This window comes from Pseudophryne corroboree, unplaced genomic scaffold (assembly GCF_028390025.1).
Source record: "Pseudophryne corroboree isolate aPseCor3 unplaced genomic scaffold, aPseCor3.hap2 scaffold_389, whole genome shotgun sequence".
Classification (NCBI taxonomy): domain Eukaryota; kingdom Metazoa; phylum Chordata; class Amphibia; order Anura; family Myobatrachidae; genus Pseudophryne; species Pseudophryne corroboree.
In genome coordinates this window covers 41911-113999 of record NW_026970034.1, presented here as the reverse complement: position 1 = coordinate 113999, position 72089 = coordinate 41911, and the positions used below count along the sequence as shown (strand labels likewise).

General features: G+C 40.2%; 10 non-coding genes across 10 annotated transcripts; all 10 read right to left on the bottom strand.

Annotated features, from left to right (window-relative positions):
* Positions 1 to 23133: 23133 nt before the first annotated feature.
* On the bottom strand, positions 23134 to 23207 carry TRNAN-AUU (transfer RNA asparagine (anticodon AUU)). Its single transcript has one exon. It is a non-coding gene; the product is annotated as a tRNA-Asn (tRNA).
* A 2266-nt stretch (positions 23208 to 25473) lies between these two features.
* TRNAS-ACU (transfer RNA serine (anticodon ACU)) lies at positions 25474 to 25547 on the bottom strand. The gene has a single exon. It is a non-coding gene; the product is annotated as a tRNA-Ser (tRNA).
* A 1095-nt stretch (positions 25548 to 26642) lies between these two features.
* TRNAY-AUA (transfer RNA tyrosine (anticodon AUA)) lies at positions 26643 to 26716 on the bottom strand. Its single transcript has one exon. It is a non-coding gene; the product is annotated as a tRNA-Tyr (tRNA).
* Positions 26717 to 38938: 12222 nt separating this feature from the next.
* On the bottom strand, positions 38939 to 39012 carry TRNAS-ACU (transfer RNA serine (anticodon ACU)). Its single transcript has one exon. It is a non-coding gene; the product is annotated as a tRNA-Ser (tRNA).
* Positions 39013 to 41250: 2238 nt separating this feature from the next.
* Positions 41251 to 41324, bottom strand: TRNAY-AUA (transfer RNA tyrosine (anticodon AUA)). The gene has a single exon. It is a non-coding gene; the product is annotated as a tRNA-Tyr (tRNA).
* A 6936-nt stretch (positions 41325 to 48260) lies between these two features.
* Positions 48261 to 48334, bottom strand: TRNAS-ACU (transfer RNA serine (anticodon ACU)). The gene has a single exon. It is a non-coding gene; the product is annotated as a tRNA-Ser (tRNA).
* Positions 48335 to 54104: 5770 nt separating this feature from the next.
* On the bottom strand, positions 54105 to 54178 carry TRNAS-ACU (transfer RNA serine (anticodon ACU)). The gene has a single exon. It is a non-coding gene; the product is annotated as a tRNA-Ser (tRNA).
* A 2265-nt stretch (positions 54179 to 56443) lies between these two features.
* Positions 56444 to 56517, bottom strand: TRNAS-ACU (transfer RNA serine (anticodon ACU)). Its single transcript has one exon. It is a non-coding gene; the product is annotated as a tRNA-Ser (tRNA).
* A 4586-nt stretch (positions 56518 to 61103) lies between these two features.
* TRNAS-ACU (transfer RNA serine (anticodon ACU)) lies at positions 61104 to 61177 on the bottom strand. The gene has a single exon. It is a non-coding gene; the product is annotated as a tRNA-Ser (tRNA).
* A 2264-nt stretch (positions 61178 to 63441) lies between these two features.
* Positions 63442 to 63515, bottom strand: TRNAS-ACU (transfer RNA serine (anticodon ACU)). Its single transcript has one exon. It is a non-coding gene; the product is annotated as a tRNA-Ser (tRNA).
* Positions 63516 to 72089: the final 8574 nt, after the last annotated feature.

The window sequence follows — 72089 nt, the reverse complement described above, 5'->3', positions numbered from 1 at the left end:
CTGCTGCCCGGCTCATTTTCCTCACCAAATGCACTACGTCCACCTCTCCTCTCTTACTAGTCCTTCACTGGCTCCCCTTCCCCCTTCTCTGATCTTATCTCGCTTTACACTCCCACCGGTCCTCTTCGCTCTGCTAATGCACACCGACTCTCCTGCCTACGGATTACTTCCTCCCACTCCTACCTCCAAGATTTTTCACGTGCTGCACCACTTCTCTGGAATTCCCTACCTCTCCCCCTCAGACTCTCCACCTCTCTACAAAACTTCAAATGGGCTCTCAAGACCCACTTCTTCACCAAACCCAGCCAAATCTCATCCTAAACCTCTGTTCCACGCTCTCTATGTACCCCATCTGTCTCACCCCTGTCTGTCTACCCCTCCCCTTTAGAATGTAAGCTCTCATGAGCAGGGCCCTCTTCCCTCATGTGCTTACTCTTTTCTTACTTTAATAATCTTCAGCTGCACCAAATCCAGCAGTCTTCTGCCACCTGATACTTATTCCAGTGTCATCTGCTGATGTAGCTATGTTTATTTACCCTGTACTTGTCCTATATTGTCATCAACTGTAAGTTGCTGTTTTCCTGTTTGATTATTTGTTTATGTACTCTGTAATTTGGTGCTGCGGAACCCTTGTGGCGCCATATAAATAAAGGATAATAATAATAAATAATATAATATATAGCAGTACGGTACAGTAGGCCACTGCTCTACCTACCTCTGTGTCGTCAAGTATACTATCCATCCATACCTGTGGTGCATTTTAGAAATAAAACATATCTCGGCAGAGCAATCTATGGCCCTCATTCCGAGTTGATCGGTCGCAAGGCGAATTTAGCAGAGTTACACACGCTAAGCCGCCGCCTACTGGGAGTGAATCTTAGCTTCTTAAAATTGCGACCGATGTATTCGCAATATTGCGATTACTAACTACTTAGCGGTTTCAGAGTAGCTTCAGACTTACTCTGCCTGTGCGATCAGTTCAGTGCTTGTCGTTCCTGGTTGACGTCACAAACACACCCAGCGTTCGCCCAGGCACTCCCACCGTTTCTCCGGCCACTCCTGCGTTTTTTCCGGAAACGGTAGCGTTTTCAGCCACACGCCCCTGAAACGCCGTGTTTCCGCCCAGTAACACCCATTTCCTGTCAATCACATTACGTTCGCCGGAGCGATGAAAAAGCCGTGAGTAAAATTACTTTCTACATAGCAAAGTTACTTGGCGCAGTCGCAGTGCGAACATTGCGCATGCGTACTAAGCGGATTTTCATTGCGATGCGATGAAAAATACCGAGCGAACAACTCGGAATGAGGGCCTATATATCCATCATTTTTCAGACAGCAACAGTGGGTATTGTAATAGTCACCCAATCCATCACTTTTATAGGGTTACATGCATCCACATGCTACAGCCTGTCTCAATAATTTTACTGTCACAGTGTGTGTGTTTGTGTTTTTATTTGGGTATTTTTTGTTGTTGTAGAACTACAGGTACCAGCGAGCCCGTTATTTCCCCGCCTGCTGGTACTTGAGGTTCTCCAAGTACCAGCAAGTGGGGGAGGCTTGCTGGGCCTTGTAGTTCCACAACAAAAAAACAATATTCTTTTTTTACACATATGGCTATCAGCCCGGCACCCACCACCCAGGGGTGCTGGGGACAGCCTCGGGCTTCACCCCTGGCCCTTGGGTGCCTCGAGGGGAGGAACCTCTTGATTTAAGGGATCCCCACTCCTCCAGGGAACCCCGGCCAGGGGTGACTAGTTGGAGGGGTAATGCCAGGGCCGCAGGGACCTACATAAAAGTGTCCCCTGGCTGTGGCATTATCTCTCTGGCTAGTGGAGCCCGGTGCTGGTTTTAAAAATATGGGGGACCCCTACATATTTTGTCCCACGTATTTTTGGAACCAGGACCCGTCTAAGAGCCCGGTGCTGGTTGTCTAAATACGGGGAACCTCTGTCCAATTTTCCCCCCAGTATTTAAATAACCAGGACCGGCTCAAAGAGGCTGGTTATACTAAGGAGGGGGGACCTCACACATTTTTTTTAACCCATTCAGACCCTTCTCCTTTAAGTTAATGGAAGCCCTGGACAACAAAATTGCATTCATGTCCTCCTCCCTCACCCTTCCCAGTCCCAAACACTCATTTTTTTTCTTAAAAAATTTATAATATATCACAAGAACAATGAGCAGGCAGGCAGCGGGCATTGGCGGCATCGGACTGAGATAGAAATTAGTGGTGGAGGGCTGGGTCAGTTGATTGTGGGAGAGTTTGTAAGCCATTGGCGGTGGCAGTGGGTATCGGCTCAGAGGCAGTAGCGGGCATTGGCTAAGGGTCATCGGCAGGATTCGGCGGACATTATGGCTGTAGTGCCTCACTAGCCACTGACCTCACCGCACGCCACTGTGGGACAGATGTAACATGCAGAGAGAGGTAGATTTTGGGAGAAGGAATGTCCTAGCATAACTGTTAATTGCAGTGTAATACTGTAATTCAACTGTGCAGCATTTGTGGCTAAATGTCAAAGAAGCCAGTATTTACCCTGCATGCAAAACAATAAATGTATTTGCACATACCTCCCAACTAACCCAATTTTTGCAGGACAGTCACTTTTTTTGGGAATGTCCAGCTAACCCAAATAACCCCCCCCCAGTGTCCCATAGTCATGGGGAAGGGGGGGGGGGGGTGGAAGGCTCCCTGTAGCTTGTTGCTCTGCAAATATGCACATTGTGGGTAATTCAGACCTGATCGCTAGGGTGTGTTTTTTGCATCCCTGTGATCAGGTGGTTGCCGCCTACAGCGGAAGGGAAAATTTGCTGTGCAGGTGTGTGATCACATGTGCACAAGAGCTGCACAGCTCAGCACTTACTCAGCCATTGAGGTGACGTCACAAATCCTCCCACAAAACGCCGGGTCCCTCCAGTGTTTTTCCGGACACTCCCTAGAAACATTCAGTTGCCACCCACACAAACACCCTCTTCTTGTCAATCTTCTTGTGCACCTACGCATTGTGGCGCATACGCATGTGCAGTGCAGACCTGATTGCCCGCTGGGTGAAAATAAATTGAAGCGATCTGGTCTGAATAAGCCCCAATGTCTATTCACGGGAGACAGAGGGGCTGGGGCATGGTCAGCAGCTCACAGAGCACCTATAATGAGAAAAATGGGAGACATGGCTCATGATCGCGATATACCTGCGAAGGTACGCCCTCTATTGATTGACAGGCAGAGGCATTCGCATTTTCTGCGGGGCACCCGGAGAAAATGTAGGCACATGCACAGGATGGACCCTGCGTATATGCCCCCATCCTCTTCATAGTTTTTGGGGTTGGAACGAGCAGTGTGAAAACATCAATCGATGGGGGTAATTCCAAGTTGATCGCAGCAGGAATTTTGTTAGCAGTTGGGCAAAACCATGTGCACTGCATTTACGAACAGATGATTTTTTATATAAATTTTAAAATGTTAGTAAATGTGTGTTTTTTTCAACCTGGAAGCCCAACATCGATTAAGATCGATCTTAAATAGACCCCTGGGTTTTAAGGATAACCATGGTTGAGTCCAATAATTAATTCACATTGACTGAAGTTCTAATTAAGTAGTGATGTGCACCGGAAATTTTTCGGGTTTTGGTTTTGGGTTCGGTTCCGCGGCCGTGTTTTGGGTTCGGACGCGTTTTGGCAAAACCTCACCGAAATTTTTTTGTCGGATTCGGGTGTGTTTTGGATTCGGGTGTTTTTTTCAAAAAACCCTAAAAAACAGCTTAAATCATAGAATTTGGGGGTCATTTTGATCCCATAGTATTATTAACCTCAATAACCATAATTTCCACTCATTTTCAGTCTTTTTTGAACACCTCACACCTCACAATATTATTTTAATTGGTATTTGGTACCGGGGACACAGTACCTCAATCAAGTCTATAGTTGGCTCTGAAATCAGCATTAAACTGGATCCACACTTAGATTATCTGTCCAATTTTTTTTTCTAGTTGAAACAAAATTATGCTAATATGTGGCAGCAAATGACAATTGACCATTTGCTCCCAAACACTGGAAAACATCCAAAAATGGTCATTTAGATAAATTGGTTAAATCCATTTCATTTAGCTAATTTATCCAAACTACCTTTATTGTATCTTTGTGGGTGAATGATGTGTGGGTCAGTGTTGAGGGTGGTGGAGGAGATGGGTAATAGGCACAGCAGGGTGTGGACAGTCAAATAGTGTGCTTAGAGGTGCAGATAAATAGGGATATCTAATAATTCACCCACTATTCTATAGAATTATTAGATATCCCTATTTATCTGCATTACTCACCTAACACTCAGCATTTATCTACATGCTGATGCTATTCATAGCACTTAGCTTGCAAGTATTTTACCCATAAGGAGACACATTAGATGTTCCCTCTCTTTTCATTGTAGACGTCCCCAGCAACCATACTGTACTATACTACAACAGGAATAATTACTGTGGGGGATTATACCATTTGATCTGGAATAAAGGGAAAATATTGTGGAAAGAGTGCTGTAAGTGTATGATATGTAGAACTATTGCCAGGTTCTGACATTTGTCAAGTGAATTACTAATATACATTCAACTAATATTACATAGTGTCCAGTAATTCAGTATCAGACTAATCGATATAGTCAATTTGGATCAATAATAAAGACACAACACAGGTAGCGAACCTTGATATTAATAAATGTATTTCCATTTATTATATATGGTAATTACATTATACAAACTTATTGTACTTTATTTCGTGTTTAGACAATTTTAACAAATTTATTAAAAGTTAATTTTTAAATCATCATTTGTGCGCCAGCAAAAGAGACATTCTTTTCTCTTCTCCTTTCCTGCATAACATTACTTGTCTCTGGTAGCACCCCCGAACGTCCTACAATTAATATTTAATATAACTGATGGACATTTATTGGGGCCTCTTCATACAAATATTTAGAATTTAATAGCTGGTGCAAAACACATCCCCTTCCCCCCATTCCCTGTATATCTGGATTCACCAAGGAAATGCTGATACTGACTCCAAGAAGAAAGGGAGTCTCTTCCCTATGAAGGTGAAGCCTTGTTTGGCGACGGCCTAGTTAATTTGATCTCGGCAGCTCCCGCAGGTAAGTCAACCTTCTTGCACTATGTTCCCTCTCAACGGATAAAGACGCATCATTATCTGATGCAGTCATTTCGGCCCAATAGATATGCAAGAAGTTAAGATTCCCCTTTCTTTGCAGGTAGAGGAAGGAGAAGAGGGAAGAGGTCTGTAGCCTCTTCAAGATTGCAGGAGCAGAGATTGTCCTCTGCTTCTGCCAAATCCACTGCATGACGCTAGGGCTTTCTTGCAGGAGCCCGCACCAGTGGGGGCACGTCTAAAACTCTTCAGTCAGTTCTGGATTCATTCGGACCTGGACTCGTGGGTTTTATAAATAGTGTCCCAAGGGTACAAACTGGGGTTTTAAGACGTTCCCCCTCACCGATTGTTCAAATCAGCCTTAGTCAGCAGGGAGAAGGTTTTTATTCAAGCCGCTTCGTGGTCCCGAAGCCGGACGGCTCAGTCAGACCAATCTGAAATCTGAAATCCCTCAATTTCTACCTAAAGAAATTCAATTTCAAGATGGAATCTCTCACGGTAGTGATCTCCAGTCTGGAGGAAGGAGATTTCATGGTTTTGGTAAACTTAAAGGATGCCTACTTACATGTTCCCATTTAGCCACTGCATCAAGCTACCTGAGGTTTGCAATTCAGGATTGTCATTACTAATTTCAGACGTTGCCATTTGGTCTGTCCGCGGCTCCGAGGATTTTCACCAGGGTGATGGCGGAAATGATGGTTCTCCTTTGCAAGCAAGGAGTCACAATTATCCCGTACTTGGATGTTCTCCTGATAAAGGCGAGATCCAGGGACCAGTTGGTGCAAAACATTGCACTCTCCCTGACAGTTCTTCAACAACATGGTTGGCTCCTAAACTTGCCAAAATCGCAGTTGGTCCCAATGACGCGGTTGTTGTTTTTGGGAGTGATACTGGACACAGAAGAGGTTTTCCTCCAGTGGAAAGGCTATGGAGATCCAGAGTCTGGTCAAACAAATTCTGAAACCAGCAAGAGTGTTAATCCATCAATGCATTCGGTTGCTGGGGAAAATGGTTTTGGCCTACGAGGCCATTCAGTTTGGCAGGTTCCATGCCAGAGTGTTCCAGTGGGACCTGTTGGACAAGTGGTCCGGATCCCACTTACACATGCACCGGAGGATAATCCTGTCTTCCAAGACCAGAATCTCACTCCATTGGTGGCTGCACAGTTCTCACCTCCTAGAGGGGCGATGGTTCGGGATCCAGGACTGGATCCTAGGGACCACGGATGCAACCCTTTCGAGGTGGGGAGCAGTCACACAGGGGGAAAACGTCCAAGGAAGATGGTCAAGTCAGGAAAGTTGTCTCCACATAAATGTTCTGGAGTTAAGGGCCATTTAATAACAGCAGACACAGTACACACTGGGACGGGTGCCCAGCATCCTCTACGGACTAAGAGAAAAGGATTTACCGGTAGGTATTAAAATTCTAGTTTCTCTAATGTCCTAGAGTATGCTGGGGACTCCGTAAGGACTATGGGGATAGACGGGCTCCGCAGGAGACATGGGCACTTTAAGAAAGACTTTAGTTCTGGGTGTGCACTGGCTCCTCCCTCTATACCCCTCCTCCATACCTCAGTTTGATACTGTGCCCAGTTGAGACTGGGTGCTTTTCAGGAGCTCTCCTGAGCTTTCTGACAGAAAGTATTTTGTTAGGTTTTTAATTTTCAGGGAGCACTGCTGGCAACAGACTCCCTGCATCGAGGGACTGAGGGGAGAGAAGCAGCCCTACTCTCTGAGTTGCAAGGTCCTGCTTCTTAGGCTACTGGACACCATTAGCTCCAGAGGGATTGGTACGCAGGATCTCACCCTCGCCGTCCGTCCCAGAGCCGCGCCGCCGTCTCCCTTGCAGATTCAGAAGATAGAAGCAGGGTGAGTATGAGAAGAAAAGAAGACTTCAGAGGCGGCAGAAGAGTTCATAATCTTCACTGAGTTAACGCACAGCACTGCAGCTGTGCACCATTGCTCCCATACACCTCACATACTCCGGTCACTGTAAGGGTGCAGGGCGCAGGGGGGGCGCCCTGGGCAGCAATATAAACCTCTTTTTGGCAAAAATATAACATATATACAGCTGGGCACTGTATATGTATGAGCCCCTGCCAATTTTACAGTTTAAGCGGGACAGAAGCCCGCCGCCGAGGGGGCGGGGCTTCTCCCTCAGCACTCACCAGCGCCATTTTTTCTCCACAGCACCGCTGAGAGGAAGCTGCCCGGACTCTCCCCTGCTTATACCATGGTAGACAAGAGGGTTGAAAAGAGAGGGGGGGCACATAATTCGGCGCAAATGACATACAGCAGCGCTACTGGACAAACATTATGTTACTGTGTTATTCCTGGGTTATATAGCGCTGGGGTGTGTGCTGGCATACTCTCTCTCTCTGTCTCTCCAATGGGCCTTGTGGGGAAACTGTCTTCAGAAAAAGCATTCCCTGTGTGTGTGTGGTGTGTCGGTACACGTGTGTCGACATGTCTGAGGAAGAAGGCTATATTAGAGAGGAGCGGGAGCAAATGAATGTGGTGTCTCCGCCGACACCTGATTGGATGGATATGTGGAATGTTTTAAATGCTAGTGTAAACTCATTGCACAAAAGATTAGACAAGGCTGAAGCTTTGGGACAGTCAGGGTCTCAACCCATCCCTGATCCTATGTCGCAGGGACTGTCAGGGTCTCATAAGTGCCCACTATCCCAGATTGTTGACACAGATACCGACACGGATTCTGACTCCAGTGTCGATTACGTTGATGCAAAGTTACAGCCAAAATTGGCAAAATCCATTCGATATAGGATTATGGCAATAAAAGATGTTTTGCACATCACAGAGGAACCCCCTGTCCCTGACAAGAGGGTACATAAGTACAAGGGAAAGAAGCCTGAGGTAACCTTTCCCCCCTCACACGAGCTGAACGAGTTATGTGAAAAAGCCTGGGAATCTCCAGATAAAAGACTGCAGATTTCCAAAAGGATTCTTATGGCGTATCCTTTCCCATCAATGGATAGGTTAAGATGGGAATCCTCCCCTAGGGTGGACAAAGCATTAACACGCTTATCCAAGAAGGTAGCCCTCCCGTCCCAGGATACGGCTACCCTCAAAGAGTCTGCTGACCGCAAACAGGAGATAACCCTGAAGTCCATTTATACACATTCGGGTACCTTACTCAGACCGGCAATTGCGTCGGCCTGGGTGTGTAGTGCTGTAGCAGCATGGACGGATACCTTATCTGAGGGGATGGATACCCTAGATAAGGATACTATTTTATTGACCCTGGGGCATATAAGAGATGCTGTCCTATATGTGTGTATGCAAAGTACAGGTGGTGCTGCAGGGCTCACACCCTTTTACTTGTCTTGTAGAGCAACTCTGGAGCTGTTATTGGATCCTTCCCCCAGGAATGCTTGCACTAGTTGATGCTTTTGGTTTGTTGTTTGGGGGTGCTTCAGTATTAGGCAGCCTTCTGCCCTCCCACATTCATTGGATTTTGCCAATTTTGGCTGTAACTTTGCATCATCGTAATCGACACTGGAGTCAGAATCCGTGTCAGTATCTGTGTCAACAATCTGGGATAGTGGGCGCTTATGAGACCCTGACAGTCCCTGCGACATAGGATCAGGCATGGGTTGAGACCCTGACTGTCCCGAAGCTTCAGCCTTGTCTAATCTTTTGTGCACTGAGTTTACACTAGCATTTAAAACATTCCACATATCCATCCAATCAGCTGTCGCAGAGACACCACATTAATTTGCTCCCGCTCCTCTCTAATATAGCCTTCTTCCTCAGACATGTCGACACACATGTACCGACACACCACACACACAGGGAATGCTTTTTCTGAAAACAGTTTCCCCACAAGGCCCTTTGGAGAGACAGAGAGAGAGAGTATGCCAGCACACACCCCAGCGCTATATAACCCAGGAATAACACAGTAACTTAATGTTTGCCCAGTAGTGCTGCTGTATGTAATTTGCGCCGAATTATGTGCCCCCCCCCTCTTTTCAACCCTCTTGTCTACCGTGGTTTCAGCAGGCGAGAGTCTGGGGAGCTGCCTCAGCGGTGCTGTGGAGAAAAAATGGCGCTGGTGAGTGCTGAGGGAGAAGCCCCGCCCCCTCGGCGGCGGGCTTCTGTCCCGCTTAAACTGTAAAATTGGCGGGGGCTCATACATATATACAGTGCTCAGCTGTATATATGTTATATTTTTGGCAAAAAGAGGTTTATATTGCTGCCCAGGGCGCCCTGCACCCTTACAGTGACCAGAGTATGTGAGGTGTATGGGAGCAATGGCGCACAGCTGCAGTGCTGTGCGTTACTTCAGTGAAGATCATGAAGTCTTCTGCCACCGCTGAAGTCTCTTTTCTTCTCATACTCACCCGGCTTCTATCTTCCGGCTCTGCGAGGGGGACGGCGGCGCGGCTCTGGGACGGACGGCGAGGGTGAGATCCTGCGTACCAATCCCGCTGGAGCTAATGGTGTCCAGTAGCCTAAGAAGCAGGACCTTGCAACTCAGAGAGTAGGGCTGCTTCTCTCCCCTCAGTCCCTCGATGCAGGGAGTCTGTTGCCAGCAGTGCTCCCTGAAAATTAAAAACCTAACAAAATACTTTCTGTCAGAAAGCTCAGGAGAGCTCCTGAAAAGCACACAGTTTCCACTGGGCACAGTATCAAACTGAGGTATGGAGGAGGGGCATAGAGGGAGGAGCCACTGCACACCCAGAACTAAAGTCTTTCTTAAAGTGCCCATGTCTCCTGCGGAGCCCGTCTATCCCCATGGTCCTTACAGAGTCCCCAGCATCCTCTAGGACGTTAGAGAAAATAGGATTTTAATACCTACCGGTAAATCCTTTTCTCTTAGTCCGTAGAGGATGCAGGGCACCCGTCCCAGTGCGTACTGTGTCTGCAGTTATTAAATGGCCCTTAACTCCAGAACATTTATGTGGAGACAACTTTCCCGACTTGACCATCTTCCTTGGATGTTTTCCCCCTGTGTGACTGCTCCCCAGCCTCGGAGGGTTGCATCCGTGGTCCCTAGGATCCAGTCCTGGATCCCGAACCATCGCCCCTCTAGGAGGTGAGAACTGTGCAGCCGCCAATGGAGTGATATTCTGGTCTTGGAAGATAGGATTATCCTCCGGTGCATGTGTAGGTGGGATCCGGACCACTTGTCCAACAGGTCCCACTGGAACACTCTAGCATGGAACCTGCCAAACTGAATGGCCTCGTAGGCCGCAACCATCTTCCCCAGCAACCGAATGCATTGATGGATTAACACTCTTGCTGGTTTCAGAATTTGTTTGACCAGACTCTGGATCTCCATAGCCTTTCCACTGGAAGAAAACCTCTTCTGTGTCCAGTATCACTCCCAAAAACAACAACCGCGTCATTGGGACCAACTGCGATTTTGGCAAGTTTAGGAGCCAACCATGTTGTTGAAGAACTGTCAGGGAGAGTGCAATGTTTTGCAACAACTGGTCCCTGGATCTCGCCTTTATCAAGAGATCATCCAAGTACGGGATAATTGTGACTCCTTGCTTGCGAAGGAGAACCATCATTTCCGCCATCACCCTGGTGAAAATCCTCGGAGCCGTGGACAGACCAAACGGCAACGTCTGAAATTGGTAATGACAATACTGAATTGCAAACCTCAGGTAGCTTGATGCAGTGGCTAAACGGAACATGTAAGTAGGCATCCTTATGTCTACCAAAACCATGAAATCTCCTTCCTCCGGACTGGAGATCCCTACCCTGAGAGATTCCATCTTGAAATTGAATTTCTTTAGGTAGAAATTGAGGGATTTCAGATTGGTCTGACTGAGCCTTCCGGCTTCGGGACCACGAAGAGGCTTGAATAAAAGCCTTCTCCCTGCTGACTAAGGCCGATTTGAACAATCGGTGAGGGGGAACGTCTTGAAACCCCAGTTTGTACCCTTGGGACACTATTTGTAAAACCCACGAGTCCAGGTCCAAATTAATCCAGAACTGACTGAAGTGTTTTAGACGTGCCCCCACTGGTGTGGGCTCCTGCAAGAGAGCCCCAGCGTCATGCAGTGGATTTGGCAGAAGCAGAGGACGATCTCTGCTCCTGCGATCTTGAAGAGGCTACAGACCTCTTCCCTCTTCTCCTTCCTCTACCTGCAAAGAAAGGGGAATCTTAACTTCTTGCATATCTATTGGGCCAAAATGACTGCGTTAGATAATGATGAGTCTTCATCCGTTGAGAGGGAACATAGGGCAAGAAGGTTGACTTACCTGCGGGAGCTGCCGAGATCAAATTAACTAGGCCGTCGCCAAACAAGGCTTCACCTTCATAGGGAAGAGACTCCCTTTCTTCTTGGAGTCAGCATCAGCATTCCCTTGGTGAATCCACAATGCCCTCCTATCCGAGACTGCCATGAAATTGGCCCGTGAACTCAAGAGTCCTATATCCCTTGCAGTCGTAAGTATGCTGCAGTGTCCTTGATATGATCCAACGTAAGGAGCATCCCATGTCTCCAGGATATCTATATCGGATGACAAGGTATTCGACCAATTCTTGAATACTACTACTCACCCATGCGCATGTAATGGCAGGTCTAAGTAATGTACCCGTGGTTACATAACTAGAAATAATGTAGCTTCCTGCATACGATCCGCTGGATTTGTGACAGGGCCCCATGCAGAACAGGGGGTGATTCCCACTTTATTCTGTCCGCGGCAGGAAATGAATAAACAACCGGAAACCTTTTGGGGATTTGAAACCATCTTGTCGAGCTGGCCCAGACTTTCTCAAACAGAGATGGAGGAACGTTACATCAGCTTTCATTATATATCTATATATACATACATATAGACCCCTTTGTCAGGAACAGCAGGGTCCTCAGTGATGTTAATATGTCCTTAATATCCACAATCATGTACTGAATGCTCCTTGCCAATATTGGATCTAATCAGGAAATATTATGGTCGACATAGGAATCAGTATCCGAGTCAGTATCAGTGTGTAGTAACTGGGCAAAATAACATTTTTGCGGGGCCTGAGGGAAAAGAAGCATAGCCATGAACATCACATCTTTTCTCTACGTCTGTGTCTGGGACACAGATTTATCCAACCTCACTCTGATATTACTGAAACTTTCACCCAGTCAGTTATTGGTGGTGCCAACAGGGCCACCATCATATGTCTGCATTCCTAATATAGTTTCCTCTTGGGAAAAACATTCAGCCACCGACATGTTGACACACATGTACCAAGTACCCACAGACACATCGGCTTATGGGGGATAGACCTACAGTAAATCTGTCAGAGGGACAGATGGGATTTTTCAGCTCACAACCCAGCATCAAAAGTACACAGTCTGGGAAATAATAAACTCTATAGTGATAGACTTGTAACGCTCTATAGATGTGCTGGTGAGGTGAGGAAGAAGCCCCGCCGCTGTAATGGCACGCTTCTGTCCCGCTCAGAAACAAATAATTAATTACGCTGGTGGGGTAAGGACAGTGCCCAGGCACTAATGTCCACTTTTGCCAGCCTTTTGTGAGGAATTTATGCTGCCCAGGGTGCCCCCCCCCCCCAACGCCCTGCACCCTGCAGTGCCTGTGTTTGTGTGGGAACATGGCGCACAGCATTCCGCTCGCTGCGTGGTACCTCAGAATGCCATCTGTTCTTCTGCTACTCGCCTGTCTTCTGACTTCTGGCTCTGTAAGGGGGTGATGGCAGGCTACGGGAGTGGGCATCTAGGCGTACCCAGCGATCAGCACCCTCAGGAGCTAATGGTGTCCTGTCAGCCAGAAGTAGAGCCATTGAACTCACTAGAAGTTGGTCATACTTCTCTCCCCTAAGTCCCACGAAGCAGGGAGACTGTTGCCAGCAGCCTCCCTGAAAATAAGAAAAACTAACATAAGTCTTTTCAGAGAAACTCAGTAGAGCTCCCCTGTAGTGCATCCAGTCTCACTGGGCACAATTCTAAAACTGGAGTCTGGAGGAGGGGCATAGAGGGAGGAGACAGTTCACACCCTTTGAAAGTCTTAAAGTGCCCATGTCTCCTGCGGATCCCGTCTATACCCCATGGTTCTTAATGTGATCCCAGCATCCTCTAGGACGTATGAGAAAACAAATAACGCACACACGAGGAGAGAACAAAGGAAGCTATAAGGAGGGGAGGGGAGGGGGGGGTAAGGTAAGGTAGTAAAGGCATATTGGATAAACTACAACCTTATACATATTCATTAATGTACCAGTAGTTAGAAGTAGAAGAGCTCTAACAGAAACCACAAAGCTTATCTAAAGCCACACCACACTGGATATGCCCAATCTCATTTGATCTTTGAAGCAAAGCAGTATTGGACTTTGTTACTACCAAGCAGTCTCCCATCCATGTATTATCAGATTCTTTAGGTGTTTTTAAACTACCAACACCCTTTTCTTGGTACATTTAATTTTTACATGTATTCTTTTATGTACCAGAAGTTAGAAGTAGAAAAGCTCTAACAGAAACCACCAGCTCATCTACAGCCACAGCACACTGGATTTGCCCAATCTCTCCTGATCATGGAAGCTGAGCAGTGTTGGTCCTGGTTTTAGTACTTGGATGGGAGACCACCAGGAAATACCAGGAGCTGTGTGTATTTTTACAATACCAACACCGTTCTCTTGATGCATTCCATTTTGAAACATTGGGGCAGATCTATTAAGCCTGGTGAACTGATAAAGTGCAAGGTGATAAAGTACCAGCCAGTCAGCTCCTAACTGTCATTTTTCAAACCCAGCCTGTGACATGGCAATTAGGTACTTTATCACCATGCAAATTATCATTCCACCAGGTTTAATAAATCGGCCGCTTATTCATTTATGTACTAGTAGTTAGAAGTAGAAGAACTCTAACAGAAACCACTAAGCTCATCTACAGCCACACCACACTGTATATGCCCAATATCACCTGATCTTAGGCCTGGTTTGTTCTTGGATGTGAGACCACCTGGGAATACCAGGTGCTGTAGGTAGTTTTATACTACCAACACCGTTCTCTTGATGCATTCTATTTTGAAACTTATTCATTGATGTAGAAGTTAGAAACAGCAAAAATCATCTACAGCCGCATCGCACTGGATATGTCCAATCTCATCTGATGTTGGAAGCTAAGCAGTGTTGTGCCTGGTTAGTTTTTGGATTTCAGGTCCTGCCTTCTGGTTTGGCCACGGCACCTCGGAAATTCACCAAGGTCATGGCCGTGATGACGACCCTTCACCATCGGTGGACCAGGGAGGAATCTCTCCTCCCGATAAACATTCTGGAATTGCGGGCAGTGTTCAATTCATTGATACTGGCCCTGCCTCTAGTACAGAACAGGCCTGTTCAAGTACAATCGGACAACGCCACCACGGTAGTGTACACAAATCATCAAGTCGGCACTCGAAACTGCATGGCAAAGCTGGAAGTATAAAAAAATCCTCAGTTGGGTAGAACGTCATCTGCCAGCAATATCGGCAGTGTTCATTCCCGGAGTCCTCAACTGGGAAACGGATTTCCTCAGTCGTCAGGACGTTCACGCTGGAGAGTGGAGAGGCTGCAGCAGAAATATCTGCACTGGTGTCAGTAGGTGACTGAGGCAGGGATGACTGGGAGATAGTGGGTGACTGAAGCATGTATGAGTGGGATATAGTGGGTGACTGAAGCCGGGGTGACTGGGAGATAGTGGGTGACTGATGCAGGGGTGACAGTGATAGTGGGTGACTTAGGCAGGGGTGACAGGGAGATAGTGGGTTACTGAGGGAGGGGTGATAGGAAGGGGTTGGGTAAGTATGGGAAGAAAGTGGGTGACAGGGATAATAAATGAATAAGGCAGGGATGATAGGGAGATAGTGGATGACTGTGGCAGGGGTGACAGGGACAGTAAGAGACTGAGGCAGGGGTCGCAGGTATAGTGGTTGACTGAGGCAGCGGTGACTGGGAGATAGTGGGTAACTGAGGCAGGGGTGACAGGGAAAGTGTGCGACTCAGGCAGGGGTGATAGGGAGATAGTGGGCAGCATATCTCTGCCTCACTGCAGCAGCACATTCCTGCTTCACTGACAGCAGCACATCCCTGCAACGTTGACAGCAACACATCCCTGCAACATTGACGGCAGCACATCCCTGCCTCATTGACGGCAGCACATCCCTGCCTCACTTATAGCAGCACATCCCTGCCTCGCTGACAGCAGCACATCACTGCCTCGCTGACAGCAGCACATCACTGCTTCACTGACAGCAGCACATCACTGCTTCACTGACAGCAGAACATCCCTGCCTCACTGGCAGCAGCACATCCCTGCTTTACTGACAGCTGTATATAGGGCCTAATTAAGACCTGATCCCTGCTGTGCATATTCACACAACAGGAGATCAGGTCTGAAGTGCGTGTGTGCTGGTGCCACAGTGCACCGGCACATGCCAGAGATGCGATCAGCATCTCTGCCCAGTGAGCGCCTCTGCCTGATTGACAGGTAGAGGCGGTCACTGGGCAGGAGGAGTCGGGCCAGCGGCGTTGTGCCGCCATTTTGGGAGCACAGTCAGGACAACGCAGACATGACCGGACCGTATGGGGGCGGGGCCGTGACGGCTGTGTGACCCGGACAGCAACAGGCCTTATTTACTAAAATCTCAGATAAATTTTATGGCATTTATGTGCAGTCTAGTTTGCACAGTTGATAGAGTGTTGATCTTGCACTATCAATGTAAGCCTCACATAGGTTTGATACACATGTAAGTTTGTTTTTATTTTACTACATTGTGGTTTGTGGCTCTATACCATGTAATGCATGTCTTTTAACAGTAGTCAAGTCTTCCAATGTGCTTGTTAGTGAAACCCAATACATAGCTTTATTTTATTTTGTTTCTTCAAATATTACATAGTAACATAGTAACATAGTATCTGAGGTTGAAAAAAGACAATTGTCCATCGAGTTCAACCTATTTGTGGTGTCCTATGCATGATGATTTTACTAAAATGTCTGACTGATGCTGCTGTCAGCCATTGCATTTTATCCCTATTTATAGTAATTATAATGCATGACTATGCACCATACCCCTGGATATCCTTATCCAATAGGAATTTATCTAACCCATTCTTAAAGGTGTTGACAGATTCCGCCATTACAACTCCCTCGGGCAGGGAATTCCAAACACGTATTGTCCTTACCGTGAAAAAGCCTTTACGCTGTATTGTGCGGAATCTCCTCTCCTCTAACCTGAGCGAGTGTCCACGAGTCCTCTGTGTTGATCTAACCAGAAACAGGTCCCGCGCAAGCTCTGTGTATTGTCCCCTTATATATTTGTAGATGTTGATCATATCCCCTCTTAGTCTCCGCTTTTCCAATGTAAACATGCCTAGTCTTTCAAGCCTTTCCTTGTATTCCATCATCTCCATGCCCTTAATTAGTTTGGTCGCCCTCCTCTGTACCTTTTCAAGCTCCAGGATATCCTTTTTGTAGTACGGTGCCCAGAACTGTACACAGTATTCAAGGTGTGGCCTCACTAGTGATTTATATAACGGGAGTATAATACTCTCGTCCCTAGCATCAATACCCCGTTTTATGCATGCTAATATCTTATTAGCCTTCTTTGCTGCAGTCCTACTTTGGGTACTACTGCTTAGCTTGCTATCTATGAGGACACCTAAGTCCTTTTCCAGTACAGAATCCCCTAATTTTACCCCATTTAGTAGGTAGGCATATGTCTTATAACTTTTTTTTTCAATATATAAACATTTTTATTATAAGATTTTCAATGACACAAGTACATCCAAGTTGCAGATTATGGATTGTGAAGGACAAATCAACCATATAAACAATTTAAGCAATTTAAATTGCATGCAGGTAGTAGAATATCAAACTCCTTGGATGAAAGTTGGTCGTAATAAACTAGGATAGAAAAGAATAAAGTAGAAAATAAGATTTTAAACCTACCGGTAAATCTTTTTCTCGTAGTCCGTAGAGGATGCTGGGGACTCCGTAAGGACCATGGGGATAGACGGGCTCCGCAGGAGACATGGGCACTTTAAGAAAGACTTTAGTTCTGGGTGTGCACTGGCTCCTCCCTCTATGCCCCTCTATGCCACAGTTAGAGAAACTGTGCCCAGAGGAGACTGGCAGTATGAGGAAAGGATTTTGTTAATCCAGGGCAAGATTCATACCAGCCACACCAATCACACCGTATAACTTGTGATAAACTACCCAGTTATGAGTACGAAAAAACAACATACTGTAGCATCAGTGCAGGATTGATGCAACTCTAACATAACCCTTATTGAAGCAATAACTATATACAAGTATTGCAGAAGTAGTCCGCACTTGGGACGGTCACCCAGCATCCTCTACGGACTACGAGAAAAAGATTTACCGGTAGGTTTAAAATCTTATTTTCTCTAACATCCTAGAGGATGCTGGGGACTCCGTAAGGACCATGGGGATTATACCAAAGCTCCAAAACGGGCGGGAGAGTGCGGATGACTCTGCAGCACCGATTGAGCAAACATGAGTTCCTCCTCAGCCAGGGTATCAAACTTATAGTATTTTGAAAAGGTGTTTGAACCTGACCAAGTAGCAGCTCGACACAGCTGTAGTGCCGAGACCCCTCGGGCAGCCGCCCAAGAAGAGCCCACTTTCCTCGTGGAATGAGCCTAGACCGATTTCGGTAACTGCAATCCAGCCATAGAATGCGCTTGCTGAATCGTGTTACAAATCCAGCGAGCAATAGCCTGCTTTGAAGCAGGGGCACCAATCTTGTTGGTTGCATACAGGACAAACAGCGCTTCAGTTTTCCTGACTCTAGCCGTCCTGGCCACGTAAATCTTCAAAGCCCTGACCACATCAAGTAACTCGGAATCCTCCAAGTCACGCGTAGCCAAAGGCACCACAATAGGTTGGTTCATGTGAAAAGATGAGACCACTTTTGGTAGGAATTGAGGACGGGTCCGCAATTCCGCTCTATCCACATGGTACACCAAATATGGGCTTTTATGTGACAAAGCCGCTAATTCCGACACTCGCCTAGCCGAAGCCAAGGCTAATAACATGACCACCTTCCATGTAAGATATTTTAACTCCACCGTTTTAAGTGGTTCAAACCAGTGTGATTTTAGAAAACTTAACACCACGTTAAGGTCCCAAGGTGCCACCGGAGGCACAAAAGGAGGCTGAATATGCAGCACTCCTTTTACAAAAGTCTGAACTTCTGGAAGAGAAACCAATTCTTTTTGAAAGAAAATGGATAAGGCCAAAATCTGGACCTTAATAGAGCCTAATTTTAGGCCCAAATTCACTCCAGTTTGTAGGAAGTGAAGGAAACGGCCCAGATGGAATTCTTCCGTAGGAGCATTCCTGGCCTCACACCAAGAAACATAATTTCACCATATACGGTGTAATGTTTTGACGTTACATCCTTCCTAGCCTTTATCAGCGTAGGGATGACCTCAACCGGAATGCCTTTCACTGCTAGGATCCGGCATTCAACCGCCATGCCGTCAAACGCAGCCGCGGTAAGTCTTGGAACAGACAGGGCCCCTGATGCAACAGGTCCTGTCTTAGAGGAAGAGGCCACGGATCTTCTGTGAGCATTTCCTGCAGATCCGGATACCAGGTCCTCCGTGGCCAATCTGGAACAATGAGGATTGTTCTCACTCCTCTTTGTCTTATTATCCTTAACACCTTGGGTATGAGAGGAAGAGGAGGAAATACATAGACCGGCCGGAACACCCACGGTGTCACTAGGGTGTCTACAGCTACTGCCTGAGGGTCTCTTGACCTTGCGCAATACCTCTGTAGCTTTTTGTTGAGCCGGGACGCCATCATGTCTATCTGTGGCAGTTCCCACCGACTTGTAATCTGTGCAAAGACTTCCTGATGAAGTCCCCACTCTCCCGGATGTAGGTCGTGTCTGCTGAGGAAGTCTGCTTCCCAGTTGTCCACTCCCAGAATGAACACTGCTGACAGTGCGCTTGCGTGATTCTCCACCCAGCGAAGAATTCTGGTGGCTTGTGCCATCGCCACTCTGCTCCTTGTGCCGCCTTGGCGGTTTACATGAGCCACTGCGGTGACGTTGTCTGACTGGATCAGAACCGGTTGGTCGCGAAGTAAGGTCTCCGCTTGACGTAGGGCATTGTATATGGCCCCTAGTTTCAGGATGTTGATGTGAAGACAAGTCTCTTGACTTGACCAAAGACCTTGGATATTTCTTCCCTGTGTGACTGCTCCCCAACCTTGGAGGCTTGCCTCTGTGGTCACCAGGATCCAGTCCTGAATGCCGAATCTGCGTCTGCCGAATGGAATGGCTTCGTATGATGCCACCATCTTTCCCAGGACTCGAGTGCAGTGATGCACTGACACAAGTTTTGGTTTCAATAGGTTCCTGACAAGAGTCATGAGTTCCTGGGCCTTTCCTATCGGGAGATAAACTCTCTTCTGGTCTGTGTCCAGAATCATGCCCAAGAAAGACAGACGAGTCGTAGAAACCAACTGCGACTTTGGGATATTGAAAATCCAGCCGTGTTGCTGTAACACTTTCAGTGAAAGTGATACGCTGTTCAGCAACTGCTCTCTTGATCTCGCTTTTATGAGATCGCTCAAGTACGGGATAATTGTGACACCTTGCTTACGCAGGAGAACCATCATTTCCGCCATTACCTTGGTGAAAATTCTCTGGGCCGTGGAAATGTATTTGGAGTGTAAGAAATGAAAGGATTGTGAGAGGTTTAAGAAGCAATGGTAATTATGTTAGATGTTTTAAGTGTTTGCAGGTAAAATTGCATTGGTGCAGCTGTGCTTAAAAAACAAAATTACAATAATACAGATACAGGCATTTGTAGGTGAAATGGATGGTTTATGAAATGTCCAAGTAAGGTAGTTCTGTGCTATGTAATCAGATGCAACAATCAGGAGGTGAGTGATCTGAGGAGTAAGTGACTCACATTTGTTATTAGTTCTTCAGTTTTCTTTGTTTTGTTAGATTGGTGTGCTTCTGTTTTCCTTCTTTTTCACTTCGATTGAACGCTAATTGAACACTGCTGTTATGTGTCAATTTTATCACGCTTTTATAAAAATGCACGCTTAGATCAATAAATGCACAGCCAAATGGCTTTGCACAGCCTACACCATTGGACTTAAGTAGAAGACTATTACAAGTGAAACCAATAATTTAAATCTGTAACCACACCCCACCCCCTCAAATGCCAGGCAATAAATTACCTTAAAAGCTACAACCAGGCATTCCACAAAAATTAAACTGGGTCTATATCATTCAAAACTTTAAAAAAGTACTTCAAAATCACATACTATGCAATAATGTTTCAATTTGCATTACCCAGCAGAATTAGCTTTGCATATATAGATATAGTGCAGCAGAATAGATTGGTGGTTGTAGTCAATTGTAATTACCTGTAGGTGACAAGAAGAGAAGAAACGTCAATTCACAATCGATATCAGCTGAAGATAAATTAACGCTGATTGAACGCTGCGTTATGTGTCAATTTTATCACGCTTTGATAAAAATGCATGCTTAGATCAATAAATGCACAGCCAAACAGCTTTGCACATCCTACACCATTGGACTTAAGTAGAAGTCTGGTGGTCAGCAAAATTTTGCACTGTCCTCCTACTATATATAGTGCGCACAACTACTAAAATACACCACAGGTATGGATGGATAGTATACTTGACGACACAGAGGTAGGTAGAGCAGTGGCCTACTGTACCGTATTGCTATATATTATATACTGGTGGTCAGCAAAATTCTGCCCTGTCCTCCTACTATATATACTGCGCACAACTACTAAAATACACCACAGGTATGGATGGATAGTATACTTGACGACACAGAGGTAGGTAGAGCAGTGGCCTACTGTACCATACTGCTATATATTATATACTGGTGGTCAGCAAAATTTTGCCCTGTCCTCATACTATATAATACAATGCAGCACAGATATGGAGCATTTTTCAGGCAGAGAACGTAGATATTTTCAGCACACTGAGCACAGATATTTGCAAGCACACTGAGCACAGATATTTGCAGCACACTGAACACAGAAACTGAGAAAACGCTGCACGTCCTCTCCCTATCATCTCCAATGCACAAGTGAAAATGGCGGCGACTCGTGGCTCCTTATATAGAATAGAATAGCTGCTGACGGGCACGATTGAGGGAGGAAAGGGACATGTGAATCCAGCCCATAGATGCAATGTGAATATGTAATTTGTACCTTCCTATCTTAAAATGTATATACAGTGTATATGTCACAACTGAGGGCCTGAGCTGACTGGAGGCAGCCTCAGTTGTAGGGGCTGAGGTGTAGTGGAACCTGGGAGGTTGTATCAGACCCCTGGACATGTAAGTTAAATGTAGAAGAATTGCCTGAAGGCGTGCCCACGACAACCAGGATAAAAGTCAATGATGTTTATTTTGACAAACTCCATGCATCACAGCAGTAATAAAAGAGAAACATAAAATCAGCAGAGAAATAATACAGTTCCTGGGTACTACAGGAGGACAAGGACCACAGGGCTCTGGTAGTATGAGACAGTTCTTATTATCTTCTAGTTGGAAAGTCCTTACCAGGCCCGACTGTAGCAATGGAGATAGCCCAGGATCATACTAGCTGGTGTTCCAGGAAAAGCTGGGCTGCTGTGGATAAAATGGCTGCTGTGGGTACTGGCTGAAACCAGACTGATGTAAGCACGGAGTGGATTGCTGGATGGAACCAGCCAAATAATAAATGAAGCTTGAGAGCGATGAAATATGATTGATATATGGAGTTTGAGAGCGGTGAAATAATAGTGCCGGTGGTGAGTGGTAATCTGCGGAAATGATACCGGCACTTTAAGAAGAGCTGATCTCTGCTGGAAGCTAGGCTGGAAGCAGGTAAATCTGTAACTGGAAACAGATGAGTCCCAGAGGACTGGAGAGTCAGGCTGCACCGCAGGTGGTAGACTAGAGCGGGTCTCTTTAGTGGAGGTTTGGAGATGGTAACTGGAACCTGGAAAACAACCACGGGAGAGAGACAAACTGGAACTAGGTTTGACAACCAAATCACTGACGCCTTCCTTGCTCAGGCACAGAATACTTATACCTGCAGCAAGGAAGGGATTGGCTAGGCAATTATGCAGATTACAATGGAAACAGCGGATTGGTGGAAATGAACAGGTGACAGAATCCAACATGGCTGCGCCCATGCAGACACTTGGAGGGAAGATTGGTTTGATAATCCATGTGGGAACTTTAACAGCAATGGCGGCGCCGGCAACAGTAAACAGGAGACGCCAGACTGATGAGTGCACATTTGAACCACGCGGGCAACAGCGGAGGCCGCGGCTGACATAAGCGCCACTCTGACATCCTGCATGCAGAAACTCAGGGACGGCGGCGGAGGCTGCGGGAGATGCCATTCAAGATGTAACATGGCGCCGCTGTGACAGCGTCTCAGAGTGACAGGAGAGGAGGCAGGAATGGGGACATCAGAATAACAGATGGGATCCGGTCCTGGAGCGCTGAGCCAGCCTTAGGAGGCATCTGAAAGGTAAGTTATGGCGTCCAGATACCCGGATCGTGACAGTATACACTAGAGGTCTTTCCGAACCCCCTAATCCTAACATTGTAATTTGCTTTAGGGCGCACCTCCAATTAGTCTAGTGTTTCTTGCTGCCTTTCCAATGAAGCAAGTTTAATTTAGTAATAGGTGAAAAACCATCCCTACAAAGGTGTTAATCAGAGACTTGGCTTTGTGGACACTTTTCAGAGAACAACTTTGTTAGCATAAAAGTAAAGCCAGAAAATGAAGAGCTGTTTAATCACTCAATTGGATTTTTTTGCCAGCATATTTCTTTTTCTCTGCAACCCACTGCTAAATTGTGCTTCCTAGCTGTTTTTATAAAATCACTGAATCAAATCTAACTCTGATTACATCAGAGAAGGCCAGGTACCCTACACCATAACAGGGGGTTTGAAATTTTGACTTGTCTACTTAAAGATCACCAAAATCTGATCACAAGGTCAATTACGTCCCTGGGTGGGATTGAACCACCAACCTTTTGGTTAATAGCCAAACACACTAACCGATTGCGCCACAGAGACACTTTGCAAAAAGTACATACTGACAAAGGCTAATAAGCATTTATCTAGAACGTTTCCTAGAAAAACTTTAAAAAGTCAATAATCTGGAGAGTTTTTGTAAGATGTTTCTTCCATCAACCAATGAAGAAACACATTGGTACTTTCCCATGATGAGTGAGTGCTTCATGATCTACTGCACTTACATGTGCAGCAGAGTACTGCAATGGAAGCATGCTGGGCCCATAACCCAGAGGTAGGCAGATTGAAACTATCCTCTGCTATATGCATTTTTTTTGTTAATTAAAGTTATCCAAAACTGGGATTGATATTTTGGTTCTTTTATTTTTACTTAAAGTACAATAACTTTTACCATTTTAATTTGTTTTAATAGTATATTGACAGTATTGTTTTCTTTCAAAAATCCACTTAATTTTCTTTACCCTATTATTAAAATGGTAATTGACAAAAACAAACTACATTGTCACCAGAAGAGCAATACAAAATGTACAAGTGATATATTAAAATCATCTTTCCAGCATGAATTTCAATGATGCATTGGGGCAACGATTTTGTTAGCAACATCTTCACCCTTAAATAAAGATTTTCTTAATTCCTTACCTGTGTGCTAATTAGATATCACCTTGTTTTCACATTAAACAGACTTCCACATGAGAAAGCAGCAAGGATGCAGTGGCGTTAATGTTTCCTGGTGTCAACCCGTATTATTTAAGTAGACATTGAAATGAGGATGCATCTTGCTGCCTTTCCAATGAAGCAAATTTAATTTAGTAATAGGTGAAAAACCATCCCTACAAAGGTGTTAATCAGAGACTTGGCTTTGTGGACACTTTTCAGAGAACAAATTTGTTAGCATAAAAATAAAGCCAGAAAATTAAGAGCTGTTTAATCACTCAATTGGATTTTTTTACCAGCATATTTCTTTTTCTCTGCAACCCACTGCTAAATTGTGCTTCCTAGCTGTTTTTATAAAATCACTGAATCAAATCTAACTCTGATTACATCAGAGAAGGCCAGGTACCCTACACCATAAGAGGGGGTTTGAAATTTTGACTTGTCTACTTAAAGATCACCAAAATCTGATAACAAGGTCAATTACATCCCTGGGTGGGATTGAACCACCAACCTTTTGGTTTATAGCCGTACACACTAACCAATTGCGCCACAGAGACACTTTGCAAAAGTCTATACTGACAAAGGCTAATAAGCATTCATCTAAAACGTTTCCTAGAAAAACTTTAAAAAGTCAATAATCTGGAGAGTTTTTGTAAGATGTTTCTTCCATCAACCAACGAAGAAACACATTGGTACTTTCCCATGATGAGTGAGTGCTTCAGGATCTCTTGCACTTACATGTGCAGCAGAGTACAGCAATGGAAGCATGCTGGGCCCATAACCCAGCGGTAGGCAGATTGAAACTATCCTCTGCTATATGCATTTTTTTTTGTTAATTAAAGTAATCCAAAACTGGGATTGATATTTTGGCTCTTTTATTTTTACTTAAAGTACAATAACTTTTACCATTTAAATTTGTTTTAATAGTATATTGACAGTATAGTTTTCTTTAAAAAATCCACTTAATTTTCTTTACCCTATTAATAAAATGGTAATTGACAAAAACAAACTACATTGTCACCAGAAGAGCAATACAAAATGTACAAGTGATATATTAAAATCATCTTTCCAGCTTGAATTTCAATGATGCATTGGGGCAACGATTTTGTGAGAAACATTTTCACCCTTAAATAAAGATTTTCTTAATCCCTTACCTGTGTGCTAATTAGATATCACCTTGTTTTCACATTAAACAGACTTCTACATGAGACAGCAGCAAGGATGCAGTGGCGGTAATGTTTCCTGGTGTCAACCTGTATTATTTCAGTAGACATTGAAATGAAGATGCATCTTGCTGCCTTTCCAATGAAGCAAGTTTAATTTAGTAATAGGTGAAAAACCATCCCTACAAAGGTGTTAATCAGAGACTTGGCTTTGTGGACACTTTTCAGAGAACAAATTTGTTAGCATAAAAATAAAGCCAGAAAATGAAGAGCTGTTTAAATCACTCAATTGGTTTTTTTTTGCCAGCATATTTCTTTTTCTCTGCAACCCACTGCTAAATTGTGCTTCCTATCTGTTTTTATAAAATCACTGAATCAAATCTAACTCTGATTACATCAGAGAAGGCCAGGTACCCTACACCATAACAGGGAGTTTGAAATTTTGACTTGTCTACTTAAAGATCACCAAAATCTGATAACAATGTCAATTACGTCCCTGGGTGGGATTGAACCACCAACCTTTCGGTTAGTAGCCAGACACACTAACCGATTGCGCCACAGAGACACTTTGTTAAAAGTACATACTGACAAAGGCTAATAAGCATACATCTAGAACGTTTCCTAGAAAAACTTTAAAAAGTCAATAATCTGGAGAGTTTTTGTAAGATGTTTCTTCCATCAACCAACGAAGAAACACATTGGTACTTTCCCATGATGAGTGAGTGCTTCAGGATCTCTTGCACTTACATGTGCAGCAGAGTACTGCAATGGAAGCATGCTGGGCCCATAACCCAGAGGTAGGCAGATTGAAACTATCCTTTGCTATATGCATTTTTTGTTGTTGATTTAAGTAATCAAAACTGGGATTGATATTTTTGCTCTTTTATTTTTACTTAAAGTACAATAACTTTTACCATTTTAATTTGTTTTAATAGTATATTGAAAGTATTGTTTTCTTTTAAAAATCCACTTAATTTTCTTTACCCTATTATTAAAATGGTAATTGACAAAAACAAACTACATTGTCACCAGAAGAGCAATACAAAATGTACAAGTGATATATTAAAATCATCTTTCCAGCTTGAATTTCAATGATGCATTGGGGCAACGATTTTGTGAGAAACATTTTCACCCTTAAATAAAGATTTTCTTAATTCCTTACCTGTGTGCTAATTAGATATCACCTTGTTTTCACATTAAACAGACTTCCACATGAGAAAGCAGCAAGGATGCAGTGGCGTTAATGTTTCCTGGTGTCAACCCGTATTATGTAAGTAGACATTGAAATGAGGATGCATCTTGCTGCCTTTCCAATGAAGCAAATTTAATTTAGTAATAGGTGAAAAACCATCCCTACAAAGGTGTTAATCAGAGACTTGGCTTTGTGGACACTTTTCAGAGAACAAATTTGTTAGCATAAAAATAAAGCCAGAAAATTAAGAGCTGTTTAATCACTCAATTGGATTTTTTTACCAGCATATTTCTTTTTCTCTGCAACCCACTGCTAAATTGTGCTTCCTAGCTGTTTTTATAAAATCACTGAATCAAATCTAACTTTGATTACATCAGAGAAGGCCAGGTACCCTACACCATAAGAGGGGGTTTGAAATTTTGACTTGTCTACTTAAAGATCACCAAAATCTGATAACAAGGTCAATTACGTCCCTGGGTGGGATTGAACCACCAACCTTTTGGTTTATAGCCGTACACACTAACCAATTGCGCCACAGAGACACTTTGCAAAAGTCTATACTGACAAAGGCTAATAAGCATTCATCTAAAACGTTTCCTAGAAAAACTTTAAAAAGTCAATAATCTGGAGAGTTTTTGTAAGATGTTTCTTCCATCAACCAACGAAGAAACACATTGGTACTTTCCCATGATGAGTGAGTGCTTCAGGATCTCTTGCACTTACATGTGCAGCAGAGTACAGCAATGGAAGCATGCTGGGCCCATAACCCAGCGGTAGGCAGATTGAAACTATCCTCTGCTATATGCATTTTTTTTTGTTAATTAAAGTAATCCAAAACTGGGATTGATATTTTGGCTCTTTTATTTTTACTTAAAGTACAATAACTTTTACCATTTAAATTTGTTTTAATAGTATATTGACAGTATAGTTTTCTTTAAAAAATCCACTTAATTTTCTTTACCCTATTAATAAAATGGTAATTGACAAAAACAAACTACATTGTCACCAGAAGAGCAATACAAAATGTACAAGTGATATATTAAAATCATCTTTCCAGCTTGAATTTCAATGATGCATTGGGGCAACGATTTTGTGAGAAACATTTTCACCCTTAAATAAAGATTTTCTTAATCCCTTACCTGTGTGCTAATTAGATATCACCTTGTTTTCACATTAAACAGACTTCTACATGAGAAAGCAGCAAGGATGCAGTGGCGGTAATGTTTCCTGGTGTCAACCTGTATTATTTCAGTAGACATTGAAATGAAGATGCATCTTGCTGCCTTTCCAATGAAGCAAGTTTAATTTAGTAATAGGTGAAATACCATCCCTACAAAGGTGTTAATCAGAGACTTGGCTTTGTGGACACTTTTCAGAGAACAAATTTGTTAGCATAAAAATAAAGCCAGAAAATGAAGAGCTGTTTAAATCACTCAATTGGTTTTTTTTTGCCAGCATATTTCTTTTTCTCTGCAACCCACTGCTAAATTGTGCTTCCTATCTGTTTTTATAAAATCACTGAATCAAATCTAACTCTGATTACATCAGAGAAGGCCAGGTACCCTACACCATAACAGGGAGTTTGAAATTTTGACTTGTCTACTTAAAGATCACCAAAATCTGATAACAATGTCAATTACGTCCCTGGTTGGGATTGAACCACCAACCTTTCGGTTAGTAGCCAGACACACTAACCGATTGCGCCACAGAGACACTTTGTAAAAAGTACATACTGACAAAGGCTAATAAGCATACATCTAGAACGTTTCCTAGAAAAACTTTAAAAAGTCAATAATCTGGAGAGTTTTTGTAAGATGTTTCTTCCATCAATCAACGAAGAAACACATTGGTACTTTCCCATGATGAGTGAGTGCTTCAGGATCTCTTGCACTTACATGTGCAGCAGAGTACAGCAATGGAAGCATGCTGGGCCCATAACCCAGCGGTAGGCAGATTGAAACTATCCTCTGCTATATGCATTTTTTTTTGTTAATTAAAGTAATCCAAAACTGGGATTGATATTTTGGCTCTTTTATTTTTACTTAAAGTACAATAACTTTTACCATTTTAATTTGTTTTAATAGTATATTGACAGTATTGTTTTCTTTCAAAAATCCACTTAATTTTCTTTACCCTATTATTAAAATGGTAATTGACAAAAACAAACTACATTGTCACCAGAAGAGCAATACAAAATGTACAAGTGATATATTAAAATCATCTTTCCAGCTTGAATTTCAATGATGCATTGGGGCAACGATTTTGTGAGAAACATCTTCACCCTTAAATAAAGATTTTCTTAATTCCTTACCTGTGTGCTAATTAGATATCACCTTGTTTTCACATTAAACAGACTTCCACATGAGAAAGCAGCAAGGACACAGTGGCGTTAATGTTTCCTGGTGTCATTCTGTATTATTTCAGTACACATTGAAATGAGGATGTATCTTGCTGCCTTTCCAATGAAGCAAGTTTAATTTAGTAATAGGTGAAAAACCATCCCTACAAAGGTGTTAATCAGAGACTTGGCTTTGTGGACACTTTTCAAAGAACAAATTTGTTAGCATAAAAATAAAGCCAGAAAATGAAGAGCTGTTTAATCACTCAATTGGATTTTTTTTGCCAGCATATTTCTTTTTCTCTGCAACCCACTGCTAAAGTGTGCTTCCTAGCTGTTTTTATAAAATCACTGAATCAAATCTAACTCTGATTACATCAGAGAAGGCCAGGTACCCTACACCATAACAGGGGGTTTGAAATTTTGACTTGTCTACTTAAAGATCACCAAAATCTGATAACAAGGTCAATTACGTCCCTGGTTGGAATTGAACCACCAACCTTTTGGTTAGTAGCCGGACACACTAACCGATTGCGCTACAGAGACACTTTGCAAAAAGTACATACTGACAAAGTCTAATAAGCATACATCTAGAACGTTTCCTAGAAAAACTTTAAAAAGTCAATAATCTGGAGAGTTTTTGTAAGATGTTTCTTCCATCAACCAACGAAGAAACACATTGGTACTTTCCCATGATGACTGAGTGCTTCAGGATCTCTTGCACTTACATGTGCAGCAGAGTACTGCAATGGAAGCATGCTGGGCCCATAACCCAGAGGTAGGCAGATTGAAACTATCCTTTGCTATATGCATTTTTTTTTGTTAATTTAAGTAATCAAAACTGGGATTGATATTTTTGCTCTTTTATTTTTACTTAAAGTACAATAACTTTTACCATTTTAATTTGTTTTAATAGTATATTGACAGTATAGTTTTCTTTAAAAAATCCACTTAATTTTCTTTACCCTATTATTAAAAGGGTAATTGACAAAAACAAACTACATTGTCACCAGAAGAGCAATACAAAATGTACAAGTGATATATTAAAATCATCTTTCCTGCTTGAATTTCAATGATGCATTGGGGCAACGATTTTGTGAGAAACATCTTCACCCTTAAATAAAGATTTTCTTAATTCCTTACCTGTGTGCTAATTAGATATCACCTTGTTTTCACATTAAACAGACTTCTTCATGAGAAAGCAGCAAGGATGCAGTGGCGTTAATGTTTCCTGGTGTCAACCTGTATTATTTCTGTAGACATTGAAATGAGGATGCATCTTGCTGCCTTTCCAATGAAGCAAGTTTAATTTAGTTATAGGTGAAAAACCATCCCTACAAAGGTGTTAATCAGAGACTTGGCTTTGTGGACACTTTTTAGAGAACAAATTTGTTAGCATAAAAATAAAGGCTGAAAATGAAGAGCTGTTTAATCACTCAATTGGATTTTTCTGCCAGCATATTTTTTTTCTCTGCAACCCATTGCTAAATTGTGCTTCCTAGCTGTTTTTATAAAATCACTGAATCAAATCTAACTCTGATTACATCAGAGAAGGCCAGGTACCCTACACCATAAGAGGGGATTTGAAATTTTGACTTGTCTACTTAAAGATCACCAAAATCTGATAACAAGGTCAATTACGTCCCTGGGTGGGATTGAACCACCAACCTTTTGGTTTATAGCCGTACACACTAACTGATTGCGCCACAGAGACACTTTGCAAAAGTACATACTGACAAAGGCTAATAAGCATTCATCTAAAACGTTTCCTAGAAAAACTTTAAAAAGTCAATAATCTGGAGAGTTTTTGTAAGATGTTTCTTCCATCCACCAACGAAGAAACACATTGGTACTTTCCCATGATGAGTGAGTGCTTCAGGATCTCTTGCACTTACATGTGCAGCAGAGTATTGCAATGGAAGCATGCTGGGCCCATAACCCAGAGGTAAGCAGATTAAAACTATCCTCTGCTATATGCATTTTTTTTGTTAATTAAAGTAATCCAAAACTGGGATTGATATTTTTGCTCTTTTATTTTTCATTAAAGTACAATAACTTTTACCATTTTAATTTGTTTTAATAGTATATTGAAAGTATTGTTTTCTTTTAAAAATCCACTTAATTTTCTTTACCCTATTATTAAAATGGTAATTGACAAAAACAAACTACATTGTCACCAGAAGAGCAATACAAAATGTACAAGTGATATATTAAAATCATCTTTCCAGCTTGAATTTCAATGATGCATTGGGGCAACGATTTTGTGAGAAACATTTTCACCCTCATGACGCTGTCGGATTCTCGCGAGACTCGGATTCTATATAAGGAGCCGCGCGTCGCCGCCATTTTCACACGTGCATTGAGATTGATAGGGAGAGGACGTGGCTGGCGTCCTCTCCATTTAGATTAGGAGAGAGAGAGAGAGATTGACCTGAGGCTGATACTGTAGAAGAGAGTGCAGAGTTTAGTGACTGACCACAGTGACCACCAGCAGTGCAGTTGTTTTATTTAATATATCCGTTCTCTGCCTGAAAAAAACGGTACACACAGTGACTCAGTCACATACCATATCTGTGTGCACTGCTCAGCCCAGTGTGCTGCATGCCTGCATCATCTATGTATATATATCTGACTGTGCTCAGCTCACACAGCTTATAATTGTGGGGGAGACTGGGGAGCACTGCAGTGCCAGTTATAGGTTATAGCAGGAGCCAGGAGTACAAGACAGTCACATACCATATCTGTGTGCACTGCTCAGCCCAGTGTGCTGCATCATCTATGTATATATATATTATATATCTGACTGTGCTCAGCTCACACAGCTTATAATTGTGGGGGAGACTGGGGAGCACTGCAGTGCCAGTTATAGGTTATAGCAGGAGCCAGGAGTACATATTATATTAAAATTAAACAGTGCACACTTTTGCTGCAGGAATGCCACTGCCAGTGTGACTGACCAGTGACCTGACCACACTGACCACCAGTATAGTTAGTAGTATACTATATTGTGATTGCCTGAAAAAGTTAAACACTCGTCGTGTGACTTCACTTGTGTGGTGTTTTTTTTTTTATTCTATAAAAAACTCATTCTGCTGACAGACAGTGTCCAGCAGGTCCGTCATTATATAATATATATACCTGTCCGGCTGCAGTAGTGATATATATATATTTTTTATATCATTATTTATCATCCAGTCGCAGCAGACACAGTACGGTAGTTCACGGCTGTAGCTACCTCTGTGTCGGCACTCGGCAGTCCATCCATAATTGTATACCACCTACCCGTGGTTTTTTTTTTCTTTCTTCTTTATACATACATACTACTACATCTCTTTATCAACCAGTCTATATTAGCAGCAGACACAGTACAGTACGGTAGTTAACGGCTGTGGCTACCTCTGTGTCGGCACTCGGCAGTCCGTCCATAATTGTATACCACCTAACCGTGGTTTTTTTTTCTTTCTTCTTCATACATACATACTACGACATCTCTTTATCAACCAGTCTATATTAGCAGCAGACACAGTACAGTACGGTAGTTCACGGCTGTGGCTACCTCTGTGTCGGCACTCGGCAGTCCGTCCATAATTGTATACCACCTAACCGTGGTTTTTTTTTCTTTCTTCTTCATACATACATACTACGACATCTCTATATCAACCAGTCTATATTAGCAGCAGACACAGTACAGTACGGTAGTTCACGGCTGTGGCTACCTCTGTGTCGGCACTCGGCAGTCCGTCCATAATTGTATACCACCTAACCGTGGTTTTTTTTTCTTTCTTCTTTATACATACATACTACGACATCTCTTTATCAACCAGTCTATATTAGCAGCAGACACAGTACAGTACGGTAGTTCACGGCTGTGGCTACCTCTGTGTCGGCACTCGGCAGTCCGTCCATAATTGTATACCACCTAACCGTGGTTTTTTTTTCTTTCTTCTTCATACATACATACTACGACATCTCTTTATCAACCAGTCTATATTAGCAGCAGACACAGTACAGTACGGTAGTTCACGGCTGTGGCTACCTCTGTGTCGGCACTCGGCAGTCCGTCCATAATTGTATACCACCTAACCGTGTTTTTTTTTTCTTTCTTCTTCATACATACATACTACGACATCTCTTTATCAACCAGTCTATATTAGCAGCAGACACAGTACAGTACGGTAGTTCACGGCTGTGGCTACCTCTGTGTCGGCACTCGGCAGTCCGTCCATAATTGTATACCACCTAACCGTGGTTTTTTTTTCTTTCTTCTTTATACATACATACTACGACATCTCTTTATCAACCAGTCTATATTAGCAGCAGACACAGTACAGTACGGTAGTTCACGGCTGTGGCTACCTCTGTGTCGGCACTCGGCAGTCCGTCCATAATTGTATACCACCTAACCGTGGTTTTTTTTTCTTTCTTCTTCATACATACATACTACGACATCTCTTTATCAACCAGTCTATATTAGCAGCAGACACAGTACGGTAGTTCACGGCTGTAGCTACCTCTGTGTCGGCACTCGGCAGTCCGTCCATAATTGTATACTAGTATCCATCCATCTCCATTGTTTACCTGAGGTGCCTTTTAGTTGTGCCTATTAAAATATGGAGAACAAATATGTTGAGGTTCCAAAATTAGGGAAAGATCAAGATCCACTTCCACCTCGTGCTGAAGCTGCTGCCACTAGTCATGGCCGAGACGATGAAATGCCAGCAACGTCGTCTGCCAAGGCCGATGCCCAATGTCATAGTACAGAGCATGTCAAATCCAAAACACCAAATATCAGTAAAAAAAGGACTCCAAAACCTAAAATAAAATTGTCGGAGGAGAAGCGTAAACTTGCCAATATGCCATTTACCACACGGAGTGGCAAGGAACGGCTGAGGCCCTGGCCTATGTTCATGGCTAGTGGTTCAGCTTCACATGAGGATGGAGGCACTCAGCCTCTCGCTAGAAAAATGAAAAGACTCAAGCTGGCAAAAGCAGTAGCACCGCAAAGAACTGTGCGTTCTTCGAAATCCCAAATCCACAAGGAGAGTCCAATTGTGTCGGTTGCGATGCCTGACCTTCCCAACACTGGACGTGAAGAGCATGCGCCTTCCACCATTTGCACGCCCCCTGCAAGTGCTGGAAGGAGCACCCGCAGTCCAGTTCCTGATAGTCAGATTGAAGATGTCAGTGTTGAAGTACACTAGGATGAGGAGGATATGGGTGTTGCTGGCGCTGGGGAGGAAATTGACCAGGAGGATTCTGATGGTGAGGTGTTTTGTTTAAGTCAGGCACCCGGGGAGACACCTGTTGTCCGTGGGAGGAATATGGCCGTTGACATGCCTGGTGAAAATACCAAAAAAATCAGCTCTTCGGTGTGGAACTATTTTAACAGAAATGCGGACAACAGGTGTCAAGCCGTGTGTTCCCTTTGTCAAGCTGTAATAAGTAGGGGTAAGGACGTTAACCACCTCGGAACATCCTCCCTTATACGTCACCTGCAGCGCATTCATAATAAGTCAGTGACAAGTTCAAAAACTTTGGGTGACAGCGGAAGCAGTCCACTGACCAGTAAATCCCTTCCTCTTGTAACCAAGCTCACGCAAACCACCCCACCAACTCCCTCAGTGTCAATTTCCTCCTTCCCCAGGAATGCCAATAGTCCTGCAGGCCATGTCACTGGCAATTCTGACGAGTCCTCTCCTGCCTGGGATTCCTCCGATGCATCCTTGCGTGTAACGCCTACTGCTGCTGGCGCTGCTGTTGTTGCTGCTGGGAGTCGATGGTCATCCCAGAGGGGAAGTCGTAAGCCCACTTGTACTACTTCCAGTAAGCAATTGACTGTTCAACAGTCCTTTGCGAGGAAGATGAAATATCACAGCAGTCATCCTGCTGCAAAGCGGATAACTGAGGCCTTGACAACTATGTTGGTGTTAGACGTGCGTCCGGTATCCGCCGTTAGTTCACAGGGAACTAGACAATTTATTGAGGCAGTGTGCCCCCGTTACCAAATACCATCTAGGTTCCACTTCTCTAGGCAGGCGATACCGAAAATTTACACAGACCTCAGAAAAAGACTCACCAGTGTCCTAAAAAATGCAGTTGTACCCAATGTCCACTTAACCACGGACATGTGGACAAGTGGAGCAGGGCAGGGTCAGGACTATATGACTGTGACAGCCCACTGGGTAGATGTATGGACTCCCGCCGCAAGAACAGCAGCGGCGGCACCAGTAGCAGCATCTCGCAAACGCCAACTCTTTCCTAGGCAGGCTACGCTTTGTATCACCGGTTTCCAGAATACGCACACAGCTGAAAACCTCTTACGGCAACTGAGAAAGATCATCGCGGAATGGCTTACCCCAATTGGACTCTCCTGTGGATTTGTGGCATCGGACAACGCCAGCAATATTGTGTGTGCATTAAATATGGGCAAATTCCAGCACGTCCCATGTTTTGCACATACCTTGAATTTGGTGGTGCAGAATTATTTAAAAAACGACAGGGGCGTGCAAGAGATGCTGTCGGTGGCCAGAAAAATTGCGGGACACTTTCGGCGTACAGGCACCACGTACAGAAGACTGGAGCACCACCAAAAACTACTGAACCTGCCCTGCCATCATCTGAAGCAAGAAGTGGTAACGAGGTGGAATTCAACCCTCTATATGCTTCAGAGGTTGGAGGAGCAGCAAAAGGCCATTCAAGCCTATACAATTGAGCACGATATAGGAGGTGGAATGCACCTGTCTCAAGCGCAGTGGAGAATGATTTCAACGTTGTGCAAGGTTCTGATGCCCTTTGAACTTGCCACACGTGAAGTCAGTTCAGACACTGCCAGCCTGAGTCAGGTCATTCCCCTCATCAGGCTTTTGCAGAAGAAGCTGGAGACATTGAAGGAGGAGCTAACACGGAGCGATTCCGCTAGGCATGTGGGACTTGTGGATGGAGCCCTTAATTCGCTTAACAAGGATTCACGGGTGGTCAATCTGTTGAAATCAGAGCACTACATTTTGGCCACCGTGCTCGATCCTAGATTTAAAGCCTACCTTGGATCTCTCTTTCCGGCAGACACAAGTCTACTGGGGTTGAAAGACCTGCTGGTGAGAAAATTGTCAAGTCAAGCGGAACGCGACCTGTCAACATCTCCTCCTTCACATTCTCCCGCAACTGGGGGTGCGAGGAAAAGGCTCAGAATTCCGAGCCCACCCGCTGGCGGTGATGCAGGGCAGTCTGGAGCGACTGCTGATGCTGACATCTGGTCCGGACTGAAGGACCTGACAACGATTACGGACATGTCGTCTACTGTCACTGCATATGATTCTCTCACCATTGAAAGAATGGTGGAGGATTATATGAGTGACCGCATCCAAGTAGGCACGTCACACAGTCCATACTTATACTGGCAGGAAAAAGAGGCAATTTGGAGGCCATTGCACAAACTGGCTTTATTCTACCTAAGTTGCCCTCCCACAAGTGTGTACTCCGAAAGAGTGTTTAGTGCCGCCGCTCACCTTGTCAGCAATCGGCGTACGAGGTTACATCCAGAAAATGTGGAGAAGATGATGTTCATTAAAATGAATTATAATCAATTCCTCCGCGGAGACATTGACCAGCAGCAATTGCCTCCACAAAGTACACAGGGAGCTGAGATGGTGGATTCCAGTGGGGACGAATTGATAATCTGTGAGGAGGGGGATGTACACGGTGATATATCGGAGGGTGATGATGAGGTGGACATCTTGCCTCTGTAGAGCCAGTTTGTGCAAGGAGAGATTAATTGCTTCTTTTTTGGGGGGGGTCCAAACCAACCCGTCATATCAGTCACAGTCGTGTGGCAGACCCTGTCACTGAAATGATGGGTTGGTTAAAGTGTGCATGTCCTGTTTTGTTTATACAACATAAGGGTGGGTGCCCAAGGACAATTCCATCTTGCACCTCTTTTTTCTTTTATTTTTCTTTGCGTCATGTGCTGTTTGGGGAGGGTTTTTTGGAAGGGACATCCTGCGTGACACTGCAGTGCCACTCCTAAATGGGCCCGGTGTTTGTGTCGGCCACTAGGGTCGCTAATCTTACTCACACAGTCAGCTACCTCATTGCGCCTCTTTTTTTCTTTGCGTCATGTGCTGATTGGGGAGGGTTTTTTGGAAGGGACATCCTGCGTGACACTGCAGTGCCACTCCTAAATGGGCCCGGTGTTTGTGTCGGCCACTAGGGTCGCTAATCTTACTCACACAGTCAGCTACCTCATTGCGCCTCTTTTTTTCTTTGCATCATGTGCTGATTGGGGAGGGTTTTTTGGAAGGGACATCCTGCGTGACACTGCAGTGCCACTCCTAAATGGGCCCGGTGTTTGTGTCGGCCACTAGGGTCGCTAATCTTACTCACACAGTAAGCTACCTCATTGCGCCTCTTTTTTTCTTTGCGTCATGTGCTGATTGGGGAGGGTTTTTTGGAAGGGACATCCTGCGTGACACTGCAGTGCCACTCCTAAATGGGCCCGGTGTTTGTGTCGGCCACTAGGGTCGCTAATCTTACTCACACAGTCAGCTACCTCATTGCGCCTCTTTTTTTCTTTGCGTCATGTGCTGATTGGGGAGGGTTTTTTGGAAGGGACATCCTGCGTGACACTGCAGTGCCACTCCTAAATGGGCCCGGTGTTTGTGTCGGCCACTAGGGTCGCTAATCTTACTCACACAGTCAGCTACCTCATTGCGCCTCTTTTTTTCTTTGCGTCATGTGCTGATTGGGGAGGGTTTTTTGGAAGGGACATCCTGCGTGACACTGCAGTGCCACTCCTAAATGGGCCCGGTGTTTGTGTCGGCCACTAGGGTCGCTAATCTTACTCACACAGTCAGCTACCTCATTGCGCCTCTTTTTTTCTTTGCGTCATGTGCTGATTGGGGAGGGTTTTTTGGAAGGGACATCCTGCGTGACACTGCAGTGCCACTCCTAAATGGGCCCGGTGTTTGTGTCGGCCACTAGGGTCGCTAATCTTACTCACACAGTCAGCTACCTCATTGCGCCTCTTTTTTTCTTTGCGTCATGTGCTGATTGGGGAGGGTTTTTTGGAAGGGACATCCTGCGTGACACTGCAGTGCCACTCCTAAATGGGCCCGGTGTTTGTGTCGGCCACTAGGGTCGCTTATCTTACTCACACAGTCAGCTACCTCATTGCGCCTCTTTTTTTCTTTGCATCATGTGCTGATTGGGGAGGGTTTTTTGGAAGGGACATCCTGCGTGACACTGCAGTGCCACTCCTAGATGGGCCAGGTGTTTGTGTCGGCCACTAGTGTCGCTTAGCTTAGTCATCCAGCGACCTTGGTGCAAATTTTAGGACTAAAAATAATATTGTGAGGTGTGAGGTATTCAGAATAGACTGAAAATGACCCCCAAATTCTATGATTTAAGCTGTTTTTTAGGGTTTTTTGAAAAAAACACCCGAATCCAAAACACACCCGAATCCGACAAAAAAAATTCGGTGAGGTTTTGCCAAAACGCGGTCGAACCCAAAACACGGCCGCGGAACCGAACCCAAAACCAAAACACAAAACCTGAAAAATTTCAGGCGCTCATCTCTAATTGAAACTATCCTTTGCTATATGCATTTTTTTTTGTTAATTTAAGTAATCAAAACTGGGATTGATATTTTTGCTCTTTTATTTTTACTTAAAGTACAATAACTTTTACCATTTTAATTTGTTTTAATAGTATATTGACAGTATAGTTTTCTTTAAAAAATCCACTTAATTTTCTTTACCCTATTATTAAAAGGGTAATTGACAAAAACAAACTACATTGTCACCAGAAGAGCAATACAAAATGTACAAGTGATATATTAAAATCATCTTTCCAGCTTGAATTTCAATGATGCATTGGGGCAACGATTTTGTGAGAAACATCTTCACCCTTAAATAAAGATTTTCTTAATTCCTTACCTGTGTGCTAATTACATGTCACCTTGTTTTCACATAAAACAGACTTCTACATGAGAAAGCAGCAAGGATGCAGTGGTGTTAATGTTTCCTGGTGTCAACCTGTATTATTTCAGTAGACATTGAAATGAGGATGCATCTTGCTGCCTTTCCAATGAAGCAAGTTTAATTTAGTAATAGGTGAAAAACCATCCTTACAAAGGTGTTAATCAGAGACTTGGCTTTGTGGACACTTTTCAGAGAACAAATTTGTTAGCATAAAAATAAAGGCAGAAAATGAAGAGCTGTTTAATCACTCAATTGGATTTTTCTACCAGCATATTTTTTTCTCTGCAACCCATTGCTAAATTGTGCTTCCTAGCTGTTTTTTATAAAATCACTGAATCAAATCTAACTCCGATTACATCAGAGAAGGCCAGGTACCCTACACCAAAAGAGGGGGTTTGAAATTTTGACTTGTCTACTTAAATATCACCAAAACCTGATCACAATGTCAATCATGTCCCTGGGTGGGATTGAACCACCAACCTTTTGGTTAGTAGCCAGACACACTAACCGATTGCGCCACAGAGACACTTTGCAAAAAGTACATACTGACAAAGGCTAATAAGCATTAATCTAGAACGTTTCCTAGAAAAACTTTAAAAAGTCAATAATCTGGAGAGTTTTTGTAAGAATTTTCTTAAATCAACCAACGAAGAAACACATTGGTACTTTCCCATGATGAGTGAGTGCTTCAGGATCTCTTGCACTTACATGTGCAGCAGAGTACTGCAATGGAAGCATGCTGGGCCCATTACCCAGAGGTAGGCAGATTGAAACTATCCTCTGCTATATGCATTTTTTTTGTTAAAGTAATCCAAAACTGGGATTGATATGTTAGCTATTTTTTATTTAATTAAAGTACAATAACTTTTACCATTTTAATTTGTTTTAATAGTATATTGACAGTATTGTTTTCTTTCAAAAATCCACTTAATTTTCTTTACCCTATTATTAAAATGGTAATTGACAAAAACAAACTACATTGTCACCAGAAGAGCAATACAAAATGTACAAGTGATATATTAAAATCATCTTTCCAGCTTGAATTTCAATGATGCATTGGGGCAACGATTTTGTGAGAAACATCTTCACCCTTAAGTAAAGATTTTCTTAATTCCTTACCTGTGTGCTAATTAGATATCACCTTGTTTTCACATTAAACAGTCTTCCACATGAGAAAGCAGCAAGGATGCATTGGCGTTAATGTTTCCTGGTGTCAACCTGTATTATTTCAGTAGACATTGAAATGAGGATGCATCTTGCTGCCTTTCCAATGAAGCAAGTTTAATTTAGTAATAGGTGAAAAACCATCCTTACAAAGGTGTTCATCAGAGACTTGGCTTTGTGGACACTTTTCAGAGAACATATTTGTTAGCATAAAAATAAAGCCAGAAAATGAAGAGCTGTTTAATCACTCAATTGGATTTTTTTGCCAGCATATTTCTTTTTCTCTGCAACCCACTGCTAAATTGTGCTTCCTAGCTGTTTTTATAAAATCACTGAATCAAATCTAACTCTGATTACATCAGAGAAGGCCAGGTACCCTACACCATAAGAGGGGATTTGAAATTTTGACTTGTCTACTTAAAGATCACCAAAATCTGATAACAAGGTCAATTACGTCCCTGGGTGGGATTGAACCACCAATCTTTTGGTTTATAGCCGTACACACTAACTGATTGCGCCACAGAGACACTTTGCAAAAGTACATACTGACAAAGGCTAATAAGCATTCATCTAAAACGTTTCCTAGAAAAACTTTAAAAAGTCAATAATCTGGAGAGTTTTTGTAAGATGTTTCTTCCATCCACCAACGAAGAAACACATTGGTACTTTCCCATGATGAGTGAGTGCTTCAGGATCTCTTGCACTTACATGTGCAGCAGAGTACTGCAATGGAAGCATGCTGGGCCCATAACCCAGAGGTAGGCAGATTAAAACTATCCTCTGCTATATGCATTTTTTTTGTTAATTAAAGTAATCCAAAACTGGGATTGATATTTTTGCTCTTTTATTTTTCATTAAAGTACAATAACTTTTACCATTTTAATTTGTTTTAATAGTATATTGAAAGTATTGTTTTCTTTTAAAAATCCACTTAATTTTCTTTACCCTATTATTAAAATGGTAATTGACAAAAACAAACTACATTGTCACCAGAAGAGCAATACAAAATGTACAAGTGATATATTAAAATCATCTTTCCAGCTTGAATTTCAATGATGCATTGGGGCAACGATTTTGTGAGAAACATTTTCACCCTTAAATAAAGATTTTCTTAATTCCTTACCTGTGTGCTAATTAGATATCACCTTGTTTTCACATTAAACAGACTTCCACGTGGCGTTAATGTTTCCTGGTGTCAACCTGTATTATTTCAGTAGACATTGAAATGAAGATGCATCTTGCTGCCTTTCCAATGAAGCAAGTTTAATTTAGTAATAGGTGAAAAACCATCCTTACAAAGGTGTTAATCAGAGACTTGGCTTTGTGGACACTTTTCAGAGAACAAATTTGTTAGCATAAAAATAAAGCCAGAAAATGAAGAGCTGTTTAATCACTCAATTGGATTTTTTTGCCAGCATATTTCTTTTTCTCTGTAACCCACTGCTAAATTGTGCTTCCTAGCTGTTTTTATAAAATCACTGAATCAAATCTAACTCTGATTACATCAGAGAAGGCCAGGTACCCTACACCATAAGAGGGGGGGTTGAAATTTTGACTTGTCTACTTAAAGATCACCAAAATCTGATAACAAGGTCAATTACGTCCCTGGGTGGGATTGAACCACCAACCTTTTGGTTTATAGCCATACACACTAACTGATTGCGCCACAGAGACACTTTGCAAAAGTACATACTGACAAAGGCTAATAAGCATTCATCTAAAACGTTTCCTAGAAAAACTTTAAAAAGTCAATAATCTGGAGAGTTTTTGTAAAATGTTTCTTCCATCAACCAACGAAGAAACACATTGGTACTTTCCCATGATGAGTGAGTGCTTCAGGATCTCTTGCACTTACATGTGCAGCAGAGTACAGCAATGGAAGCATGCTGGGCCCATAACCCAGCGGTAGGCAGATTGAAACTATCCTTTGCTATATGCATTTTTTTTTTGTTAATTTAAGTAATCAAACTGGGATTGATATTTTGGCTCTTTTATTTTTACTTGAAGTACAATAACTTTTACCATTTTAATTTGTTTGAATAGTATATTGACAGTATAGTTTTCTTTAAAAAATCCACTTAATTTTCTTTACCCTATTATTAAAAGGGTAATTGACAAAAACAAACTACATTGTCACCAGAAGAGCAATACAAAATGTACAAGTGATATATTAAAATCATCTTTCCAGCTTGAATTTCAATGATGCATTGGGGCAACGATTTTGTGAGAAACATTTTCACCCTTAAATAAAGATTTTCTTAATTCCTTACCTGTGTGCTAATTAGATATCACCTTGTTTTCACATTAAACAGACTTCCACATGAGAAAGCAGCAAGGATGCAGTGGCGTTAATGTTTCCTGGTGTCAACCTGTATTATTTCAGTAGACATTGAAATGAGGATGCATCTTGCTGCCTTTCCAATGAAGCAAGTTTAATTTAGTAATAGGTGAAAAACCATCCCTACAAAGGTGTTAATCAGAGACTTGGCTTTGTGGACACTTTTCAGAGAACAAATTTGTTAGCATAAAAATAAAGCCAGAAAATGAAGAGCTGTTTAATCACTCAATTGGATTTTTTTTTGCCAGCATATTTCTTTTTCTCTGCAACCCACTGCTAAATTGTGCTTCCTAGCTGTTTTTATAAAATCACTGAATCAAATCTAACTCTGATTACATCAGAGAAGGCCAGGTACTCTACACCATAACAGGGAGTTTGAAATTTTGACTTGTCTACTTAAAGATCACCAAAATCTGATAACAAGGTCAATTACGTGCCTGGGTGGGATTGAACCACCAACCTTTTGGTTAATAGCTGTGCACACTAACTGATTGCGCCACAAAGACACTTTGCAAAAGGACATACTGACAAAGGCTAATAAGCATTCATCTAAAACGTTTCCTAGAAAAACTTTAAAAAGTCAATAATCTGGAGAGTTTTTGTAAAATGTTTCTTCCATCAACCAACGAAGAAACACATTGGTACTTTCCCATGATGAGTGAGTGCTTAAGGATCTCTTGCACTTACATGTGCAGCAGAGTACAGCAATGGAAGCATGCTGGGCCCAAAACCCAGCGGTAGGCAGATTGAAACTATCCTTTGCTATATGCATTTTTTTTTGTTCATTTAAGTAATCAAAACTGGGATTGATATTTTTGCTCTTTTATTTTTACTTAAAGTACAATAACTTTTACCATTTTAATTTGTTTTAATAGTATATTGACAGTATTGTTTTCTTTCAAAAATCCACTTAATTTTCTTTACCCTATTATTAAAATGGTAATTGACAAAAACAAACTACATTGTCACCAGAAGAGCAATACAAAATGTACAAGTGATATATTAAAATCATCTTTCCAGCTTGAATTTCAATGATGCATTGGGGCAACGATTTTGTGAGCAACATCTTCACCCTTAAATAAAGATTTTCTTAATTCCTTACCTGTGTGCTAATTAGATATCACCTTGTTTTCACATTAAACAGACTTCCACATGAGAAAGCAGCAAGGATACAGTGGCGTTAATGTTTCCTGGTGTCAACCTGTATTATTTCAGTAGACATTGAATTGAGGATGCATCTTGCTGCCTTTCCAATGAAGCAAGTTTAATTTAGTAATAGGTGAAAAACCATCCCTACAAAGGTGTTAATCAGAGACTTGGCTTTGTGGACACTTTTCAAAGAACAAATTTGTTAGCATAAAAATAAAGCCAGAAAATGAAGAGCTGTTTAATCACTCAATTGGATTTTTTTTGCCAGCATATTTCTTTTTCTCTGCAACCCACTGCTAAATTGTGCTTCCTAGCTGTTTTTATAAAATCACTGAGTCAAATCTAACTACATCAGAGAAGGCCAGGTACCCTACAGCATAACAGGGGGTTTGAAATTTTGACTTGTCTACTTAAAGATCACCAAAATCTGATAACAAGGTCAATTACGTCCCTGGTTGGGATTGAACCACCAACCTTTTGGTTAGTAGCCGGACACACTAACCGATTGCGCCACAGAGACACTTTGCAAAAAGTACATACTGACAAAGTCTAATAAGCATACATCTAGAACGTTTCCTAGAAAAACTTTAAAAAGTCAATAATCTGGAGAGTTTTTGTAAGATGTTTCTTCCATCAACCAATGAAGAAACACATTGGTACTTTCCCATGATGAGTGAGTGCTTCAGGATCTCTTGCACTTACATGTGCAGCAGAGTACTGCAATGGAAGCATGCTGGGCCCATAACCCAGAGGTAGGCAGATTGAAACTATCCTTTGCTATATGCATTTTTTTTGTTAATTTAAGTAATCAAAACTGGGATTGATATTTTTGCTCTTTTATTTTTACTTGAAGTACAATAACTTTTACCATTTTAATTTGTTTGAATAGTATATTGACAGTATAGTTTTCTTTAAAAAATCCACTTAATTTTCTTTACCCTATTATTAAAAGGGTAATTGACAAAAACAAACTACATTGTCACCAGAAGAGCAATACAAAATGTACAAGTGATATATTAAAATCATCTTTCCAGCTTGAATTTCAATGATGCATTGGGGCAACGATTTTGTGAGAAACATCTTCACCCTTAAATAAAGATTTTCTTAATTCCTTACCTGTGTGCTAATTAGATATCACCTTGTTTTCACATTAAACAGACTTCTACATGAGAAAGCAGCAAGGATGCAGTGGCGTTAATGTTTCCTGGTGTCAACCTGTATTATTTCAGTAGACATTGAAATGAGGATGCATCTTGCTGCCTTTCCAATGAAGCAAGTTTAATTTAGTAATAGGTGAAAAACCATCCCTACAAAGGTGTTAATCAGAGACTTGGCTTTGTGGACACTTTTCAGAGAACAAATTTGTTAGCATAAAAATAAAGCCAGAAAATGAAGAGCTGTTTAATCACTCAATTGGATTTTTTTTGCCAGCATATTTCTTTTTCTCTGCAACCCACTGCTAAATTGTGCTTCCTATCTGTTTTTATAAAATCACTGAATCAAATCTAACTCTGATTACATCAGAGAAGGCCAGGTACCCTACACCATAACAGGGAGTTTGAAATTTTGACTTGTCTACTTAAAGATCACCAAAATCTGATAACAAGGTCAATTACGTGCCTGGGTGGGATTGAACCACCAACCTTTTGGTTAATAGCTGTGCACACTAACTGATTGCGCCACAAAGACACTTTGCAAAAGGACATACTGACAAAGGCTAATAAGCATTCATCTAAAACGTTTCCTAGAAAAACTTTAAAAAGTCAATAATCTGGAGAGTTTTTGTAAAATGTTTCTTCCATCAACCAACGAAGAAACACATTGGTACTTTCCCATGATGAGTGAGTGCTTAAGGATCTCTTGCACTTACATGTGCAGCAGAGTACAGCAATGGAAGCATGCTGGGCCCAAAACCCAGCGGTAGGCAGATTGAAACTATCCTTTGCTATATGCATTTTTTTTTGTTCATTTAAGTAATCAAAACTGGGATTGATATTTTTGCTCTTTTATTTTTACTTAAAGTACAATAACTTTTACCATTTTAATTTGTTTTAATAGTATATTGACAGTATTGTTTTCTTTCAAAAATCCACTTAATTTTCTTTACCCTATTATTAAAATGGTAATTGACAAAAACAAACTACATTGTCACCAGAAGAGCAATACAAAATGTACAAGTGATATATTAAAATCATCTTTCCAGCTTGAATTTCAATGATGCATTGGGGCAACGATTTTGTGAGCAACATCTTCACCCTTAAATAAAGATTTTCTTAATTCCTTACCTGTGTGCTAATTAGATATCACCTTGTTTTCACATTAAACAGACTTCCACATGAGAAAGCAGCAAGGATACAGTGGCGTTAATGTTTCCTGGTGTCAACCTGTATTATTTCAGTAGACATTGAATTGAGGATGCATCTTGCTGCCTTTCCAATGAAGCAAGTTTAATTTAGTAATAGGTGAAAAACCATCCCTACAAAGGTGTTAATCAGAGACTTGGCTTTGTGGACACTTTTCAAAGAACAAATTTGTTAGCATAAAAATAAAGCCAGAAAATGAAGAGCTGTTTAATCACTCAATTGGATTTTTTTTGCCAGCATATTTCTTTTTCTCTGCAACCCACTGCTAAATTGTGCTTCCTAGCTGTTTTTATAAAATCACTGAATCAAATCTAACTCTTATTACATCAGAGAAGGCCAGGTACCCTACACCATAACAGGGGGTTTGAAATTTTGACTTGTCTACTTAAAGATCACCAAAATCTGATAACAAGGTCAATTACGTCCCTGGTTGGGATTAAACCACCAACCTTTTGGTTAGTAGCCGGACACACTAACCGATTGCGCCACAGAGACACTTCCCAAAAAGTACATACTGACAAAGGCTAATAAGCATACATCTAGAACGTTTCCTAGAAAAACTTTAAAAAGTCAATAATCTGGAGAGTTTTTGTAAAATGTTTCTTCCATCAACCAACGAAGAAACACATTGGTACTTTCCCATGATGAGTGAGTGCTTCAGGATCTCTTGCACTTACATGTGCAGCAGAGTACTGCAATGGAAGCATGCTGGGCCCATAACCCAGAGGTAGGCAGATTGAAACTATCCTTTGCTATATGCATTTTTTTTTGTTAATTTAAGTAATCAAAACTGGGATTGATATTTTTGCTCTTTTATTTTTACTTGAAGTACAATAACTTTTACCATTTTAATTTGTTTGAATAGTATATTGACAGTATAGTTTTCTTTAAAAAATCCACTTAATTTTCTTTACCCTATTATTAAAAGGGTAATTGACAAAAACAAACTACATTGTCACCAGAAGAGCAATACAAAATGTACAAGTGATATATTAAAATCATCTTTCCAGCTTGAATTTCAATGATGCATTGGGGCAACGATTTTGTGAGAAACATCTTCACCCTTAAATAAAGATTTTCTTAATTCCTTACCTGTGTGCTAATTAGATATCACCTTGTTTTCACATTAAACAAACTTCCACATGAGAAAGCAGCAAGGATGCAGTGGCGTTAATGTTTCCTGGTGTCAACCTGTATTATTTCAGTAGAAATTGAAATGAGGATGCATCTTGCTGCCTTTCCAATGAAGCAAGTTTAATTTAGTAATAGGTGAAAAACCATCCCTACAAAGGTGTTAATCAGAGACTTGGCTTTGTGGACACTTTTCAGAGAACAAATTTGTTAGCATAAAAATAAAGTCAGAAAATGAAGAGCTGTTTAATCACTCAATTGGATTTTTTTTGCCAGCATATTTCTTTTTCTCTGCAACCCACTGCTAAATTGTGCTTCCTATCTGTTTTTATAAAATCACTGAATCAAATCTTACTCTGATTACATCAGAGAAGGCCAGGTACCCTACACCATAACAGGGAGTTTGAAATTTTGACTTGTCTACTTAAAGATCACCAAAATCTGATAACAAGGTCAATTACGTGCCTGGGTGGGATTGAACCACCAACCTTTTGGTTAATAGCCGTGCACACTAACTGATTGCGCCACAAAGACACTTTGCAAAAGGACATACTGACAAAGGCTAATAAGCATTCATCTAAAACGTTTCCTAGAAAAACTTTAAAAAGTCAATAATCTGGAGAGTTTTTGTAAAATGTTTCTTCCATCAACCAACGAAGAAACACATTGGTACTTTCCCATGATGAGTGAGTGCTTCAGGATCTCTTGCACTTACATGTGCAGCAGAGTACAGCAATGGAAGCATGCTGGGCCCAAAACCCAGCGGTAGGCAGATTGAAACTATCCTTTGCTATATGCATTTTTTTTTGTTCATTTAAGTAATCAAAACTGGGATTGATATTTTTGCTCTTTTATTTTTACTTAAAGTACAATAACTTTTACCATTTTAATTTGTTTTAATAGTATATTGACAGTATTGTTTTCTTTCAAAAATCCACTTAATTTTCTTTACCCTATTATTAAAATGGTAATTGACAAAAACAAACTACATTGTCACCAGAAGAGCAATACAAAATGTACAAGTGATATATTAAAATCATCTTTCCAGCTTGAATTTCAATGATGCATTGGGGCAACGATTTTGTGAGCAACATCTTCACCCTTAAATAAAGATTTTCTTAATTCCTTACCTGTGTGCTAATTAGATATCACCTTGTTTTCACATTAAACAGACTTCCACGTGAGAAAGCAGCAAGGATACAGTGGCGTTAATGTTTCCTGGTGTCAACCTGTATTATTTCAGTAGACATTGAATTGAGGATGCATCTTGCTGCCTTTCCAATGAAGCAAGTTTAATTTAGTAATAGGTGAAAAACCATCCCTACAAAGGTGTTAATCAGAGACTTGGCTTTGTGGACACTTTTCAAAGAACAAATTTGTTAGCATAAAAATAAAGCCAGAAAATGAAGAGCTGTTTAATCACTCAATTGGATTTTTTTTGCCAGCATATTTCTTTTTCTCTGCAACCCACTGCTAAATTGTGCTTCCTAGCTGTTTTTATAAAATCACTGAATCAAATCTAACTCTGATTACATCAGAGAAGGCCAGGTACCCTACACCATAACAGGGGGTTTGAAATTTTGACTTGTCTACTTAAAGATCACCAAAATCTGATAACAAGGTCAATTACGTCCCTGGGTGGGATTGAACCACCAACTTTTTGGTTAGTAGCCAAACACACTAACCGATTGCGCCACAGAGACACTTTGTAAAAAGTACATACTGACAAAGGCTAATAAGCATACATCTAGAACGTTTCCTAGAAAAACTTTAAAAAGTCAATAATCTGGAGAGTTTTTGTAAGATGTTTCTTCCATCAACCAACGAAGAAACACATTGGTACTTTCCCATGATGACTGAGTGCTTCAGGATCTCTTGCACTTACATGTGCAGCAGAGTACTGCAATGGAAGCATGCTGGGCCCATAACCCAGAGGTAGGCAGATTGAAACTATCCTTTGCTATATGCATTTTTTTTTGTTAATTTAAGTAATCAAAACTGGGATTGATATTTTTGCTCTTTTATTTTTACTTAAAGTACAATAACTTTTACCATTTTAATTTGTTTTAATAGTATATTGACAGTATAGTTTTCTTTAAAAAATCCACTTAATTTTCTTTACCCTATTATTAAAAGGGTAATTGACAAAAACAAACTACATTGTCACCAGAAGAGCAATACAAAATGTTCAAGTGATATATTAAAATCATCTTTCCAGCTTGAATTTCAATGATGCATTGGGGCAACGATTTTGTGAGAAACATCTTCACCCTTAAATAAAGATTTTCTTAATTCCTTACCTGTGTGCTAATTAGATATCACCTTGTTTTCACATTAAACAGACTTCTACATGAGAAAGCAGCAAGGATGCAGTGGCGTTAATGTTTCCTGGTGTCAACCTGTATTATTTCAGTAGACATTGAAATGAGGATGCATCTTGCTGCCTTTCCAATGAAGCAAGTTTAATTTAGTAATAGGTGAAAAACCATCCCTACAAAGGTGTTAATCAGAGACTTGGCTTTGTGGACACTTTTCAGAGAACAAATTTGTTAGCATAAAAATAAAGCCAGAAAATGAAGAGCTGTTTAATCACTCAATTGGATTTTTTTTGCCAGCATATTTCTTTTTCTCTACAACCCACTGCTAAATTGTGCTTCCTAGCTGTTTTTATAAAATCAATGATTCAAATCTAACTCTGATTACATCAGAGAAGGCCAGGTACCCTACACCATAACAGGGGGTTTGAAATTTTGACTTGTCTACTTAAAGATCACCAAAATCTGATAACAAGGTCAATTACGTCCCTGGGTTGGATTGAACCACCAACCTTTTGGTTCGTAGCCGGACACACTAACCGATTGCGCCACAGAGACACTTTGCAAAAGGTACTTACTGACAAAGGCTAATAAGCATACATCTAGAACGTTTCCTAGAAAAACTTTAAAAAGTCAATAATCTGGAGAGTTTTTGTAAGATGTTTCTTCCATCAACCAACGAAGAAACACATTGGTACTTTCCCATGATGACTGAGTGCTTCAGGATCTCTTGCACTTACATGTGCAGCAGAGTACTGCAATGGAAGCATGCTGGGCCCATAACCCAGAGGTAGGCAGATTGAAACTATCCTTTGCTATATGCATTTTTTTTTGTTAATTTAAGTAATCAAAACTGGGATTGATATTTTTGCTCTTTTATTTTTACTTGAAGTACAATAACTTTTACCATTTTAATTTGTTTGAATAGTATATTGACAGTATAGTTTTCTTTAAAAAATCCACTTAATTTTCTTTACCCTATTATTAAAAGGGTAATTGACAAAAACAAACTACATTGTCACCAGAAGAGCAATACAAAATGTACAAGTGATATATTAAAATCATCTTTCCAGCTTGAATTTCAATGATGCATTGGGGCAACGATTTTGTGAGAAACATCTTCACCCTTAAATAAAGATTTTCTTAATTCCTTACCTGTGTGCTAATTAGATATCACCTTGTTTTCACATTAAACAGACTTCTACATGAGAAAGCAGCAAGGATGCAGTGGCGTTAATGTTTCCTGGTGTCAACCTGTATTATTTCAGTAGACATTGAAATGAGGATGCATCTTGCTGCCTTTCCAATGAAGCAAGTTTAATTTAGTAATAGGTGAAAAACCATCCCTACAAAGGTGTTAATCAGAGACTTGGCTTTGTGGACACTTTTCAGAGAACAAATTTGTTAGCATAAAAATAAAGCCAGAAAATGAAGAGCTGTTTAATCACTCAATTGGATTTTTTTGCCAGCATATTTCTTTTTCTCTGCAACCCACTGCTAAATTGTGCTTTCTAGCTGTTTTTATAAAATCAATGAATCAAATCTAATTACATCAGAGAAGGCCAGGTACCCTACACCATAACAGGGGGTTTGAAATTTTGACTTGTCTACTTAAAGATCACCAAAATCTGATAACAAGGTCAATTACGTCCCTGGTTGGGATTGAACCACCAACCTTTTGGTTAGTAGCCGGACACACTAGCTGATTGCGCTACAGAGACACTTTGCAAAAAGTCCATACTGACAAAGGCTAATAAGCATACATCTAGAACGTTTCCTAGAAAAACTTTAAAAAGTCAATAATCTGGAGAGTTTTTGTAAGATGTTTCTTCCATCAACCAACGAAGAAACACATTGGTACTTTCCCATGATGAGTGAGTGCTTCAGGATCTCTTGCACTTACATGTGCAGCAGAGTACTGCAATGGAAGCATGCTGGGCCCATAACCCAGAGGTAGGCAGATTGAAACTATCCTTTGCTATATGCATTTTTTTTTGTTAATTTAAGTAATCAAAACTGGGATTGATATTTTTGCTCTTTTATTTTTACTTAAAGTACAATAACTTTTACCATTTTAATTTGTTTTAATAGTATATTGACAGTATTGTTTTCTTTCAAAAATCCACTTAATTTTCTTTACCCTATTATTAAAATGGTAATTGACAAAAACAAACTACATTGCCACCAGAAGAGCAATACAAAATGTACAAGTGATATATTAAAATCATCTTTCCAGCTTGAATTTCAATGATGCATTGGGGCAACGATTTTGTGAGAAACATCTTCACCCTTAAATAAAGATTTTCTTAATTCCTTACCTGTGTGCTAATTAGATATCACCTTGTTTTCACATTAAACAGACTTCCACATGAGAAAGCAGCAAGGATACAGTGGCGTTAATGTTTCCTGGTGTCAACCTGTATTATTTCAGTAGACATTGAATTAAGGATGCATCTTGCTGCCTTTCCAATGAAGCAAGTTTAATTTAGTAATAGGTGAAAAACCATCCCTACAAAGGTGTTAATCAGAGACTTGGCTTTGTGGACACTTTTCAAAGAACAAATTTGTTAGCATAAAAATAAAGCCAGAAAATGAAGAGCTGTTTAATCACTCAATTGGATTTTTTTTGCCAGCATATTTCTTTTTCTCTGCAACCCACTGCTAAATTGTGCTTCCTAGCTGTTTTTATAAAATCACTGAATCAAATCTAACTCTGATTACATCAGAGAAGGCCAGGTACCCTACACCATAACAGGGGGTTTGAAATTTTGACTTGTCTACTTAAAGATCACCAAAATCTGATAACAAGGTCAATTACGTCCCTGGGTGGGATTGAACCACCAACCTTTTGGTTAGTAGCCAGACACACTAACCGATTGCGCCACAGAGTCACTTTGTAAAAAATACATACTGACAAAGGCTAATAAGCATACATCTAGAACGTTTCCTAGAAAAACTTTAAAAAGTCAATAATCTGGAGAGTTTTTGTAAGATGTTTCTTCCATCAACCAACGAAGAAACACATTGGTACTTTCCCATGATGACTGAGTGCTTCAGGATCTCTTGCACTTACATGTGCAGCAGAGTACTGCAATGGAAGCATGCTGGGCCCATAACCCAGAGGTAGGCAGATTGAAACTATCCTTTGCTATATGCATTTTTTTTTGTTAATTTAAGTAATCAAAACTGGGATTGATATTTTTGCTCTTTTATTTTTACTTGAAGTACAATAACTTTTACCATTTTAATTTGTTTGAATAGTATATTGACAGTATAGTTTTCTTTAAAAAATCCACTTAATTTTCTTTACCCTATTATTAAAAGGGTAATTGACAAAAACAAACTACATTGTCACCAGAAGAGCAATACAAAATGTACAAGTGATATATTAAAATCATCTTTCCAGCTTGAATTTCAATGATGCATTGGGGCAACGATTTTGTGAGAAACATCTTCACCCTTAAATAAAGATTTTCTTAATTCCTTACCTGTGTGCTAATTAGATATCACCTTGTTTTCACATTAAACAGACTTCTACATGAGAAAGCAGCAAGGATGCAGTGGCATTAATGTTTCCTGATGTCAACCTGTATTATTTCAGTAGACATTGAAATGAGGATGCATCTTGCTGCCTTTCCAATGAAGCAAGTTTAATTTAGTAATAGGTGAAAAACCATCCCTACAAAGGTGTTAATCAGAGACTTGGCTTTGTGGACACTTTTCAGAGAACAAATTTGTTAGCATAAAAATAAAGCCAGAAAATGAAGAGCTGTTTAATCACTCAATTGGATTTTTTTTTGCCAGCATATTTCTTTTTCTCTGCAACCCACTGCTAAATTGTGCTTCCTAGCTGTTTTTATAAAATCACTGAATCAAATCTAACTCTGATTACATCAGAGAAGGCCAGGTACCCTACACCAGAACAGGGGGATTTGAAATTTTGACTTGTCTACTTAAAGATCACCAAAATCTGATAACAAGGTCAATTACGTCCCTGGGTGGGATTGAACCACCAACCTTTTGGTTAATAGCCGTGCACACTAACTGATTGCGCCACAAAGACACTTTGCAAAAGTACATACTGACAAAGGCTAATAAGCATTCATCTAAAACGTTTCCTAGAAAAACTTTAAAAAGTCAATAATCTGGAGAGTTTTTGTAAAATGTTTCTTCCATCAACCAACGAAGAAACACATTGGTACTTTCCCATGATGAGTGAGTGCTTCAGGATCTCTTGCACTTACATGTGCAGCAGAGTACAGCAATGGAAGCATGCTGGGCCCAAAACCCAGCGGTAGGCAGATTGAAACTATCCTTTGCTATATGCATTTTTTTTTGTTCATTTAAGTAATCAAAACTGGGATTGATATTTTTGCTCTTTTATTTTTACTTAAAGTACAATAACTTTTACCATTTTAATTTGTTTTAATAGTATATTGACAGTATTGTTTTCTTTCAAAAATCCACTTAATTTTCTTTACCCTATTATTAAAAGGGTAATTGACAAAAACAAACTACATTGTCACCAGAAGAGCAATACAAAATGTACAAGTGATATATTAAAATCATCTTTCCAGCTTGAATTTCAATGATGCATTGGGGCAACGATTTTGTGAGCAACATCTTCACCCTTAAATAAAGATTTTCTTAATTCCTTACCTGTGTGCTAATTAGATATCACCTTGTTTTCACATTAAACAGACTTCCACATGAGAAAGCAGCAAGGATACAGTGGCGTTAATGTTTCCTGGTGTCAACCTGTATTATTTCAGTAGACATTGAATTGAGGATGCATCTTGCTGCCTTTCCAATGAAGCAAGTTTAATTTAGTAATAGGTGAAAAACCATCCCTACAAAGGTGTTAATCAGAGACTTGGCTTTGTGGACACTTTTCAAAGAACAAATTTGTTAGCATAAAAATAAAGCCAGAAAATGAAGAGCTGTTTAATCACTCAATTGGATTTTTTTTGCCAGCATATTTCTTTTTCTCTGCAACCCACTGCTAAATTGTGCTTCCTAGCTGTTTTTATAAAATCACTGAGTCAAATCTAACTCTGATTACATCAGAGAAGGCCAGGTACCCTACACCATAACAGGGGGTTTGAAATTTTGACTTGTCTACTTAAAGATCACCAAAATCTGATAACAAGGTCAATTACGTCCCTGGGTGGGATTGAACCACCAACTTTTTGGTTAGTAGCCAAACACACTAACCGATTGCGCCACAGAGACACTTTGTAAAAAGTACATACTGACAAAGGCTAATAAGCATACATCTAGAACGTTTCCTAGAAAAACTTTAAAAAGTCAATAATCTGGAGAGTTTTTGTAAGATGTTTCTTCCATCAACCAACGAAGAAACACATTGGTACTTTCCCATGATGACTGAGTGCTTCAGGATCTCTTGCACTTACATGTGCAGCAGAGTACTGCAATGGAAGCATGCTGGGCCCATAACCCAGAGGTAGGCAGATTGAAACTATCCTTTGCTATATGCATTTTTTTTTGTTAATTTAAGTAATCAAAACTGGGATTGATATTTTTGCTCTTTTATTTTTACTTAAAGTACAATAACTTTTACCATTTTAATTTGTTTTAATAGTATATTGACAGTATAGTTTTCTTTAAAAAATCCACTTAATTTTCTTTACCCTATTATTAAAAGGGTAATTGACAAAAACAAACTACATTGTCACCAGAAGAGCAATACAAAATGTTCAAGTGATATATTAAAATCATCTTTCCAGCTTGAATTTCAATGATGCATTGGGGCAACGATTTTGTGAGAAACATCTTCACTCTTAAATAAAGATTTTCTTAATTCCTTACCTGTGTGCTAATTAGATATCACCTTGTTTTCACATTAAACAGACTTCTACATGAGAAAGCAGCAAGGATGCAGTGGCGTTAATGTTTCCTGGTGTCAACCTGTATTATTTCAGTAGACATTGAAATGAGGATGCATCTTGCTGCCTTTCCAATGAAGCAAGTTTAATTTAGTAATAGGTGAAAAACCATCCCTACAAAGGTGTTAATCAGAGACTTGGCTTTGTGGACACTTTTCAGAGAACAAATTTGTTAGCATAAAAATAAAGCCAGAAAATGAAGAGCTGTTTAATCACTCAATTGGATTTTTTTTGCCAGCATATTTCTTTTTCTCTACAACCCACTGCTAAATTGTGCTTCCTAGCTGTTTTTATAAAATCAATGAATCAAATCTAACTCTGATTACATCAGAGAAGGCCAGGTACCCTACACCATAACAGGGGGTTTGAAATTTTGACTTGTCTACTTAAAGATCACCAAAATCTGATAACAAGGTCAATTACGTCCCTGGGTTGGATTGAACCACCAACCTTTTGGTTAGTAGCCGGACACACTAACCGATTGCGCCACAGAGACACTTTGCAAAAGGTACTTACTGACAAAGGCTAATAAGCATACATCTAGAACGTTTCCTAGAAAAACTTTAAAAAGTCAATAATCTGGAGAGTTTTTGTAAGATGTTTCTTCCATCAACCAACGAAGAAACACATTGGTACTTTCCCATGATGACTGAGTGCTTCAGGATCTCTTGCACTTACATGTGCAGCAGAGTACTGCAATGGAAGCATGCTGGGCCCATAACCCAGAGGTAGGCAGATTGAAACTATCCTTTGCTATATGCTTTTTTTTTTGTTAATTTAAGTAATCAAAACTGGGATTGATATTTTTGCTCTTTTATTTTTTCTTAAAGTACAATAACTTTTACCATTTTAATTTGTTTTAATAGTATATTGACAGTATAGTTTTCTTTAAAAAATCCACTTAATTTTCTTTACCCTATTATTAAAAGGGTAATTGACAAAAACAAACTACATTGTCACCAGAAGAGCAATACAAAATGTACAAGTGATATATTAAAATCATCTTTCCAGCTTGAATTTCAATGATGCATTGGGGCAACGATTTTGTGAGAAACATCTTCACCCTTAAATAAAGATTTTCTTAATTCCTTACCTGTGTGCTAATTAGATATCACCTTGTTTTCACATTAAACAGACTTCTACATGAGAAAGCAGCAAGGATGCAGTGGCGTTAATGTTTCCTGGTGTCAACCTGTATTATTTCAGTAGACATTGAAATGAGGATGCATCTTGCTGCCTTTCCAATGAAGCAAGTTTAATTTAGTAATAGGTGAAAAACCATCCCTACAAAGGTGTTAATCAGAGACTTGGCTTTGTGGACACTTTTCAGAGAACAAATTTGTTAGCATAAAAATAAAGCCAGAAATGAAGAGCTGTTTAATCACTCAATTGGATTTTTTTTGCCAGCATATTTCTTTTTCTCTGCAACCCACTGCTAAATTGTGCTTCCTAGCTGTTTTTATAAAATCAATGAATCAAATCTAACTCTGATTACATCAGAGAAGGCCAGGTACCCTACACCATAACAGGGGATTTGAAATTTTGACTTGTCTACTTAAAGATCACCAAAATCTGATAACAAGGTCAGTTACGTCCCTGGGTGGGATTGAACCACCAACCTTTTGGTTAGTAGCCGGACACACTAACCGATTGCGCCACAGAGACACTTTGCAAAAAGTACATTCTGACAAAGGCTAATAAGCATACATCTAGAACGTTTCCTAGAAAAACTTTAAAAAGTCAATAATCTGGAGAGTTTTTGTAAGATGTTTCTTCCATCAACCAACGAAGAAACACATTGGTACTTTCCCATGATGACTGAGTGCTTCAGGATCACTTGCACTTACATGTGCAGCAGAGTACTGCAATGGAAGCATGCTGGGCCCATAACCCAGAGGTAGGCAGATTGAAACTATCCTTTGCTATATGCATTTTTTTTTGTTAATTTAAGTAATCAAAACTGGGATTGATATTTTTGCTCTTTTATTTTTACTTGAAGTACAATAACTTTTACCATTTTAATTTGTTTGAATAGTATATTGACAGTATAGTTTTCTTTAAAAAATCCACTTAATTTTCTTTACCCTATTATTAAAAGGGTAATTGACAAAAACAAACTACATTGTCACCAGAAGAGCAATACAAAATGTACAAGTGATATATTAAAATCATCTTTCCAGCTTGAATTTCAATGATGCATTGGGGCAACGATTTTGTGAGAAACATCTTCACCCTTAAATAAAGATTTTCTTAATTCCTTACCTGTGTGCTAATTAGATATCACCTTGTTTTCACATTAAACAGACTTCTACATGAGAAAGCAGCAAGGATGCAGTGGCGTTAATGTTTCCTGGTGTCAACCTGTATTATTTCAGTAGACATTGAAATGAGGATGCATCTTGCTGCCTTTCCAATGAAGCAAGTTTAATTTAGTAATAGGTGAAAAACCATCCCTACAAAGGTGTTAATCAGAGACTTGGCTTTGTGGACACTTTTCAGAGAACAAATTTGTTAGCATAAAAATAAAGCCAGAAAATGAAGAGCTGTTTAATCACTCAATTGGATTTTTTTGCCAGCATATTTCTTTTTCTCTGCAACCCACTGCTAAATTGTGCTTTCTAGCTGTTTTTATAAAATCAATGAATCAAATCTAATTACATCAGAGAAGGCCAGGTACCCTACACCATAACAGGGGGTTTGAAATTTTGACTTGTCTACTTAAAGATCACCAAAATCTGATAACAAGGTCAATTACGTCCCTGGGTGGGATTGAACCACCAACCTTTTGTTAGTAGCCAGACACACTAACCGATTGCGCCACAGAGACACTTTGTAAAAAGTACTTACTGACAAAGGCTAATAAGCATACATCTAGAACGTTTCCTAGAAAAACTTTAAAAAGTCAATAATCTGGAGAGTTTTTGTAAGATGTTTCTTCCATCAACCAACGAAGAAACACATTGGTACTTTCCCATGATGACTGAGTGCTTCAGGATCTCTTGCACTTACATGTGCAGCAGAGTACTGCAATGGAAGCATGCTGGGCCCATAACCCAGAGGTAGGCAGATTGAAACTATCCTTTGCTATATGCATTTTTTTTTGTTAATTTAAGTAATCAAAACTGGGATTGATATTTTTGCTCTTTTATTTTTACTTAAAGTACAATAACTTTTACCATTTTAATTTGTTTTAATAGTATATTGACAGTATAGTTTTCTTTAAAAAATCCACTTAATTTTCTTTACCCTATTATTAAAAGGGTAATTGACAAAAACAAACTACATTGTCACCAGAAGAGCAATACAAAATGTTCAAGTGATATATTAAAATCATCTTTCCAGCTTGAATTTCAATGATGCATTGGGGCAACGATTTTGTGAGAAACATCTTCACCCTTAAATAAAGATTTTCTTAATTCCTTACCTGTGTGCTAATTAGATATCACCTTGTTTTCACATTAAACAGACTTCTACATGAGAAAGCAGCAAGGATGCAGTGGCGTTAATGTTTCCTGGTGTCAACCTGTATTATTTCAGTAGACATTGAAATGAGGATGCATCTTGCTGCCTTTCCAATGAAGCAAGTTTAATTTAGTAATAGGTGAAAAACCATCCCTACAAAGGTGTTAATCAGAGACTTGGCTTTGTGGACACTTTTCAAAGAACAAATTTGTTAGCATAAAAATAAAGCCAGAAAATGAAGAGCTGTTTAATCACTCAATTGGATTTTTTTTTGCCAGCATATTTCTTTTTCTCTGCAACCCACTGCTAAATTGTGCTTCCTAGCTGTTTTTATAAAATCACTGAATCAAATCTAACTCCATCAGAGAAGGCCAGGTACCCTACACCAGAACAGGGGGATTTGAAATTTTGACTTGTCTACTTAAAGATCACCAAAATCTGATAACAAGGTCAATTACGTCCCTGGGTGGGATTGAACCACCAACCTTTTGGTTAATAGCCGTGCACACTAACTGATTGCGCCACAAAGACACTTTGCAAAAGTACATACTGACAAAGGCTAATAAGCATTCATCTAAAACGTTTCCTAGAAAAACTTTAAAAAGTCAATAATCTGGAGAGTTTTTGTAAAATGTTTCTTCCATCAACCAACGAAGAAACACATTGGTACTTTCCCATGATGAGTGAGTGCTTCAGGATCTCTTGCACTTACATGTGCAGCAGAGTACAGCAATGGAAGCATGCTGGGCCCAAAACCCAGCGGTAGGCAGATTGAAACTATCCTTTGCTATATGCATTTTTTTTTGTTCATTTAAGTAATCAAAACTGGGATTGATATTTTTGCTCTTTTATTTTTACTTAAAGTACAATAACTTTTACCATTTTAATTTGTTTTAATAGTATATTGACAGTATTGTTTTCTTTCAAAAATCCACTTAATTTTCTTTACCCTATTATTAAAATGGTAATTGACAAAAACAAACTACATTGTCACCAGAAGAGCAATACAAAATGTACAAGTGATATATTAAAATCATCTTTCCAGCTTGAATTTCAATGATGCATTGGGGCAACGATTTTGTGAGCAACATCTTCACCCTTAAATAAAGATTTTCTTAATTCCTTACCTGTGTGCTAATTAGATATCACCTTGTTTTCACATTAAACAGACTTCCACATGAGAAAGCAGCAAGGATACAGTGGCGTTAATGTTTCCTGGTGTCAACCTGTATTATTTCAGTAGACATTGAATTGAGGATGCATCTTGCTGCCTTTCCAATGAAGCAAGTTTAATTTAGTAATAGGTGAAAAACCATCCCTACAAAGGTGTTAATCAGAGACTTGGCTTTGTGGACACTTTTCAAAGAACAAATTTGTTAGCATAAAAATAAAGCCAGAAAATGAAGAGCTGTTTAATCACTCAATTGGATTTTTTTTGCCAGCATATTTCTTTTTCTCTGCAACCCACTGCTAAATTGTGCTTCCTAGCTGTTTTTATAAAATCACTGAGTCAAATCTAACTACATCAGAGAAGGCCAGGTACCCTACAGCATAACAGGGGGTTTGAAATTTTGACTTGTCTACTTAAAGATCACCAAAATCTGATAACAAGGTCAATTACATCCCTGGTTGGGATTGAACCACCAACCTTTTGGTTAGTAGCCGGACACACTAACCGATTGCGCCACAGAGACACTTTGCAAAAATTACATACTGACAAAGTCTAATAAGCATACATCTAGAACGTTTCCTAGAAAAACTTTAAAAAGTCAATAATCTGGAGAGTTTTTGTAAGATGTTTCTTCCATCAACCAATGAAGAAACACATTGGTACTTTCCCATGATGAGTGAGTGCTTCAGGATCTCTTGCACTTACATGTGCAGCAGAGTACTGCAATGGAAGCATGCTGGGCCCATAACCCAGAGGTAGGCAGATTGAAACTATCCTTTGCTATATGCATTTTTTTTGTTAATTTAAGTAATCAAAACTGGGATTGATATTTTTGCTCTTTTATTTTTACTTGAAGTACAATAACTTTTACCATTTTAATTTGTTTGAATAGTATATTGACAGTATAGTTTTCTTTAAAAAATCCACTTAATTTTCTTTACCCTATTATTAAAAGGGTAATTGACAAAAACAAACTACATTGTCACCAGAAGAGCAATACAAAATGTACAAGTGATATATTAAAATCATCTTTCCAGCTTGAATTTCAATGATGCATTGGGGCAACGATTTTGTGAGAAACATCTTTACCCTTAAATAAAGGTTTTCTTAATTCCTTACCTGTGTGCTAATTAGATATCACCTTGTTTTCACATTAAACAAACTTCCACATGTGAAAGCAGCAAGGATGCAGTGGCGTTAATGTTTCCTGGTGTCAACCTGTATTATTTCAGTAGAAATTGAAATGAGGATGCATCTTGCTGCCTTTCCAATGAAGCAAGTTTAATTTAGTAATAGGTGAAAAACCATCCCTACAAAGGTGTTAATCAGAGACTTGGCTTTGTGGACACTTTTCAGAGAACAAATTTGTTAGCATAAAAATAAAGCCAGAAAATGAAGAGCTGTTTAATCACTCAATTGGATTTTTTTTGCCAGCATATTTCTTTTTCTCTGCAACCCACTGCTAAATAGTGCTTCCTAGCTGTTTTTATAAAATCACTGAATCAAATCTAACTCTGATTACATCAGAGAAGGCCAGGTACCCTACACCATAACAGGGGGTTTGAAATTTTGACTTGTCTACTTAAAGATCACCAAAATCTGATAACAAGGTCAATTACGTCCCTGGGTGGGATTGAACCACCAACTTTTTGGTTAGTAGCCAAACACACTAACCGATTGCGCCACAGAGACACTTTGTAAAAAGTACATACTGACAAAGGCTAATAAGCATACATCTAGAACGTTTCCTAGAAAAACTTTAAAAAGTCAATAATCTGGAGAGTTTTTGTAAGATGTTTCTTCCATCAACCAACGAAGAAACACATTGGTACTTTCCCATGATGACTGAGTGCTTCAGGATCTCTTGCACTTACATGTGCAGCAGAGTACTGCAATGGAAGCATGCTGGGCCCATAACCCAGAGGTAGGCAGATTGAAACTATCCTTTGCTATATGCATTTTTTTTTGTTAATTTAAGTAATCAAAACTGGGATTGATATTTTTGCTCTTTTATTTTTACTTAAAGTACAATAACTTTTACCATTTTAATTTGTTTTAATAGTATATTGACAGTATAGTTTTCTTTAAAAAATCCACTTAATTTTCTTTACCCTATTATTAAAAGGGTAATTGACAAAAACAAACTACATTGTCACCAGAAGAGCAATACAAAATGTTCAAGTGATATATTAAAATCATCTTTCCAGCTTGAATTTCAATGATGCATTGGGGCAACGATTTTGTGAGAAACATCTTCACCCTTAAATAAAGATTTTCTTAATTCCTTACCTGTGTGCTAATTAGATATCACCTTGTTTTCACATTAAACAGACTTCTACATGAGAAAGCAGCAAGGATGCAGTGGCGTTAATGTTTCCTGGTGTCAACCTGTATTATTTCAGTAGACATTGAAATGAGGATGCATCTTGCTGCCTTTCCAATGAAGCAAGTTTAATTTAGTAATAGGTGAAAAACCATCCCTACAAAGGTGTTAATCAGAGACTTGGCTTTGTGGACACTTTTCAGAGAACAAATTTGTTAGCATAAAAATAAAGCCAGAAAATGAAGAGCTGTTTAATCACTCAATTGGATTTTTTTTGCCAGCATATTTCTTTTTCTCTACAACCCACTGCTAAATTGTGCTTCCTAGCTGTTTTTATAAAATCAATGAATCAAATCTAACTCTGATTACATCAGAGAAGGCCAGGTACCCTACACCATAACAGGGGGTTTGAAATTTTGACTTGTCTACTTAAAGATCACCAAAATCTGATAACAAGGTCAATTACGTCCCTGGGTTGGATTGAACCACCAACCTTTTGGTTAGTAGCCGGACACACTAACCGATTGCGCCACAGAGACACTTTGCAAAAGGTACTTACTGACAAAGGCTAATAAGCATACATCTAGAACGTTTCCTAGAAAAACTTTAAAAAGTCAATAATCTGGAGAGTTTTTGTAAGATGTTTCTTCCATCAACCAACGAAGAAACACATTGGTACTTTCCCATGATGACTGAGTGCTTCAGGATCTCTTGCACTTACATGTGCAGCAGAGTACTGCAATGGAAGCATGCTGGGCCCATAACCCAGAGGTAGGCAGATTGAAACTATCCTTTGCTATATGCATTTTTTTTGTTAATTTAAGTAATCAAAACTGGGATTGATATTTTTGCTCTTTTATTTTTTCTTAAAGTACAATAACTTTTACCATTTTAATTTGTTTTAATAGTATATTGACAGTATAGTTTTCTTTAAAAAATCCACTTAATTTTCTTTACCCTATTATTAAAAGGGTAATTGACAAAAACAAACTACATTGTCACCAGAAGAGCAATACAAAATGTACAAGTGATATATTAAAATCATCTTTCCAGCTTGAATTTCAATGATGCATTGGGGCAACGATTTTGTGAGAAACATCTTCACCCTTAAATAAAGATTTTCTTAATTCCTTACCTGTGTGCTAATTAGATATCACCTTGTTTTCACATTAAACAGACTTCCACATGAGAAAGCAGCAAGGATGCAGTGGCGTTAATGTTTCCTGGTGTCAACCCGTATTATTTCAGTAGACATTGAAATGAGGATGCATCTTGCTGTCTTTCCAATGAAGCAAATTTAATTTAGTAATAGGTGAAAAACCATCCCTACAAAGGTGTTAATCAGAGACTTGGCTTTGTGGACACTTTTCAGAGAACAAATTTGTTAGCATAAAAATAAAGCCAGAAAATGAAGAGCTGTTTAATCACTCAATTGGATTTTTTTGCCAGCATATTTCTTTTTCTCTGCAACCCACTGCTAAATTGTGCTTCCTAGCTGTTTTTATAAAATCACTGAATCAAATCTAACTCTGATTACATCAGAGAAGGCCAGGTACCCTACACCATAAGAGGGGGTTTGAAATTTTGACTTGTCTACTTAAAGATCACCAAAATCTGATAACAAGGTCAATTATGTCCCTGGGTGGGATTGAACCACCAACCTTTTGGTTAGTAGCCGGACACACTAACCGATTGCGCCACAGAGACACTTCACAAAAAGTACCTACTGACAAAGGCTAATAAGCATACATCTAGAACGTTCCCTAGAAAAACTTTAAAAAGTCAATAATCTGGAGAGTTTTTGTAAAATGTTTCTTCCATCAACCAACGAAGAAACACATTGGTACTTTCCCATGATGAGTGAGTGCTTCAGGATCTCTTGCACTTACATGTGCAGCAGAGTACTGCAATGGAAGCATGCTGGGCCCATAACCCAGAGGTAGGCAGATTGAAACTGTCCTTTGCTATATGCATTTTTTTTGTTAATTTAAGTAATCAAAACTGGGATTGATATTTTTGCTCTTTTATTTTTACTTGAAGTACAATAACTTTTACCATTTTAATTTGTTTAAATCCACTTAATTTTCTTTACCCTATTATTAAAAGGGTAATTGACAAAAACAAACTACATTGTCACCAGAAGAGCAATACAAAATGTACAAGTGATATATTAAAATCATCTTTCCAGCTTGAATTTCAATGATGCATTGGGGCAACGATTTTGTGAGAAACATCTTCACCCTTAAATAAAGATTTTCTTAAATCCTTACCTGTGTGCTAATTAGATATCACCTTGTTTTCACATTAAACAGACTTCCACATGAGAAAGCAGCAAGGATGCAGTGGCGTTAATGTTTCCTGGTGTCAACCCGTATTATTTCAGTAGACATTGAAATGAGGATGCATCTTGCTGCCTTTCCAATTAAGCAAATTTAATTTAGTAATAGGTGAAAAACCATCCCTACAAAGGTGTTAATCAGAGACTTGGCTTTGTGGACACTTTTCAGAGAACAAATTTGTTAGCATAAAAATAAAGCCAGAAAATGAAGAGCTGTTTAATCACTCAATTGGATTTTTTTGCCAGCATATTTCTTTTTCTCTGCAACCCACTGCTAAATTGTGCTTCCTAGCTGTTTTTATAAAATCACTGAATCAAATCTAACTCTTATTACATCAGAGAAGGCCAGGTACCCTACACCATAAGAGGGAGTTTGAAATTTTGACTTGTCTACTTAAAGATCACCAAAATCTGATAACAAGGTCAATTACGTCTCTGGGTGGGATTGAACCACCAACCTTTTGGTTAGTAGCCATACACACTAACTGATTGCGCCACAGAGACACTTTGCAAAAGTACATACTGACAAAGGCTAATAAGCATTCATCTAAAACGTTTCCTAGAAAAACTTTAAAAATTCAATAATCTGGAGAGTTTATGTAAGATGTTTCTTCCATCAACCAACGAAGAAACACATTGGTACTTTCCCATGATGAGTGAGTGCTTCAGGATCTACTGCACTTACATGTGCAGCAGAGTACAGCAATGTAAGCATGCTGGGCACATAACCCAGAGGTAGGCAGATTGAAACTATCCTCTGCTATATGCATTTTTTTTTGTTAATTAAAGTAATCCAAAACTGGGATTGATATTTTGGCTCTTTTATTTTTACTTACAGTACAATAACTTTTACCATTTTAATTTGTTTTAATAGTATATTGACAGTATTGTTTTCTTTCAAAAATCCACTTAATTTTCTTTACCCTATTATTAAAATGGTAATTGACAAAAACAAACTACATTGTCACCAGAAGAGCAATACAAAATGTACAAGTGATATATTAAAATCATCTTTCCAGCTTGAATTTCAATGATGCATTGGGGCAACGATTTTGTGAGAAACATTTTCACCCTTAAATAAAGATTTTCTTAATTCCTTACCTGTGTGCTAATTAGATATCACCTTGTTTTCACATTAAACAGACTTCCACATGAGAAAGCAGCAAGGATGCAGTGGCGTTAATGTTTCCTGGTGTCAACCTGTATTATTTCAGTAGACATTGAAATGAGGATGCATCTTGCTGCCTTTCCAATGAAGCAAGTTTAATTTAGTAATAGGTGAAAAACCATCCTTACAAAGGTGTTAATCAGAGACTTGGCTTTGTGGACACTATTCAGAGAACAAATTTGTTAGCATAAAAATAAAGCCAGAAAATGAAGAGCTGTTTAATCACTCAATTGGATTTTTTTGCCAGCATATTTCTTTTTCTCTGCAACCCACTGCTAAATTGTGCTTCCTAGCTGTTTTTATAAAATCACTGAATCAAATCTAACTCTGATTACATCAGAGAAGGCCAGGTACCCTACACCATAAGAGGGGGTTTGAAATTTTGACTTGTCTACTTAAAGATCACCAAAATCTGATAACAAGGTCAATTACATCTCTGGGTGGGATTGAACCACCAACCTTTTGGTTAATAGCCATACACACTAACTGATTGCGCCACAGAGACACTTTGCAAAAGTACATACTGACAAAGGCTAATAAGCATTCATCTAAAACGTTTCCTAGAAAAACTTTAAAAATTCAATAATCTGGAGAGTTTATGTAAGATGTTTCTTCCATCAACCAACGAAGAAACACATTGGTACTTTCCCATGATGAGTGAGTGCTTCAGGATCTACTGCACTTACATGTGCAGCAGAGTACAGCAATGGAAGCATGCTGGGCACATAACCCAGAGGTAGGCAGATTGAAACTATCCTCTGCTATATGCATTTTTTTTGTTAATTAAAGTAATCCAAAACTGGGATTGATATGTTGGCTCTTTTATTTTTACTTACAGTACAATAACTTTTACCATTTTAATTTGTTTTAATAGTATATTGACAGTATTGTTTTCTTTCAAAAATCCACTTAATTTTCTTTACCCTATTATTAAAATGGTAATTGACAAAAACAAACTACATTGTCACCAGAAGAGCAATACAAAATGTACAAGTGATATATTAAAATCATCTTTCCAGCTTGAATTTCAATGATGCATTGGGGCAACGATTTTGTGAGAAACATTTTCACCCTTAAATAAAGATTTTCTTAATTCCTTACCTGTGTGCTAATTAGATATCACCTTGTTTTCACATTAAACAGACTTCCACATGAGAAAGCAGCAAGGATGCAGTGGCGTTAATGTTTCCTGGTGTCAACCTGTATTATTTCAGTAGACATTGAAATGAGGATGCATCTTGCTGCCTTTCCAATGAAGCAAGTTTAATTTAGTAATAGGTTAAAAACCATCCTTACAAAGGTGTTAATCAGAGACTTGGCTTTGTGGACACTTTTCAGAGAACAAATTTGTTAGCATAAAAATAAAGCTAGAAAATTAAGAGCTGTTTAATCACTCAATTGGATTTTTTTTGCCAGCATATTTCTTTTTCTCTGCAACCCACTGCTAAATTGTGCTTCCTAGCTGTTTTTATAAAATCACTGAATCAAATCTAACTCTGATTACATCAGAGAAGGCCAGGTACCCTACACCAGAACAGGGGGTTTGAAATTTTGACTTGTCTACTTAAAGATCACCAAAATCTGATAACAAGGTCAATTACGTCCCTGGGTGTAATTGAACCACCAACCTTTTGGTTAATAGCCATGCACACTAACTGATTGCGCCACAGAGACACTTTGCGAAAGTCCATACTGACAAAGGCTAATAAGCATTCATCTAAAACGTTTCCTAGAAAAACTTTAAAAAGTCAATAATCTGGAGAGTTTTTGTAAGATGTTTCTTCCATCAACCAACGAAGAAACACATTGGTACTTTCCCATGATGAGTGAGTGCTTCAGGATCTCTTGCACTTACATGTGCAGCAGAGTACAGCAATGGAAGCATGCTGGGCCCATAACCCAGCGGTAGGCAGATTGAAACTATCCTCTGCTATATGCATTTTTTTTTGTTAATTAAAGTAATCCAAAACTGGGATTGATATTTTGGCTCTTTTATTTTTACTTAAAGTACAATAACTGTTACCATTTTAATTTGTTTTAATAGTATATTGACAGTATTGTTTTCTTTCAAAAATCCACTTAATTTTCTTTACCCTATTATTAAAATGGTAATTGACAAAAACAAACTACATTGTCACCAGAAGAGCAATACAAAATGTACAAGTGATATATTAAAATCATCTTTCCAGCTTGAATTTCAATGATGCATTGGGGCAACGATTTTGTGAGAAACATCTTCACCCTTAAATAAAGATTTTCTTAATTCCTTACCTGTGTGCTAATTAGATATCACCTTGTTTTCACATTAAACAGACTTCCACATGAGAAAGCAGCAAGGATACAGTGGCGTTAATGTTTCCTGGTGTCAACCTGTATTATTTCAGTAGACATTGAAATGAGGATGCATCTTGCTGCCTTTCCAATGAAGCAAGTTTAATTTAGTAATAGGTGAAAAATCATCCCTACAAAGGTGTTAATCAGAGACTTGGCTTTGTGGACACTTTTCAAAGAACAAATTTGTTAGCATAAAAATAAAGCCAGAAAATGAAGAGCTGTTTAATCACTCAATTGGATTTTTTTTGCCAGCATATTTCTTTTTCTCTGCAACCCACAGCTAAATTGTGCTTCCTAGCTGTTTTTATTAAATCACTGAATCAAATCTAACTCTGATTACATCAGAGAAGGCCAGGTACCCTACACCATAACAGGGGGTTTGAAATTTTGACTTGTCTACTTAAAGATCACCAAAATCTGATAACAAGGTCAATTACGTCCCTGGTTGGGATTGAACCACTAACCTTTTGGTTAGTAGTCGGACACACTAACCGATTGCGCCACAGAGACACTTTGCAAAAAGTACATACTGACAAAGTCTAATAAGCATACATCTAGAACGTTTCCTAGAAAAACTTTAAAAAGTCAATAATCTGGAGAGTTTTTGTAAGATGTTTCTTCCATCAACCAACGAAGAAACACATTGGTACTTTCCCATGATGAGTGAGTGCTTCAGGATCTCTTGCACTTACATGTGCAGCAGAGTACTGCAATGGAAGCATGCTGGGCCCATAACCCAGAGGTAGGCAGATTTAAACTATCCTTTGCTATATGCATTTTTTTTGTTAATTTAAGTAATCAAAACTGGGATTGATATTTTTGCTCTTTTATTTTTACTTAAAGTACAATAACTTTTACCATTTTAATTTGTTTTAATAGTATATTGACAGTATTGTTTTCTTTAAAAAATCCACTTAATTTTCTTTACCCTATTATTAAAAGGGTAATTGACAAAAACAAACTACATTGTCACCAGAAGAGCAATACAAAATGTACAAGTGATATATTAAAATCATCTTTCCAGCTTGAATTTCAATGATGCATTGGGGCAACGATTTTGTGAGAAACATCTTCACCCTTAAATAAAGATTTTCTTAATTCCTTACCTGTGTGCTAATTAGATATCACCTTGTTTTCACATTAAACAGTCTTCCACATGAGAAAGCAGCAAGGATGCATTGGCGTTAATGTTTCCTGGTGTCAACCTGTATTATTTCAGTAGACATTGAAATGAGGATGCATCTTGCTGCCTTTCCAATGAAGCAAGTTTAATTTAGTAATAGGTGAAAAACCATCCCTACAAAGGTGTTAATCAGAGACTTGGCTTTGTGGACACTTTTCAGAGAACAAATTTGTTAGCATAAAAATAAAGCCAGAAAATGAAGAGCTGTTTAATCACTCAATTGGATTTTTTTTGCCAGCATATTTCTTTTTCTCTGCAACCCACTGCTAAATTGTGCTTCCTAGCTGTTTTTATTAAATCACTGAATCAAATCTAACTCTGATTACATCAGAAAAGGCCAGGTACCCTACACCATAACAGGGGGTTTGAAATTTTGACTTGTCTACTTAAAGATCACCAAAATCTGATAACAAGGTCAATTACATCCCTGGGTGGGATTGAACCACCAACCTTTTGGTTAGTAGCCGGACACACTAACCGATTGCGCCACAGAGACACTTCGCGAAAAATACATACTGACAAAGGCTAATAAGCATACATCTAAAACTTTTCCTAGAAAAACTTTAAAAAGTCAATAATCTGGAGAGTTTTTTTAAGACAGGCCTGGCCAACCTGTGGCTCTCCAGCTGTTGTAAAACTACAAGCCCCATCATGCTTTGCCACAGTTTTGCTATTAGGGAATGCTAAAACTGTGGCAAGGCATGCTGGGATGTGTAGTTTCACAACATCTGGAGAGCCACAGGTTGGCCATGCCTGTTTTAAGATGTTTCTTCCATCAACCAACGAAGAAACACATTGGTACTTTCCCATGATGAGTGAGTGCTTTAGGATCTCTTGCACTTACATGTGCAGCAGAGTACTGCAATGGAAGCATGCTGGGCCCATTACCCAGAGGTAGGCAGATTGAAACTATCCTCTGCTATATGCATTTTTTTTGTTAATTAAAGTAATCCAAAACTGGGATTGATATGTTAGCTCTTTTATGTTTTCTTAAAGTACAATAACTTTTACCATTTTAATTTGTTTATATAGTATATTGACAGTATTGTTTTCTTTCAAAAATCTACTTAATTTTTTTTACCCTATTATTAAAATGGTAATTGACAAAAACAAACTACATTTGTTTGGGAGAAAAATGCAAAGGTACAAGACAGCTTTTCCTTGCCAATATCTCTCTTTTGCAAAGAGCTACGCATTGGAAAATTCAGAGCTATACCGTGTAGATGAAGCACTAACAGGAGGCTTTAAAATTTTCATTCTAGTGTCCTTCGTTTGGGAGAAAAATCCAATGGTACAAGACAGCTTTTCCTTGCCAATATCTCTCTTTTGCAAAGAGCTGCGCATTGGAAAATTCAGGGCTATGCCGTGTAGATGATGGCCTAACAGGAGGCTTTAAAATTTTCTTTCTAGTGTCCTTCGTTTGGGAGAAAAATGCAAAGGTACAAGACAGCTTTTCCTTGCCAATATCTCTCTTTTGCAAAGAGCTGCGCATTGGAAAATTCAGGGCTATGCCGTGTAGATGATGGCCTAACAGGAGGCTTTAAAATTCCAAACGAAGGACACTAGAAAGAAAATTTTAAAGCCTCCTGTTAGGCCATCATCTACACGGCATAGCCCTGAATTTTCCAATGCGCAGCTCTTTGCGATTACAATCCAACCTGAATCAGGCTCTATTACCTATCACAATGCACTGCAGGTAGTACAAAATGGGGTTAATATAGGAGAAAAACCCCCAGAGCTGTGCTCCTTAACTGTCCCTGGTGGCTAGTGGAGCGGCTGCCCAGTAATCAGTGTCCACGCCAGTGCGCACACGGCCCGCCCCCTACAGCCACGCTGGATCTCGGTATAGTGTGGGCACAGAAGCCCCTTACCTCCCTTTCATCAGCGGCCTCGTGATCCCGGAGGGCGGTGTGTGTGTGACTGACCTTAGGAAGAAACCGGAGCCTCCGCTGCAGTGACCCAGCAACCAGGGCACGGGAGTATACTGCGCCGCTGGGAGTGATTGAGCTGCAGTAAAGATGTCTATTAGACCTAGCCTGCTGCAGCCCTTGTAGATTCTTATAAAAAAAGTTCTTCTTTTCTTGTCAAAATTAATAGCTAAGAATAGGCTGCCTGAGGCAGCCCCCTGTTAAGTGGCCTGCTACTGAAGGCACCAACTACAAACTGAGCTCCCTGTTCATGGAAGCGAGGTTATAGAGCAGGGGGCGCTGAGCATCTTGGGAACAGTCAAAAGCTTTGAGCCTGTTGGTGCCTCAGATCAAGATCCTACTCTACACCCCAATGTGAATCCTTGTGGAGTCCAGTGTACCCCACGGAAGAAATGAATGTGTCACACCCATTGGCAGCAACATTAGAATAGCTGCTGATGGGCACAATTGAGAAAGGAAGGGGGGAAAACATTTGAATCCAGCACATATATGTAATTTGAATATGTAATTTGTACCTTCCTACTTTAAAATGTAATGGATGAACCTCACCCTGTGAGAACTATCTTTATGATCAAGAGATCTCATATGCAAGATAAGTATGTGTTGGCAGAGGCGCTCACTGGGCAGAGATGCTGATCGCATCTCTGGCATGTGCCGGTGCACTGCGGCACCAGCACACACACACACTTCAGACCTGATCTCCTGTTGTGTGAATATGCACAGCAGAGATCAGGTCTGAATTAGGCCCTATATACAGCTGTCAGTAAGGCAGGGATCTGCTGCTGCCAGTGAGGCAGGGATCTGCTGCTGCCAGTGAGGCAGGGATCTGCTGCTGCCAGTGAGGCAGGGATGTGCTGCTGTCAGTGAAGCAGTGATCTGCTGCTGTCAGTGAGGCAGTGATCTGCTGCTGTCAGTAAGGCAGGGATGTGCTGCTATAAGTGAGGCAGGGATGTGCTGCTGTCAGTGAAGCAGGGATGTGCTGCTGTCAGCAAGGCAGTGATCTGCTGCCCACTATCTCCCTATCACCCCTGCCTGAGTCACACACTTTCCCTGTCACCCCTGCCCCAGTTACCCACTATCTCCCAGTCACCGCTGCCTCAGTTAACCACTATACCTGCGACCCCTGCCTCAGTCACCCACTATACCAGTCACCCCTGCTTTAGTCACCCACTATCTCTGTCACCCCGGCCTCAGTCACCCACTATCTCCCACTCATACATGCTTCAGTCACCCACTATCTCCCAGTCATCCCTGCCTCAGTCACCTACTGACACCAGTGCAGACATTTCTGCTGCGGCCTCTCCACTCTCCAGCGTGAACGTCCTGACGA